The 72,089-nt window shown below is 37.4% G+C and overlaps 1 protein-coding gene across 1 annotated transcript; it reads right to left on the bottom strand.

Annotated features, from left to right (window-relative positions):
- Positions 1 to 11,693: 11,693 nt before the first annotated feature.
- Positions 11,694 to 46,322, bottom strand: LOC105060689 (mitochondrial outer membrane protein porin 5). Its single transcript, XM_010944492.3, has 6 exons — positions 46,117 to 46,322; positions 45,898 to 45,965; positions 12,866 to 12,976; positions 12,689 to 12,775; positions 12,371 to 12,579; positions 11,694 to 12,261 (listed from the first exon to the last, which is right to left on the bottom strand). Exons 1-6 carry the CDS (start codon positions 46,307 to 46,309, stop codon positions 11,955 to 11,957), a joined length of 975 nt encoding a protein of 324 aa, XP_010942794.2. The 5' UTR covers positions 46,310 to 46,322; the 3' UTR covers positions 11,694 to 11,954.
- Positions 46,323 to 72,089: the final 25,767 nt, after the last annotated feature.

The following is a 72,089-nucleotide window of genomic DNA, read 5'->3' on the forward strand; positions in this document are numbered from 1 at the left end:
ATCGAGATTGAAATGTGCTATTAAGCAAATTTGAAAGAAGAATCAAGATTATGGCATTTAAGGTATGGATATTTAAATTATGAAAGTTTAAAATTATTGTCTTCTAAAAAAATGGTGAATGGACTTCCAGTTATCAAATACCTAAAAGAAGTTTGTGAAGGCTGTGCAGTTGGAAAACAAACCAAAGTTTCTTTTTTTAGTAGCAAAGTGAAGCATGCATTAGCACATCTAAATTTAGTACACACAGATATATGTGATCCTTTCTCTAAGTCTCATTGGAGATAACAAGTATTTCATTATTTTTATTGATGACTATACTAGAAAAGTATGGATTTATTTTATTAAAAAAAATCTGTCACATTCTCTATATTTAAAAAATACAAAGCTATAGTAGAAAGGAAAAGTGAAAATCAAATAAAAATATTAAGATTTGATAGAGGAGGAGAATATACTTCAAATGATTTTAAAAATTAATGTAGCAAAGAAGGTATTCAATAATAATTCATAATGATATACAGCCCACAATACAATAGCATGACTGAGTGAAAGAATAGAACCATTCTAGATATGACAAGAAGTATAATCAAAAAAAGGTTTACCAAAGTCATTCTAGATGGAAGCAGTTGTATGTGCAGTATATCTACTTAATAGAAATTCTATAAAAAGTGTGAAGAACATAACACCACAAGAAATATAGAGCGGATATAAGTCAAATATTAAACATCTCAAGGTATTCGGATGCATTGCATATGCAAAAATTTCCAAGGAGAAAAGAAAGTTGGATGATCAAAGTGAAAAATATATTTTTATTGGGTATAGTGAGCATTCAAAAGTCTATAAATTCTACAACCCAATTGTTAATAAAGTGATAATAAGTAGAGATGTCATATTTGATGAAGATACTGTATGAAATTGAAGTACAGAAGAAGAAAATCAAAGAAAAAAAAATAATGGATCAAGAAATTGAAGAAATTAAAAAAGAGTCAAATATTTATGATCCTTTGCCACCAATGACTCCACAAAAATTATCAACTTCTAGCTCTTCATTGTCAAGTGCCTCTAGAAGAAGTTTAAGTGAAAAACCTATAAGAATGAGAAAATTTGAAGAGATATATAATGAGACAGAAATAATAGATAGTAATAATCTATTTTATCTACATCTTAATTAGGAATCATTAAGTGTGGAAGAAGTCAAAAAAAAAGGATGTTTGGCAAGCAGCTATGAAAATAAATAAGAGCAATAGAAAAGAATAAGACTTGAAAATTGACTTCATTACCTAAAGGACATAAAACTATTAATGTAAAATAGGTATATAAAATCAAACATATTGCTAATGGAAATATTGAAAGATATAAGGTGCGACTCATTATAAAAGGATACAAACAAGAAATAGAAATTGATTATGAAGAAGTATTTACACCTATAGCCCGACTTGATACTATTTTAATTCTATCTCTTGCAGCACAACGTTGCTGGAAAGTACACCAAATGGATATAAAGTCGGCATTTCTAAATAGCGATCTACAAGAAGAGATTTATATAAAGCAACCCAAAAGATATAAAATAAAAGGTGCGGATGCTTTAAAACAGGCTCCACGAGTATGGAATACTCACCTTGATAATTATCTTCAAAATATTGGTTTCAAGAAATGCCCTTATGAGTATGCAACGTACATCAATAAAAATAAAAAAGGAGAAATTTTAATTGTTTGTGAGTATGTGGATGACTTACTGTTCACTGAAAGTAGTAAAGGTATGATAGATGATTTCAAGATTATCATGACAGAAGAATTTGAAATGACATATGCTAGTCCTATGTTTTTTTTTCTTAGTATTGAAGTTAAGCAAGATGAAAAATAAAATTGTTATCACTCAAAAAAGGTATGCTGAAAACATACTAAAAAAATTTAAAATAAAAAATTATAAAGAAATTAGTATCCCTGTTGCTCACGGAACAAAACTTAGCAAAAATGGTAAAAGAAAGAAAATTGATTCAAGTCTCTTTAAAAGTCTTGTTGGGAATCTCTAATATTTGACAATGAGCAGATTGGATATAGTTTATAGAGTTGGATTCATTAGCTAATATATAGAAGATTCAAAAGAATCACATTGGCAAGTTGTGAAAAAAATTTTGAGATATATAAAGAATACCATTGATCATGGGTTATACCATACAAATTCAAAACTTTGAAATTGGTTAGATGTACGGACAGCGATTGGGCCGGAGATCAAGATTAAAGAAAAAGCACTATGGGATATGTTTTTCTTTTGGGATCTATAGCATTTATATGGGATTCAAAGAAATAGCAAATTATAGCTTTATCAACATGTGAAGTTGAATATATGGCAGTAGCATCCAGTATTTGCGAAGCAATTTGGTTAAGATATATATTAAAAGAATTTGATCATATCCAAAATTCTCCTACCTCAATATTCATCGATAACAAATCAACAATCGAATTAGCTAAAAATCCTATGTATCATGGGAGAAAGAAACACATGGATAGCGGGTATCATTTTCTTCGTGAATAAGTCAAGAAAAATCGGATTGAATTAATTCATTACAATATAAAGATACAAGTAGCAGATATTTTTTATCAAATCCTTATAATTTGAAGTCTTCATGAAATTTAGAAAAAGGCTTGCAGTGTGCTCTATATGATATTTTATTAAAAAAAAGGAGAGAGGAACATTTGAATCAGGTTGATCGATACAACTCTTGAAGAAGGGTTTGATGACCATTGTAAAGGCAACTTTTGAAAAGTAGATTGGTGCATTGTGTTTGTTCATTGTGGAGGTTGCTACATGTGCCTCTTCGGTAAAGGGTAATTAATCTATATGTCTCCTAGATAAAGGGTATTTACTAATAGGCATCTTTTCATGCTGATATAAAGTATTATAAAGATCTATTTCACTTAACAAAGAATGCCTACAAAGTGAAAAGTATAGCTAAAATCAAGGAAGTAAAAATCTCTTATAAGAAGTTATTACAAGAATTTTATCAATAACACCGCAAACCATTACCACAATATTTAACTTTCAAGAAAAGGCTGGATCATATGCTGGAATTCTACTCTGAAGTTCAAGTATGTGAAAATTATTATATAGGAAACACAAGGTGACGTAGAAGAATACCGAACAAGATGTCGCAGAATTTACTTTTAAGTGTATTATGGGTCTTTATTGGCCTGAGAATAATATAATGTTACATACTTTGGTCAAGAATTTGGAAGAAGTAAAATTTTCTTTAAAAAGAAAAACATGGGGCTAAATATAGAAAATAAATCTTTGAAGAGTGCAATCAGTGCAATCTACTTATGAAAAGATAGATTTACAAGAGAAGCTCCAAGATTATAAACATTCAATTGAAGAAAATGAGAGTAGTTGTGCATAAATAAGCTTAAGGAGAAATGATAGACTATAAGCTTGTTCGTTGTTATTTTTTTAATTTTTTTTGTTGAAAAATTGGGTACCTTCATAAGGTTGTATCTTTTAGATTAGAAATGTGTTTCTTCGTAAGGTTATATCTTTTAAAAGTAAAGTATTTCTCTGTAAGGATGTACCTCTTAATAAGTGATTTTTTGTGAAATATTGTATCCCTTCATTTCTATAAATAGGGGGCATGTGTTTTATTTTATGCCAAGTCATTTGTAATTAGGTTAATTTTGTACCTAAATAAATCTCATTTTTCTCAACTATGATATTTAATAGTTTATAAATTAGTAAACCCACCAACACCAAGAACCTTCTGATTTGAAAACACGTAGTGCCATCATCCAAGATTTGATAATCTAATTAAAATGTGGTGGTCAATGGCCCCGACTTCAGAAGATGTGACGACAAATCTTTGCTCAAAACTTCATTTTATTAGATCGAAGCTTGAGCATTGGAGCAAATCAACATTTGGAAATCTGCATCTAAAAAAGAAGTAGATGCTTAAGAAGATCAACGAGCTGGACTGCATAGAAGAAGGCAGATCTCTAACGCCGATTGAAAGAGAAGAGATATCAAATTTCAAATCTCATACAGAGCACATCCTAAGTCTAGGGGAGATATATTGGCATCAACAATCACGCAAGGAGTGGCTTCATAATGGTGACCGCCACACCAAGTACTTCCACACGTGAGCTAGCATTCGCGTTCGCAAAAACCACGTCTCTGAAATCTTTGTCAACGGCGAGTCAATCTATGATCCCAAGGAAATCCATCGGGCATTTCGTAACTATTACATTTCACTGTTGGGAACATCTAAACGGCCAATCATTTTCGCCAATTGGAACAGTCTTTATCCTCACCAAAACCCTAGACCTTGAAGAACTGGAATCTGACATCATCGAGGAAGAAATCAAAACACACATTATTTAGCATGGCCAAGAACAAGGCTCCAGGCCCCAATGGCTTTACTATCTCATTGTACCAAAAATATTGGGAGACGATAAAGAGGGATGTAATCAATGCGATACATGCAATGCAGAATGGTTCGACCGATGCTTCCTGTCTCAACTACACTTTCGTCACCATGATTCCAAAATCAAATGATCATCCCACTGTAAAAGATTTTCGGCCGATCAGTGTGGAGCATGCAGTTATTAAACTCGTCTTTAAAAATTCTATCCATTCGGCTGGGTAAAGTAATTGATCGCCTAGTTTCCCCTATGCAATCTGCTTTCATCAAATGGCGATCAATCTTTGAAAGCTTCCTTACTGCAAGTGAGGTCATCTCTCACCGCCGGCGATCCATGATCAAAGTTATTCAATGTAAAGTGGACTTTGAGAAAGCCTTTGACTCCGTCTCATGGAAGTTCTTGATTGAAATGCCGAAGAACCGTGGAGTGGGCCAAGATGGTTATCTGCATATTGGCTATTCTTCTTGACTCCAAATCTTCCATATTTTTCAATGGTCGAGCAGGGAATTGGTTTATGAATAAAACCAGTGTCAAAGAAGGGAATCCTATCTCACCGCTGTTATTCAATCTTGCCATTGACACGCTGGACAGAATACTAACTCAAGCTACCGCCAGCATCGGTTCACCAGAAATCATGGGTTTCTCTTTATTTTGCCGATAATGCACCACTTCTCTGTGATTATTCTGAGCCACACATTCAAAACCTCAAATTTATCCTTTACGCTATCCTTTACGCCTTTGAGGTTGTGACTAGCCTCATAATTAGCTTCAGTAAAGCCAGTGTAATCGGACTGCAATTTAACTCAAATGAGATGGAAGCTGTTGCTAGCCTCCTCGGATGTCAGAAAGGTAAACTTCCTATCCAATATCTTGCCTTCCTCTCCATCACTCCAAACTCTGAACATCACACTGGAATTTCCTCTTTGAAAAAATTGAAAAGAAGCTATCCAGAAGCGTGTCATCAATGGCAAGAAGATTGGTCCTCATCCAATCAGTTCTCAGAGTAATCCCGATCTACTGGATGTCAGTGTACAAGATCCCCTCCGGCCATTACTAAAAAAATAGATAACAATTGCAGAAGATTTCTTTGGGGAGAGCAAGGTTCTTCATCAAAAGTCAAATGCTTGGTTATTCGTAAATCACTATGCAAACCCAAAAATTTTGGAGGGTTCGGTAAAGCTAACCTTTCGATGCTCGATCAATGTTTTTTGATAAAGTGGTGGTTCAAGTATTATGGTGAACAAAACAAGCCTTCGAGATCATTGATTCACAAACTATACTACTCAAAGTTCCTACCAACTGAATCCAAAGTTTTTGGTCCATGTAATTCATCAGCAATATGGAGGAGTATAACTCATGTCTAGGAAATATTTCCAGAGATCTCCTCCATCATGGTTCACAATGGCGAAAACACTTCCTTCTGGTATGATGTTTGGATCACTGATCAATCCCTCTACAATGCATTTCCGGTTTTGTTCTTCTTTGACGCCAAGAAGATAGGCTTGATCACTGAAATTCTATCAAACGTGTCGCTCTCCATCAGATCTAATCATCTTGTCGGATGGATGTCTGGCTATGACACCACCTCCTAAAACCTTTTCAGTACCACGCGATGCAGCAGGAAGAAAGAAAAAATAAAACAAAACAATCAAAAATACGTGGATCAGCCACAAAAAGGCTCATCTTCACGGGGCATGCAAACTTCACTATGAAAAAGAAAATTTTACAAGAGAAGACCTCACCCTCAACCCTTGTACACTCAATTCTCTCTCTCTAAAAATTTTCTTCTCAAAAGCTCTCTCTCTTGGAAAACCCCCTGAACCCCTAAAGTGACCAACGTCCGCTGTCCAGAAGCCCTGCACTTTATCTCACAGCGGCCTCATGCCTCTCTCTCCTTTTCTTCGAGTTCCGTGCGGCGCTCTCTGCAAAAACCGAACCACTCCTCTTCTCTGTTGCCTCACAAACCCTTTTAAAGGGCTTAAACCCCATTAGATTAGGTTTAAGACTCCTTAATCAACCCATATAAGGACCTGGACCATTGGATCAAGAACCAGATCAACCCACGCCCTTCGATCGTGCTCCGGTCCACAAAATAGTGCCGTGGACTGTGAGAAATACGTGGGAAATGCCCACGCGGTCCACCGACCCAGCCGTGGACCGCCTGATCCATGGTGGACCGGGGTACAGGCCCAGACAGGGCGCCTGGACCTGGGCCGGCCCGCGCGCGTGGGCTGGGCTGCGCCCGTGCGCGGGCCCGCACATGGGCTGGGCCGCGCGCCGGGCTGGGCCGCCCACCCACCTGGGCCGCACTCCCGACTAGGCCGCCCGCCCGCCCGCCTGGGTCGTGCGTCCCCCGCGTTGGCGCCACCTGGACCGTGAGCCGCCGCCTGCGGCCATGCCGCCACTGCCGCTCCGCTGGCCCACCGCCGACCGCCGGCGGTCCTCCACCGCCTCGAGTCTCGTGCTGACTTCAAAAGCTCGTATCTTCTCCTTTCGAGCTCCGTTTGGGGCGATCTTGATCTCGTTGGACTCCATTTTTCACCGCGAACCTCGCTGTGGGCTCAATATAGACTGAATCTCGATGCATCAAATCCTAACAATCTCCATCTCGACTCAATATTCGGCCTTTTCCAAACTCCGAGAACTTCTGGATCTCCTCGCCCCCATGCCTTGGGGCAATCGCCTGCTGATCATGGATGGACAAACATGGGAGTCGAGCCAGGCTGTTCGATCTCATCTCCATCGTATGCTGTGCTCCTCTTGACCTGAGACCTGCTCGGGGCATTGTCCTGCGGTAATAGGAATCTTACCTTGCGACGTCGCCTCTCATCCTCTCGAGTCTCATGTCTCGTGCCCGATCTACCTCCAAGAGCTCCACCTCGCTCTGGGCTCCACCTGGCTCCCGAAGCTCCACCTGGCACTGGGCTCCCTATCAGGTAATAATGTCCTCTGCTCTCCTTCTTCCCCTTCAGCATAATCCTATCACCGTATAGCACCTTCAGGATTCCTCCACCAGCTACCGTCCTGTAGCCTTTCGAATCCAGTCTGCTAAGTAAGATAAGATTCCGTCTGAATTCGGGTATGTATCGGACCTCCTCCAATCTCCTCACTGCACCGTCATGTATCCTCTAGCTGACCATCCCAATGCCTCTGATCGCACAGCTCGATTCATCCGACAGATATACAGTGCCCTCACTGTTCTCCAAGAAGTCAAACTGCTCCTCTCTACAACATACATGATAGGGACATGTAGAATCTAATATCCACTACTGGAAAAAAGTAGATACCTCGTCAGATATCTTCAGGACATCTCCATCTAAATCGTTGCCGGCCGTCGCTACAACAGCCACCGTCCGATTTTTGAGTTGAAGGCAATCTCTGGCTAGATGCCCCAACTCCTCACACCGATAACATCTGGTTTTGCTCAAGTCCCTCCTAGACTTAGACCGCCCTCGTTGCGATCTCCTGTCGCTCCGTCTACCGCCTCCTGCTCCTCCAGAAGCCACCAAAGCTGAGCTACCGCCACCTGAGCTCGAAGCTGGGTTCTCCCTCCTGAGAACCTCGTTCTGGAGTATCGCCGCGGTGACCTCATCCATCTTGATAGTGCTCTTCCCCACTAGAAGAGCAGTCACCAAGGACTCGTATGAAGGGGGAAGCGATGCCAGCAAAACCAGCATCCTGATTTTCTCCTCAACATTCACGCCAATGCTGAGGAGGTCGGTGAGGATCTTCTAGAAGTGGCTCAGATGCTCCTGCATGCTCTGTCCCTCAGTCATCCGTAGTTGGTAGAACTGCCTCCAGAGGAAAAGAGTATTGGTGAGAGACTTCGCCATGTACAACTCCTCGAGCTTCGACCACAGCACCATCGGAGAAGTCTCGCTCAGTACATGGATCACCATCTCATCCGTCAGGTACATGCGGATGGTGCTCACCGCCTGCATCTGTAGCCGTTTCCAATTTCGCACCTCCATGGTGGTCGGCTTCTCATCGCACAAGAGAGCATCGATCAACCCCTGTTAGATGAGCACATCCTTCACCCTTGCCTGCCACAAGAAGAAATTACTCTTACCATCAAACTTGTTGATCTCCATCTTGATTGTTCCTGTCTTCTCCATCTTCAGTCTTGCTCACCACCACTGCAATCTGCGTCTTTGTACCGCCTTGCTCTGATACCACTTGTTGGATGGATGTCTGGCTAGGACACCACTTTCTAAGACCTTTTCAGTACCACGCGATGCAGCAGGAAGAAAAAAAACAAAACAAAACAATCAAAAATACGTGTATCAGCCACAAAAGGGCTCGCCTCTACGGGGCATGCAAACTTCACTACGAAAAAAAAAATTTTACAAGAGGAGACCTCACCCTCAACCCTTTATACCCAATTCTCTCTCTAGAAGTTCTCCTTTCAAAAGCTCTCTCTCTCCTGAAAGACCCCCTGAATCCCTGAAGTGACCGGCGTCCGCTGTCCAGAAGTCCCGCTCTTTCTCTCACAGCGGCCTCACGCCTCTCTCTCCTTCTCTTCGAGTTCCGCACAGCGCTCTCTGCAAAAACCGAACCACTCCTCTTCTCTGTTGCCTCACAGACCCTTTTAAAGGGCTTAAACCCAATTAGATTAGGTTTAAGACTCCTTAATCAACCCATATAAGGACCTGGACCGTTGGATCGAGAACCAAATCAACCCACGCCCTCCGATCATGCTCCGGTCCACGGAATAGTACCATAGACTATGAGAAATGCGTGAAAAACGTCCACACGATCCACAGGCCCAGCCGTGGATCGCCCAGTCCATGGTGGACCGAGGTACAGGCCCAGGCAGGGCGCCTGGGACTGGGCCGGCCCGCACACGGGCTGGGCCGCACGCCTGCCTGGGCCGTGCGCCCGGTTGGGCCGCCCGCCTGCCTGGGTCGCGTGTCCCACTCGTTGGCGCCGCCTAGGCCACGTGCCGCTGCCTGCGGCAGCGCCGCCGCCGCTCCGCTGGCCCGCCGCCGGCGGTCCTCCACCATCTCGAGTCTTGTGCCGACTTTAAAAGCTCGTATCTTCTCCATCTGAGCTCCATTTGGGACGATCTTGGTCTCGTTGGACTTCGTTTTTCGTCACGAACCTCACTGTGGGCTCAATATGGGCTGAATCTCGAGACGTCAAATTCTCACACATCCTTTACCTTCTACAGTAAGTTCTGATCTTCATTTGCTAAACTCAATAACAGGATAGCCAACTTTGGACATGGCACCCTTCTCACAAATCCAAGGTGAGTCGATGCAATAATTTTTTAATGAATGGACGACATGGCACCCTTCTCACAAATCCAAGGTGAGTCAATGCAATAATTTTTTAATGAATGGAGGTATCAGACCATTGTTCTATTCAATAATATGGAGGTTACCAATCCCAGAGAAGGTTAATCATAGAACAATAGAATCCTAACGGCCGAAAATCTGGTTAAGAAAGGTGTTAGAATGACTGCACCGTGCCCTCTCTGCTCTAATCAGTTTGAGAACATCGATCATTTACTCCTACAGTGCGAGTACTCAAAAAATATCTGGGAAGCAATCCTTGCTAATTTTAGAATCTCTACCCCTGAGACCATTATGAACTATTGGATACAATGGAGATTTACATCCAAGATGCCGACACTCAAACTGCTCTGGACTCGATATTTTGTATCGCCTGTTGGTGCATTTAGAAAGCGAGAAAGAATAGGTCAGTTAGGTTTGAAGCTCTGATGTGGTACACTATTGAAGAAGATAACAGTACTGCTCACTGAATGGATCTCTTACTCCCAGTGTATTGAAATAAGTAGAATAATTATGGACATTACTCGTGGACTTCGCGTCGCTATGATAGGATCATCTGACACTGATGATAGAGCTTTTAGGGACGATATAAATCACACCCGTCATCCGCTTAATCAAGCCAGTCATCAACTGGTGGTATTTCTGAGAAGTAGAGAATAGAGGAAGAGGTCAAGGAGGGCCTGGAAATAGGAACATTATTTGCTAGACTCTTTTCTTCTATGTTTTCTAACCGTGTGACTTTGTCTGCACCCGATCTCTTCCTTCTCGGAGGAGAGTCCGGGTTTTCTTGTTATTTTTTGGTTCTCTTTAATACATACCGTATTTTCTCCTTTTAATAAAAGACAAATGGCTGCACTTACAGCCTCCATGTTCCCTCAAGACGAAAAAAAAAAAACACAACCACAAGGTAAAGGTGTATTTCCGACCGAAACATTACCAAGCGCATGACGAAGACTTGCCCAGAAACGATCCACTTTCCTAGTGATTTGCTTCCAACTGGTGGACGTACTCCTCGGCTTGTTGCCTCAGTAAGAGAGAGGAAACATTTTCTTTTGTAATAATTTTCACTAATTAGCTGGCTCCAAGATTCATACAAGCATGCAAGAAGTCTCCAGCACCACTTAGCCAAAAGAACCTTTCCATAAGAACCTCCGAATTTTATCAGTCTCAGCACCGAGTGGGGAAGAGAGAATTGAATCAGTTATCAGCAGCCAGCAACCTGAGGCGTTATATACAGCAATGTTGAAATTTTAGCAGTGTATCTATTCCCGCCGGAACATTCTTTCATTTTTCTCCCGTCAGAGGGTCCCCCTTTCCATGAAGCATTCAACAATTGCCAACATAGCTTTGTTCCCTCTATTTATACCCATGACTTAAAAAGGGTGCTCTTTTCCAGCTTTAACCAATGGACTCCAGATGCCTGCTTCTGTAACAATAACCCTAACAGGGGTGCAATTTTTATAGTTGCATGAAACAAAACAGAATAAACAAAAAAATCACTCTCCCAGCCTTTTGGCCAATTGATAGGATAATAAACTCTAGCAGGGCAAAACTAATATTCATAAGTATTGATTCAAATTATAGAGAATTCAATCTCCACAAAGAATATATCTTTAACAATCTAAAGAATTCATTTGCTATGCTATAGTGCTTTCACAAGGTTACCAACCTTTGTCCAATAAATTTCTACAGAGCAGAACATCAACAGGAAAGTATAGCTTGAATATATTGATAAAAGTAAAATTTTACTTCAGCATGAAGGTAAACGTTGTTGATGGAACTACAGATGCCACAAATCCTGAAATGACTTCCTGTACTAGATGGAAGAGCAGGCACTGAAGTTCTGAGAAATCAAAACTGCATCATTTATCTGCCTGTTAGTCCATTCAGAAAATCATCCCATAGTGTCATCAGCAGAATTCTCTGGGCTGCTCCTATGCTTCAAAGCTAAGAGAAGCAAAGCCAAAAGTATCATTCTCAAATGCAAATTCAGCAAGACAAACTACTGTGATAATTTCTCACATTTAATGAGCGAAGCACCTTGAGAGGAAATAACATTACATATCTACCAGAGATCAAGTTATCTCCAAAAATAAAAGAAAAACAGTAAGAAGAGGAAAAACCCACCCACATCAACCAATTATCCACACTGATCCAAAACTTCAACAAGAAAATGTCAGCAGTATAATTTATTGCCTGTAACTTCTGGACCCAACTGAGAAATTCAATTTTCACCCTCTGTCCACGGACCGTTCATGGCTTGAGAGCGAGTGCGAGACCAAACTTGGGAGCCCTGTCCAAGGCCTTGGTGTCAAACTCACCAGAGACGGTCAAAATTGACTTGGGCTTCAGCTCATGCTGTAGAAGTGCTGCAAGCTTCCCAGAGTTCTCGAGCTTCGACTTCACAGTTGTTTGAGGATCAATGACATATTGCCCTCCAACAGTGAATGTGTTTTCATTGGTAGAGAACCTTCTTGTAACTTCTCCAACCACAGCATTCTTTTGCATCTCATCCAAATGGAAAATATATGAAGCTCTGAGTGTGTCTCCCATGTCCGCCCTAGTAAAAAAATGACACAGGAATTCATTAACAAAATTGATCAGCTTCAATATCTACCCTTGTATGGGATGTTAATGCTAGAAAATTTGAAAATACACTAAAAACTCACAAAATTATGGAAGCACTATAATCCGGTTTTCCCAAGCTTATTCCAGCAGTGTATTTGGTAAAAGTTCCTGAAGCTGTGTCAAAACCAGCCTCTGCACCAAACGCAATGCCATCGACACCTATTGTCCCAGAGAGGTCAACAACAGGTGATTGCTTCAAGGCCACAGCAGTGGCAACACTTGCATGGTCATGGAAATATTGAATCTCTAGCTGAAAAAAAAAAAAGAAAAAAGAAAAAAAACAACAACAACAACAACATGCTTTTAGAAACCAACTGTTGGCCCTGTCATAATCCTCCTAAGCTTGAAACAGTCAGTACCTTTCCAGAATTGTAATCTGGCAGCTTAAAAGAAGCAATAGTTTTCGTAGATGGCAAAATCTCTGACAAGGTGAGAGTTGTTGAGATCTGGTATACATGGAAAAAAGTACTTATTTAAGATTGTTGAACAGTCCACAGTTTAAATAACAGTAAGAAGAACAGGTGGCCGCAACAAACATTTGAATTTGTGTCGACTTTCACATCGATAAGGGTGTTTTTGTACTTGTATTGTGTACCAATGTCAAAAGAATAAAGTCCCCCTTTCTTCACAGCAGCAGAAGTAAGGCCCTGAAAATACGCCAGACAAGATGAGGTGTCACTTTCCTATTAAATCTATTTATAGGGAGATGATACAGGCGCACACAACAGATGATAACAAAACAAGAAAATGAATGTGAAATTGTCAGATTAATCAATGACTGCCAGCAAATGAATAACTAGTTATTGATTAACAAGGACATAAGAAATCTGATGACAACGACAAAAGCCAAAGCTACATCATTATCATCAGGAAAATCTAAGCAAATAAGAAAATCCGTTATGTTTATATATATAACCACACAAGAACAGTACCAAGTAGTGATGCATGGTACAGGGCTGCATCCCATACCGACACATTGTGTGCTAACATCAATTTCTGCCAGAATGGCACAGTACCACTCGTACCATCCTATTCTAGTGGTTTTTAAAACCTGGTGCGCATACATGCACACGTGCGGGCATGTGTATAGTAGAGCTACTATGTAGGCACCCATACATAGTCAAAATAAGGCCAGCCCAGATGACATAGAACCTAACATCGATAATCCAAACCGTTGGATGACCTACTACCTTTAAGTTGCTTACGGTCAGAAAGTCATGCTATTTAGAGATCCCTACCCTATACATCTAAGTCAAAAAATATGCATTGTTCATGTTATTTAAACTGTCCAATTTTTATACCAAGATGCATAAATGATGCATATGCCAGGAATATCCAAATCAAGATATGCTGAACCGGTACCGCCGGCCGTATCAGCCGACCGGCGGTACGGTTTGATATGATTTCGTACTGTACCGAACCGACGAAGGCAAGCGGACCCGAACTGGAAGAAGAAAAAGAGAGAGAAATAGAGAGAGGAAGAAAAAAAAGAGGAGCCGGCGAGTCTGCCGGAGGGCGCAATCCACGCGCGCGGCGCCGCGGGCGTGAAACAGGGACGTCGCCCCTGTTTCGCGAGTTTTTTTAAAAAAGATAGTTTTAAGTGAAGCCGGCAAATAGTTTGCCGGCTTCATGATTTTTATTTTTTTTTTTAAATTCCTTAAGTTGGCAACCCAGTTGCCGACTTCATGAGTTTAAAACCAAAAAAAAAAAAAAATCGAAACAGACAACTGTCTGTTTCGAAAAAGAAGGGGGCAGAGCTGCGAAAGGGCTCCACCCAGTCGACCGCCCTCAGGCCATTGGCGTCGGCTCGCCGGCCACAGGGAGCCTCGCGATGGAGGTGCCGTCCGTCCGGTAGGTCCCTTCCCCCCGAGCCCTCCGACGGCCGCAGCCAGCCACCATCGACCTCCGACGGCTCCCACCTCCCTCCCTCTCCTCTCTCTCTCTCTCTCTCACTTTTTCTCTTTTTTCCTTCCGTACCGCCGATATATCGAATTTACCGACTGAATCGTGTCAGTTTTCCGTCGGTCCAGTACGATACGGGGTATACCGACCGATTCAGCACGGTATGGCAAACGCTGATCCAAATCATAATTTTTTAACAGTAAGAAATCTCCAAATCATGATTTTTTAATAGTAAGCAATTCAAATATGGAGGATCACATCCAATGGTTCAAAATAGTGCCAGAGCCCACACACACAATGGCTCAAAATATTGTGCCACAGCCCGCCCACACGCACACACGCACGCACACGTACGTGCACATGCATGCACACCCACACACATCCGCACACGCATGCCCACGCACATGCACACAATGGCTCAAAAAATTGTGCAAGAACCTGCCCACATGCACATGCACACGCACATGCACATGCATGCGTGCACACGGACACAATGGCTCAAAATATTGTGCCAGAGCCCACCCATAGGCACACGCGCGCATGCACACACCCACCAAAGCCCACACACAATGGCTCAAAATACTGTACCAAAGCACAAACACGCGCGCGCGCGCAGATACACACACACACACACATATATATATATATATGCATATATGCATACATACATACAAGGTTTTACATCCCAGTGGGAAGGGAGGCGTCCCAATCATCCTGTCCCGTTCCTTTGAGAAAACGGGATCAAGATGGGCTCAGGACTCCAAAATCCATCCAAAGAGAAGAAAAAGGAAAAAAGAAAAGGAAGAAAAGATGAAGAAAAAAAAAATGAAAGGCAAGAAGAACAAAAATAAAAAAAAGAGAAAGGAAGAAGAAAACGAAAAAAGGAAAAAGAAAGAAAACGATAGAGGAAAAGAAAGAAAAGAAAGATAAAAAAATAAAAAGAAAGAAAAGAAAGGAAAAAAGATAGAGGATATCCAATGGTGGGATGCATGACTGAGACTGCTGTCAGGACGAACCAGCCCATTCCATGGATAAACTGGGACACCTTTGTCTCATGGGATTTAAAACCTTGTATACATATACACACATATATACATACATATATATATACATATACACACATATATACATACATATACACACACACAGAGACTAAACTCGGGTCAATTGGATTTGGGAGGTTCCCCACCATCCGATCTACATGGATCTCCACATAGCAAAACAAAAGTTAACCGCTACTTTTCCGTCCGTTTGAGTTTGACAAAATTGAAAAAAAAAAAAAGGGCCATTAATGCGGATGAGATCGAAGCTGAGTGTTTGATACAGTTGGTGACTATATATTCTTCCGCTTACAACAGTAACATTACTCTCGATCCTTATATTTTAGACTATCTCACTCTTAATCTGCAAACCTCAGAATTTGAGATGAAACTAGGTTACAGAAAAAATAGCTGTTACCTATAGAGTCTACTACAAACTTATGACCACCATTAGCCCGGGGGTAAAGTTTACCACCACTAAAGGGGTGACTACTATATTTATCGCTAATTCCAAGATTAATTATTTAATCCCCAAGGCACTGAAATGGGAAGATATAAATTTGCTAGAAAAATGGACTCTCGAGCAGGCAATCGAGCCCAAACAAGCTTTTAGCCTTGAAGCAGAAAGAATAATAGAAACTTCGAATGGAAATGTAGAGGTATTATTCTCATCCAGTAGAAGGATTATTCTTGATAAAAGATTCTCTACATCAGACATACCTACTTCCGAGAAGGAGAAAGATCAATAAGGATCTGAATCCTGAAACATAGTTTATGCTATGTATGAGCCTTCGAGTTCTAATCAAAATCTCCAGACAGTTGAGCTTATCAATTTTCGGATAAACAAGGAGCTACTAAATAAAGATTTTTACTCTGAAAAAACAGAGAAAGAAGTGGTTCTTTGAATGCTATAATGAAAAAAAAGGAAATTCATTCGGAGTGTCTAGTATGCCCAGATGACTGCCAAAGAAAGAATTTGAATGGTTCGATAAGCATTATCCCAAGGGTTTTGAGGACATTAGACCATACCAAGTACGAGTAGAAATGCTCAATCTAATTGCTAAAAAATGGAAAACTTGGAGAGGCCCAAAGATCGAGTCAGTTCATCCCTCCTTTGAAGCAATCCAGCTTGATGGAGGAATTCTTGCTAGTCCTTTGAAGGTGTTCGATACAGGACTTAAAGAAACCTAAAGTAGAACACCTAGAGCAGATTGCTAAACAACAAAATTACACAAATCTTGCTCTTCAAACCATAGGACAGCAAACCGAGGATTGAAAATATCTTCTTAGAAAAGGGGGAAACCGGAAAAATCATTCACAGGTTTCCTGAAAGCCAGAAAATAAAGCAAATTATAATGCCACAAAATGATGGCGATAAGGCTTCTTCTAAACCAGTTCTCCCAATGTTCAATACTCAAGAACTGGATCCAGAGGTCAAACTAGGACCATCCTTCTCTGAGGAGCTCATTAGCCAAATCAGTGCTAAAATGACTTCTCTTACTCTCAAGGATTCGAAAAACCATCGATTCTCTGAGCCTATCTCGTTTAGCCTTAAGGAGACGATAAACTATCTCTCCACTGGATCTGATAGAGATCTAGACATCTCTAATGATGAAGAAGGCTATTCCTCAAAAAAATCCGATAAAAAATATATTGAAGAATCTGAGGATGAGATAGACGAAATCCCGAAAAACACCATGGATTGAAATAGAAATAGTTTTGAGATTAACAAGATCTCAAGGCATAAACCAACTGTTCAAGCTCCTAGGATAAAAAATTATTATCCTCGACCCACTTATGCAGATTTGCAATCAGAAGAAACCCCTAAAACCGCATCCGTCGTTCAATTCGACGGGAAAAATCTTGTCGAATGGAACCTTGATGGATTTATAGAGTATCAATTATAACAATGTGTCATCAAATGATAATGTATTTTAATGCCTGTAAAGTCCATGGAAACACAAAAAGAACAATTGTTATAATGATAACAACCGGCTTTTCGGGGCAATTAAGAGGTTGGTGGGATAACTATCTCACTGATCAATAGAGACAAGGAATTATAAGTGCTGTCAAAAGGGATCCAGATGGAAACTACCATCCTGATCAACCCTCAGACGCAGTAGTAACCCTTATAATAAATATTATTTATCATTTTATAGGAGATTATACTGACATATATCAGAAAATTAGAGAACAACTAATAAATCTTACATGTAAATCTATGTCTCCCTTTAGATGATATAAGGATACTTCTCCAAATTATACCAACTTCCAGATCCAAACCAGAAATTCTAGAAGGAAAAATTTATTTTTTGACTACCACCTTTGTTTACCGAGAAAGTTAGAACTAAGTTAAAAAATGAAGGAAATGGTACCATTAACTATAGTCGGCTAGATATGGGCAAAATAGCCCAGAAAGTTCAATTAGTTGGATCTGAATTGTGTAATGATTTGAAAATTAAAGATCAATTGAAGAAGCGGAAAATGCTTGGAAGAAAAGAATTAGGGAATTTATGCTATCAATTCGAATTCCAATTAGAAAAACCCTATCATAAAAAATGGAAAAAATCAAAAGAATATAAAAAGAAATATCATGATAGGAAATCACAAAAAATTTCTATGAAGAGGAAAGGATTGACTACGTCGAGGTTATATTCAAGGTCTCACCCAAGAAAGGGTAAAGAAAAAATCGAATATAAAAGAAAACTACTGGTTTGCTACAGATGCAACCAGGAGGGACACTTGGCAAACCACTGCCAAAAGAATTTCAAAAGAAAAATTAGAGAGATATCCGAGGAAAAAATCTTGAAAGATATCAAAGAAAAATTGGAAGATTTAATAAGCAGTTTGAATCTAGACTCGAATTGTAAAACCAATAATTCTGAAGAATGTTCATGCTATGAAGAGTCTTCTGATTCTGATCATACTAGTGACAAAACAGCCTTAGTATTATCCAATGAAGAACAATTCATTATGGACCTGATCGACTCTCTAAAAAATCAAGAAGAGAAACATGATCAGATAGAAAGATTTTTTGCCCTAATAAAAGGTCAAAAGTCTAAGACTCCCCCAAACCCGGTAGAGAACCAGGAGTTTTACTCAATGAATGAAGTTTTCCAAAGGTTAAGAAGACCCAAGGTAAACCTAGCCTTGATGATCTGTCAAGGGAACAAACCCTAATGAAAACAAAAATAGCCTTACTTAAAGAAAAGTTAAGGTTATCAGAAGAAATTCTTACCAAACAAATGGTAGAACACATGGAGCAAGAACCAATCCTAGGAACCCCTAGGAAAGATAAGGCTCTAGTAATCGAAGAAAACACTTCGAAAGATTTTATAAGATCAATTGAGCATTATGTAAAACATAAATAGATCTGTGAAATCTTATTCAAACTTAAAGGAGGATATCGGTTTAAACACAAAACCCTGATAGACTATGGAGCTGATGTAAATTGCATCAGAGAAGATTTAATTCCTTCTGAGTATTTTGAGAAGACAACTCAAAAGATTCAGACAGCAAATGGAGGAAGTCTTAGGGCAGACCATATGATCTCTGACATTCATGTTTACGTAGGAAATATCTGCATACAAACATCCTTCTTACTGGTTAGAAACCTAAGGCAAGGAGTTATATTAGGAAACCCCTTTTTAACTCAAATCAATCCTTTTACCGTTATCAAAGAAGAGATAACCACTCAAATAAATGGTCAAGAGGTAAAGTTTGAATTCTACTCTGATTCAGTAGAATCACTCTTCAACCAGCTAATGAGAAGCCATTGAAAATTTTGTTTGCGACCTATCACTCCCTTATGAATATTTCATGATTATAGATGTAGATAACATTGTTAAAGCTTTAATAAATAATAAACATTGGAAATACTTTCCAATTGTCTATGGAATAATAGCATCTGAAAGAATTATTAAAGTGTTTTATGTAAAAATCCAACTTTTAGTATTTAAAATAGATTGTAATCAGATTTACCCCATAAAGTTTAGATCTTCTGATAAAATTAAACTACAAAAATACTCAAAATGCCTTATCATGAACCTTTCTGAAGATCGAACTTTCTTTGGTATGCCCTTAAAAACCCAAAAAATATTTTTGGCTTTTTTTATTAGTTTCATAGAAAATGTGTTAATATTTCTCATAGATAAACATTTCCATCAAGTCAGGGAACTGGGTCAAAATCTAGCAGTCTTGTAAAAAGGTAAGCTATCCAAATATCCGATCATATAAATATTTGAAAAAATTAAAACACTCACGATTATACTTCTTTGACAGGAATCCCAACAAACCTCAGGAGAACATGCTACCTGAAATAAGCTATGAGAAGGGCAAATTGCTAAACTCAAAACCTCTTCAAAATTTAGCCCCCTTTTCTTCTTCTATGGTCAAAAGAAAAAAGGTTCAAATGTTGGAAAAAGGCACAAGAGGTTCTGATTCCAGAACTTCAAGATATCATCTCTGACAAAGTAATCCAGTCCTATGAAGTCAAAGAAATACTCAGAGAAGTTCATCTCAACCTCATAATGGATTGGTGCTGGCCCAAACTCATGATCCCAGAAACTAATGTTTATCCCCTGGAAGTTATAATCAGAGCCATGCACAAAGGACTTTTCAAGCTGACTACTATTGACTGTGCCTATCCAGTTGAAATATTTCCAAAAGTAGTCTCCCATGTACTAAAACAACTTGGAAAAAGGAGGAGAGCTGGACATAATAATTTTCAATGGAATTGAAGAAAGAGGAATAACGGAAATCATTGATCCCTTTCAAGTCTGCTATATTACCTCATTCCAAGAAAGAGAATATGAATACACTCTTAAAGATGATCAGTTCAAGCTTATAGAAGAATTTGATATAGAAGAATACATAGTCACCAACTATATTGAGATCTTCTAGGTGGCTAAAAGATTTCAAGAAAAAAAATGCTGGATGGATGGAAGAATATGGGTAGCAACCGACCTACCTATAACTATTCCTGAGAAAGAAGGAAATTGGGACATTCTACTAAACCCAAGAAACTATCCTGAAAAAATTCAAAATAATCTTTGATATCCCAAAGGAAGCATTACAAGTCAAGAATAGATGACCTACTCTCCCGAGTATGACCAAGAACTTGAGCATCTAAATTCACAAAGAACCAAGAAGGAACTAGACAACTTCAAAGATGTACCTGACTTGGCACAACTCTTCCATGAGAAAGAAGAATGAACAAAAAAAGAGAAAAGAAAAGAAAAAATAGAAAAAAAATATTTTCTACTAATCCCTCTACCAAAACCTAATAGAAAAATTTTCTTACAGATACCACTTTAACTTTAAACCAAGAGCAAAGATAACGAATACCATGGCAAACCCCTACAATGACACCACGAGATTCACTGACAGCAGTCTACATCGCTGGCACCACTCCAACAACTGTCTAGACAAAACACTCCCTAAAGACAATCAACCAAAGCTGCCAAAACAGACACTCAAGATGTAACATGCAACAACCTACAGAAGGATCCCTGTTATGGCATACAACAGCCTACAAAAGTTTATTCTTGATGTGACAAAAAATCGTCTACAAAAAGATTCCTGACAGTACAATACATCTACAGAAAGATTCATCACTAAAGCATCTACAGGAAAAGAAGTCTGACACAAAAAGAACTCCAGACCCAACAACTTTCAAATCCACAAACTCCAAAACAAATGAAGTCCGTTCTGGATTCAAGCAACTAAAAAATCCGCAAACTCCAAACCCAGTGAAGTCCGCATAGCCCCTTCCTCATCTATAAATAGAGGGAAAGGGTTCACTTCGAGGAAGGAGGCAAAATACAAAGGCAGGCGACATTGGGCGAAGGCCTTCTCCCTTTCTCTTCTTCCCTTCCTCCATCTTCTCCCTCTCCATCTTCCCTTCTCCACCTCTCATTTCTCTCCCCATCACTCCACTTCCTTCCCATCTTCCACTGAAGCCATTAGCCACTCCTATCCTTCCATCTATCCACCAAGTCTTAATCCATGCTTATCCACGTTTTCTTCCTTCCATCAACAAACTCTTCCCTTCTCTTTCTTAATCCCATCATTACCCACTACATCCCTTTCCATCTCATCTTCTCTTTTGTTTTCGACCCATTCCATCTCCCATCCACAGATGCCTTGCCGTTTAGCCGGATATTAACCTCCATTATTATGTAAATATTTGTAAATAGTGTGATTAGTATATATTAGTAAGTTTGGTGTGAGATTACTGTATATAAAGTGTGTTTAATCTACTTCAAGCTTGTAGGATGTGTATTTCAACTTCTGCAATTACTATGTAAATGTGCTTTTCTTTTGTAATTACTGTTTTTAATTTTGTTTATGTATAGTATTATAGCTCGATACAGTAGCAGAAATCACTGTTCAGTACTATAGCATACTGTAGCTAGGTACTATAGCTAAAATCACTATTCAGTACTGTAGCCAATTACTGTTGTAGAAACCATTGTACAGTAACTATAGCTTACTGTAACATGTACTGTAACACGAGAATAAACAGCTCAAGTGCTAGAAACTGTAGCTTGTTACTGTAGCAACAAGGATGAACAGCCCAAAGGCCGCAGATTGCTCTAAAAAACAGTGCAATCAGGGTAAACAACCCTAAGGCCTGAAACTAGCCACAGATTGTTCTGAAAAAATAGTGCAATCGAAAAAACCATCCTAAGACTGGGAAATTGTATTATAAACAATCGTACAGTTTAAATTATACAGTAAACCAATAGTACAATTCTTTATTTAACTCCTTTCATTTTAGTTTTTATATTAGTTAGTTTACTAACTTGTTTAATTTTTGCTTATTTTTAAGTATGTTTTAGTTTGTCCACATGTTTGTTGCATGATTAGCTCATTTGGTTTATCTGCATGCTTGTTGTATGCTTGGTGGTGTGTTTTAACTTATTTGTATGCGTGCTTGCTTCTTGGTTTAGTTTGACGTGTTTGTTACTGTAGTTTAAGAAGTAATTGTTTATCTGTCCCTTTTATCTGTTATTGTTGTAAACTCCTCTTTTAAGTCCGATTTGCATTATAAGTCTTGGGTTTCGAGCTATTGATTATATGGTACAAGCGGATAGTATCATATACTTGAGAGCTTGTCTCTTTAGGGTTTAACTGGAGATGGCATCAGCAGACGGTGGACTCCATTTAGCTTGGTTGATCATAATCGAGATGGTATTGTGTATCGGTAGCAGTGAGGGATTGATTAATTTCTCCCCAGCTCGGCTACGACCGAGGCGCATACAGAAAAACTAAAACATACTTAAAAATAAGCAAAAATTAAACTAATAAACTAACTAATATAAAAACTAAAACGAAAGCAGTTAAATAAAGAACTGCACTATTGAATTACAGTACAATCTAAACTGTACGATTGTTTACAATACAGTTTTCCAACCTTAGGATGGTTTTTTCGATTGCACTATTTTTTTTAGAACAATCTGCAGCTACTTTTAGGCCTCAAGGTTGTTTACCCCGATTGCACTATTTTTTCAGAGCAATCCACGACCTTCGGGCTATTCACCGTTGTTGCTACAGTAACACACTGCAGTTTCTAGCACTTGGGCTGTTTACCCTCGTGCTACAGTAACATACTACAGTAAGCTATAGTTATTGTACAGTGATTTCTTCAATAGTAACTGACTACAGTACTGAATGGTGGTTTCTGCTACAGTACCTGGCTATAGTATGCTATAGTACTAAACAGTGCTTTCTACTATAGTACCGATATAATATTATATATAAATAAAATTAAAAACAGCAATTACAAAAGAAAAGCACACTTACATAGTAGTTGCAGAAGCTGAAATACACACTTTACAAACTTAAAGTAGACTAAACACACTTTATATACACTAATCTTACACCAAACTTGCTAATATATGCTAATCACACTTATATACAAACATTGACATGATAATGGAGGCTATTTTTAGGCTAAACGACAAGGCATCTGTGGATGAGAGATGGAATGGGTGGAAAACGAAAGAGCAGATGAGATGGAAAGGGGTGATGTAATAGAGTAATGATGGGATGAAGAGAAGAAAAGAGTTTGTTGATGGAAGGAAGAAAATGTGGATAAGCATGGATTAAGACTTGTTGGAGGATAGATGGAAGGATAGGAATGGCTGATAGCTTCGATAGAAGATGGGAAGTGGAGTGATGTGGAGAGAAATGAGTGGTGGAGAAGGAAAGATGGAGAGAGAGAAGATGGAGGAAAAAAAGAAGAAAAAGGGAGAAAGCATTTGCCTAATATCACCTGCCTCTGTATTTTGCCTCCCCCCCGAAGTGAACCCTTCCCCTCTATTTATAAATGAGGAAGGGACTATGCGGACTTCACTAGGTTTGGAGTCCGTGGATTTTTCAGTGGCTTAAATCCGGAATGGACTTCATTTGTTTTGGAGTTCGTGGATTTGAAGGTTGTTGGAGTCCGAAATCCTTTTTGAGTCAGACTTCCTATTGCTATCTTTTTTTGTAGATGCTTTTGTCAAGAATCTTCCTGTAGATGTACTGTAGTGTCAGGAATCTTCCTGTAAACGGTTTCTTGTCACATCAGGAATAAACTTTTGCAAACCATTGCATGTCATATCGAGAATCCTTCTGTAGGCAATTGCATGTCACATCTTGAGTGACTGTTTTGGCAGCTTTGGTTGACTGTCTTTAGAGAGTGTTTATCCAGATAGTTCTTGGAGTGGCGCCAATGCTGTAGACTGTTGTCGATTAAGCTCATGGTACCACAGTAGGGATTTGTCATGGTATTTGCCCTTGTTTTAGAGTCAAAGTAGTACCTGCAAGAAAATTTTTCTACCATGATTTTAGTAGAGGGCTAGTAGAAAATATTTTTTTCCTTTTTCATTTTTTCTTTTTCTTTTCTTTTTCTTTTTCTTTTTTCTTTCTGTTTTTTTACATCGAGGATCAACCTTCTGGTCCATAATATAAAAAGATATCAATTTGTTTACAGCCTTCCCCATATTTCTTTTCAATGTTCAGGCATGACTTCACTCCATTTTGAAATAATGCTTTGCTCTGTATTTTCTTCGAATAATTTTTCAAATTTAGAATAGCACTCCAGTGGGGAAATGTTCCTCTGCATAGAAGGTCGATTGGATCTGCTTGAGGTGTTCTTTTTGGAAGGTTGGTTATCACCCAGATTCATCCATCCGTCTAGCACTTTTGTTGTTGCAGCTTTCTGGTAGCCCAATAAACTTCTAAATATGCTATTATCTCGTAGACTTTGAGGTTAAAGTCTTTAGGAGATATTTCTGAACCTTTTATTGATCTAGCCAAAAATCCTACATGATTATCCTCATCAAGAGTACTGATATTGTAGATTTGAAAGGGATACTCAATACTCCCTATTTTCTTATCTTCAATTCCATTGTATATGTTAGCTTCAAGATAATCTCTATTTCTTCCTACGTCTCGGAGTATGGTAGCCACAATAGAAGGAAATATATCACATGTCAAAAAGTAATCTATTGAGACTATCTTTGCAAGTCCTTTATATAATGCTCTGATCTCTTCAGGTTTGGTGCATATGTTAATCAAGGATAAAAAAAGCTTGGGATATGTCCAATGATCTAAGATGAATATCTATATTTCTTCAAGGAGTTCCTTGGTTTCATTAGGCTGAGTTGCCCTCTTGTAGATTTCTTCTTGAAGTTCATGGGTTAAAACTTTCTATGCCTTTTTTCAATAGTCAAGTCTTTTGAACTTAACCATTGTTAGTGTCTTTGGTATTTCATAGAGATGATAAAGAGAGATAAGTTCGAGAGTAGGTTGGCTTACATGGCCTCCGATCTTTTGTGCATATTCTTTGATGGTTTTCAAAGAATTTTCCTTTTTTATCAAATGTTTAATCAGCTCTGTCATGTGTTGGTTGTACTCTTTTCTTGTTGGAAAAGATGAGCTTCTTAGGCTTGATAAATTATAGAGCATGTTTCTGGAAGAAGATCTAGTTCGGGAATTGGGGAACTTCTATATCATTATGCAAAGGGCTTTTCTCTTTTTCTTTCTTGTGAGCAATTCGATATATGTTCCTGTTCAAGAGATAAAGGAGTAAATATTATTTTGGAGTTTTGTTTTTAAATCCTCTCCTTTCTTTGTGTAGTCATCAAGTTCTTATGTCTCTAGAGGACCGCACCTGTTGCAAAATGTTTTTAAATTAGAAGGGATTTGAATTGTTTTTTCTCCAATTGTTTTAATTTTCTTTCTAATTTGTTGGAGAGTATTTTCTTTTATAATTTTATTTTTCAGTGGGGTGGTCCGGGCCTGTCCGAGTATCCACAGACTCCTTTCGAAAAGAAGATTGCTTTTTTAAAAAGAGTTGTTCAGGATAATTTTGTAAGCTTTGAGGGTTGATCTTTGAGGATGTTTCATTAAAGAAGCCTATTGAAGATAAGTTTTTATTATCATCCAAGAATGTCTTGTCAATTCTAGGGATAGTAATTTTTTGGAGATTTTGTGGGAGACAATTCTTGGCATGGGTTTTACAAAAGTATTCTAAAGATTTTTGGTTTTTGTTTAGAAATTTGTTAGTTAATTTTATGCTACCATCTATTGAAAGGGTTTGGTTGATTTTTATTTTTCTAAAGAAAATTTGTAAATGCTTCCTATATTGATCTAGATTTCCTAAGGAAATAAGTGCATTATTTATTATAAATATTAGTGTTGAAGGGAAAGTTGATATCCAGGGTTTTAGAATGTTCATCTTTAACCCAAATGACTTTCCCTTCAAGATGGTCCCACAAAGATACAAAGGCAGGGTTTTGCCTATCTTTCTCTTTGGATAGGATTTGCCAGGATCCAGATTTCTTATTGAATTTCAGATGGATCCGGGATCCTTGAATTCTTTTAATAAGGTTGTGCTCATTTAAAATTGGAATTCTTATGTCTTGCAAAACCTTATTGAGGGCTTTGTAGTTAGTTACAGATTTGAATACCCCTCTTGCCTTTTCTGTCATGTTTTCGACATAAAAGGACAATATGGCTCCATGGTAAAGAGCTATTCCTTATTAGATGGTTTTCTAATAAGATTTCGATTTCTTCCTTACAGATTCCTAAAAGCTTCATGCTTATTTGAATAGGTCTGGCTTTGGTAGGAATCTTTTCTTCCTATGATTCAGGAATGTAAGGAAGGCTATCTTGATACCTCTTGTAATACCAAAAGGAATAAGAAAGCATAGAGCAGACATTTTCCTTAAATTGGTTTTTTAAGGAAAATTTCTTTTCTTAAGACTTGGGATTAGACAGGGCTTTGTCTATCTTAGTATTCTTTATTTCATAGGAAAGTTCCCCTAAAAACTTCCTCTTACATTCAATACCTTCTTTAAGCTGATTGAGAAAGGATTCTTCAGATTTAGAACAGAAGTTAAATCTAACCTTTTTACCTTCTATAGAGGCAGTAATCCCTTTTTGGTGACCATAAAAGGCTGAATTAAGGTCAGCAAGGGGCTTCCTAATATCACTCCTTGTCGCAAATTTTTGACAAGGAATGATGTTTGTATACAGGTTTTTCTTGAACAAACATGTACCTCAGGAATCTTATAATCCACAATAAGATCACTCCCATTGGCTGTTTGGATTTTATGAGTTGATTGCTCAAAAAATCGTGAAGGGATCAATCCTTCTCTAATGTAGTTTACATCGGCTCCAGAGTCTATCAAGGCTTTGTGTTTAAACCAATATCTACTCTTGATTTTAAGCAAGATTTCACAGTACCATCTTTGTTTTGGATAATGTTCAATTGATCCTATGAAATCATTCGAAGTGTTTTCCGCAATCAACGGAGCTTTCTTTCCCAATGGTTTCTAGGATGGGTTGCTACACCATATGTTCTACTGTTTGTTCAGTAGGTGTTTCTTCTAATAACCTAAGCAAGGTTATTTCTCTTTTCGTTAAGGTTTGTTCCCTTAATAAGTCTTCTAGGTTAGTTTTCTACCTAATTGCTTAGTGTTTCTAAGCTTTTGAAAGACTTCATCTATCTCATAGGGATCTACGAGATCATGCTTCTCCATTGGGTTATGAAGAGCCTTAGACTTTTGACTTTTGATTAAGTCGAAAAATCTCTTTATCTGACTCTGTCTCTCTTCTGGATTTTTTAGAGAGTCAATCAGATCTGCAATGAACTGTTCTTCATTGGATAGCACTAAGATGGTATTATCACTAGTATCACCCATATTGGAAGACTCGTAACAATATGAACATTCCTCAGAAATGTTTGATTCATATTCTGATTTTGGATTCAAACTACTAATCAAATCTTCTGAGTGTTGTTTGATATCTTTCCAGGGTTCTTCCTCAGATATCTTTATTTTAAAATCTTTGTAGCATTGATTTGCTACATGAGTCACCTGGTTGTATTTGTAACAGACCAGAGGAGTCATTTCCTCATATTCGATCTTCTTTATACTTTGTTTGGGTGAATCCTCGAATATGACCTCAAGCAAGTCAATTCATTCCTCTTTTTAGGAATTTTCTTAGCTCTTTTGTCATAGATCTTCCTTTTGATTTCTTTCCATTTCTTCAGAAAAGGTTTGCCTAATTGGAGTCTAGACTGATAGCAGAATTTATCTAGTGATTTTCTAAGCACTTTCTGCTCCTTAGGATCAGGTCCAATTGGTTGACTATCATCTTGTCTATTTTCATATTTAGATCCAGTCTTCTTAGTGAACACAGGTGATAGTCTCAAAATGAACTTTTCTTTCCAGAACTCTTGGTTTTCGTCTGGAAGTAGGTAAGATCTATACTGTTGAACAGTGCATAGGTGATCAGGGATTTCTTCCCTCCTTAAATCCACAAAGATTGGTCTAGGATAATGGGTTATTATCCTAAAAATATACACAATTGATTTATAGCTTGAGATTTGGTTAATCTCTCTGCTATATCTCACCTCGTGGTTTTCCAAGGTTTCATCCATCTCTTCATCAGACTTTTTATCAATTTTTTCTAATAACTCTTTCTGATTTCTATGATGAATATCCTTCTTCATCTTGAGAGATGTGTGGATCTCCATAAGGCTCTGTTTCATCAGAGATCTCTTTGAACTGATAATCAAAATTTCCATTAGATCCTTCAGATAAATGCCCTATTGCATCCTCTAATGATCCTTTGGATAAACGAGTCATCCTATCCTCAAGTCTGAGAGAATATAACCTAGCAAAAAGTTGATCTCTACATTCTTGAAAAAGTGACGATCCTCTATCGTTCTTAGAGTCCACACTTGTCATTAGAGGAATAGTTTCAGATGTAATTTCATCAGAGACTTCTAATAAACAATCCTTATCTTCTGCTGAGAAAATGATTTTTTCCTTATGCTCAGTGAAGAGAAACTGTTCTTTTATAACACTGCGGGCATAATCTTGGTGTTCTCTAAGGATTTCTAGGTATTCTTTTTGATCAACTCTTCCTAGGACTCCTCTTAGGATATCTTTTAGTTTTTTTTCACTTTTTTCGGTAGATATCCTCAAAAGACTAGAGTCCCTCTTCCTTTCTTCCAGAGTTGGTTGAAAGGATAGAGGAACATTCTTTGTCAAAGAGATAAAATCTCTCTTCCTTTCTTCCGAAGTTGGTTGAAAGGATAGAGGTATATTCTCCATCTTTCTTTCTTCCTGAATAGGTTGAAAGGATGGATATTTATACTTGTCTTCTAGAAATTCAGGATCTTTCCATGATTTGGAAAGATTATGGATCATAATTTCTTGAACTTCTAGCTCATCATCTTCAAGGCCCTGTGGATAATACTTGTTAAACCACTCAAAGAAGAGAATATTTCTTTCTTCAGCCCTCATTTGGCAGTACCAAAGTTCTCTGATAAAGCTTTGTTGGCTCTTATCATAAGAATTAAGGAACTGATCTTTCAAATTTTTTCTCTAAATTAGAATATTTTCTCAAAAGATTTTTATTTATTTGAAACTCATTTATTTCTAATATTGGACTTAATCTAGGATTATAATCTAATAGTTTAGCTATTCTTCTAACTTTAGGTATAGGATTATTATACTGGTCATAATCTATATTTATTAATATTTCTACTTCATAATTATATGGACTGTTTGCTAGCTCCTCTAAAGTTACTGAAGATAAACTCCTAAACATAGTCCTGTTAAAGATAGGTTTCTCAAACTCACCAGTCCTAGCCGTGCTTTAGGAAGAGATCGAAGGATATCAGCCATAATAGTCACCCAATTCAGGACTTACAAGACCCTTCAACACGGCTTCCTCGGCTTAACACGGAATTTAGCTGCCTGATCGTGGCTTCACTCACATACTATAGCTATGGGTACAATAACCGATGAACATTGTTTGAAGAGCATCCACTATCCACTCGCACCTCCTCCTGCCAGCAAAACTTGACTCTGATACCATTCTATCCCAAGCCCAACCGTTCAATAGCACCTCGGCTGTAGTCAAGCTAGGAAGAAATTAATCAATCCCTTGCTGCTACCGATACATGATACCGTCTCAATTATGATCAACCGAGCTAGACGGAGTCCACCTTCCGCTGATACAGTCTCTAATTAAGTCCTAAAGAGACAAGCTCTCAATACGATATTGCCCACTTGTACCGTATAGTCAATAGCTTGAAACCCAGGAATTATAATGCAAATCGGACTTAAAAGAGGAGTTTACAATAGTAATAGATAAAAGAGATAGATAAACAATCACACATTAAACTACAGTAACAAACACATCAAACTAAAGTAAACTAACAAGCACACATACAAATAAGTTAAAACACACCACCAAGCATACAACAAGCATGCAGATAAATCAAATAAGCTAAGACACGCTATCAAGCATGCAACAAACATGCAAACAAACTAAAACATACTTAAAAATAAACAAAAATTAAAAGTTAGTAAACTAACTAATATAAGAACTAAAATGAAAGCAGTTAAATAAATAACTGCATTGCTGGTTTACAGTATAATCTAAACTGTACGGTTGTTTATAATACAGTTTTCCAGCCTTAGGGTAGTGTTGGGTATAAAATACCCCCCAGCCGAAGTTCGTGGCAGGAGTGACCCTCCGGGGATCCAACCGACTTCCGACCACCAACGACGTCTCTTCAAACCTCTTAGGCGGCCGAGCCTCCGCAACACTCCCAAATTTTGCTGACGGATAAGCCCCCACCTGCGTCGACCGGATTCTTCGCGACGGACGGACTCCGCCCACGACTTCACTTGCAGGCGGACTTCGTCCGGACTCCTACAGGAGCCGGATTCCGCCCACGACTTCACTTACAGGCAGACTTCGTCCGGACTCCTACGAGAGCCGGACTCCGCCCACGACTTCACTTGCAGGCTGACTTCGTCCGGACTCCTACGGAAGCCGGACTCCGCCCACGACTTCACTTGCAGGTAGACTTCGTCCGGACTCCTACAGGAGCCGGACTCCGCCCACGACTTCACTTGCAGGTAGACTTCGTCCGGACTCCTAAGGGAGCCGGACTTCGCCCCCAACTTCAATTACAGGTAGACTTCGTCCGGACTCCTACGGGAGCCGGACTTCGCCCCCGACTTCTACCACAGGCAGACTTCGTCCGGACTTCGCCCCCAACTTCAATTACAGGTAGACTTCGTCCGGACTCCAACGGGAGCCGGACTTCGCCCCCGACTTCTACCGCAGGCAGACTTCGTCCGGACTCCTACGGGAGCCGGACTTCGTCCCCAACTTCTACTGCAGGTGAACTTCGTCCGGACTCCTACGGGAGCCGGACTTCGTCCCCGACTTCTACCACAAGTGAACTTCGTCCGGACTCCTACGGAAGCCGGACTTCGCCCCCGACTTCTACCGCAGGCAGACTTCGTCCGGACTCATACAGGAGCCAGACTTCTACGGGAGCCGGACTTCGTCCCCGACTTCAACTGCAGGTGAACTTCGTCCGGACTCCTACGGGAGCCGGACTTCATCCCCGACTTCAACTGCAGGTGAACTTCGTCCGGACTCCTACGGGAGCTGGACTTCGTCCCCAACTTCTACTGCAGGTGAACTTCGTCCACACTCCTACGGGAGCCGGACTTCGTCCCCGACTTCTACTGCAGGTGAACTTCGTCCGGACTCCTACGGGAGCCGGACTTCGCCCCCGACTTCTACCGCAGGCAGACTTCGTCCGAACTCCTACGGGAGCCGGACTTCGTCTTCGACTTCAACTGCAGGTGAACTTCGTCCGGACTCCTACGGGAGCCGGACTTCGTCTCCGACTTCAACTGCAGGTGAACTTCGTCCGGACTCCTACGGGAGCCGGACTTCATCCCCGACTTCTACTGCAGGTGAACTTCGTCCGGACTCCTACAGGAGCCGGACTTCGCCCCCGACTTCTACCGCAGGCAAACTTCGTTCGGACTCCCACGAGAGCCGGACTTCGTCCCCGACTTCTGTTGTAGGTGAACTTCGTCCGGACTCCTACGGGAGCCGGACTTCATCCCCGACCTCAATTGCAGATGGCCCTCGCCTATAATACTAACGCTCAAGGCACCCAACGGTGGACGGCCCGCCAACAACATCCGAGCTCCTTCCGGATGAATAGCCACCTCTCTCCGCCAGGCGCTTCAACCGAGCTTCGGCCGACAGGCCTGGACTCCCTAGCAGGCCACAGTAACGGCCACGACTCTGCTCCACCTCCTGCGACGGATTCCGCGCGGCTCCATCACTCTCTGGCAGGCCGCAGCAACGGCCACGACTCTGCTCCACCTCCTGCGACGGATTCCGTGCGGCTCCATCACTCCCTGGCAGGCCGCAGCAACGGCCACGACTCTGCTCCACTTCCTGCGACGGATTCTGCACGGCTCCATCACTCCCTGGCAGACCACAATAATGGCCACGATCCTGCTCCACTTCCTGCGGCGGATACCGCGCGGTTCCTCCATCCTCTGGCAAGTCGCGACAACGGACGCCGCTCCACTCCCCGCAATAGACTCCACGTGGCATATCCCGGTGATAGCCACGATTCCACTCCACTACTCTTTGCAACAAACTCCTCCTGACCCTGGGCAGCCCGCTGCCAGACGGTTACAAACATCACTATCAGTCTGTTGCCCCCTCCACTTATAAAAGGGGGACCCCAGATACGTTATTCTCTAAGCTCTCATCTCTTACCTAAAAACTCTGCTAAAATTTTCGTTCGAGCGCTCCATTCTTGTTGAGACAGAGAACTGACTTGAGCGTCGGAGGGTCTTGTCAGAGCAACCCCACCTCCCGTCTAGACTTCTTTTGCAGGTCCCGGCGGCGACCGCGACTCCCTCGACTCCAGCTTCTCCGACGCAGACGAAATTTTGCACCAACAAGTAGTTTCCCCGATTGCACTATTTTTTTAGAACAATCTATGGCTAGTTTCAGGCCTCAGGGCTTTTTACCCCGATTGCACTGTTTTTTTCAGAGCAATCCGCGACCTTCGTGCAATTCACCCTTGTTGCTACAATAACAAACTATTCACCCTTGTTGCTATAGTAACATGCTACAGTTCTTAGCACTTTGATTGTTTACCCTTGTGCTACAGTAACATGCTACAGTAAGCTGCAGTTACTGTATAGTGGTTTCTGCATAGGGATGGCAATGGGTAGGGTTTGGGTCGGGTAGTATACTACCCATCCCCAAACCCGAACTTAATACCCTATACCCAAACCCTACCCGATACCCAATCAGGTAAGAAAAGAGATACCCATCCCCATACCCAACAGGTTCGGGGATACCCGTGGGTAACCCATTTTCCTGTACCTAATCCATACCCGCCCCATACCCAACCCATACCTGTCCATTCTATACCCAAAAAAAAAGTAAAATAATTTTATGCATATTATCAATCAAAAATAGAATTACCAATTATATATACATACATACATACGCACATACACACTTCTAACACACACACATACATGCATGCATACATATATGCATGCATACATATACATACATACATATATATAATTATATATATATATATAGAGAGAGAGAGAGATCATATATATGTGTGTGTGTGTGTATGTGTGTGTGTGTGTATATATGTATATGTATGTGTATATATATATATATATATATATATATATATATATATGTATATGTATATATATATTTGGATATGTATATATATATATATATATATATGTATATATATATATATATATTCAGATATGGGTTCGGGTATTACCCATACCCATAGGTTCGGATCGGGTTCGGATAAAAAATAGTACTATCCATACCCTACCCATATCCGTACTATAGTTTTCGGGTTTTACCCAAACCCGAACCCAAATCCAATCAAACCCTATTTTTCGGGTTTGACCGGGTTCGGGTAGGGTGTATACCCATCGGATCGGATTAATTTTGCCATCCCTATTTCTGCAACAGTAACTGGCTACAGTACTGAATAATGATTTCTGCTACAGTACCTGACTACAGTATGCTACAGTACTAAATAATGATTTCTGTTACAATACTGAACTATAATATTATATATAAACAAAATTAAAAATAGTAATTACAAAAGAAAAACACACTTTATATACACTAATCTTACACCAAACTTGCTAATATATGCTAATCACACTTATATACAAATATTTACAAGATAATGGAGGCTATTTTCAGGCTAAACGATAAGGCATCTGTGGATGGGAGATGGAATGGATGGAAAATGAAAGAGAAGATGAGATGGAAAGAGATGATGTAATGAAGTAATGATGGGATGAAGAAAAAGAAGGAAAGAGTTTGTTGATGGAAGGAAGAAAACATAGATAAGCATGGATTAAGACTTGTTGGAGGATAAATGGAAGGATAGGAGTGGCCAAGGTTTGCCATACCGTGCCGAACCGGCCAGTACACCCCGTCTCGTACCGGACCGGCGGGGAACCGGCACGATTCGGCCGATAAAATCGGTACACCGGCGGTACCGAAGAAAAAAGAACGAAAAGTGAGAAAGAGAGAGAGAGAAGGGGAGGGAGGGAGGTGGGGGCCGTCGGAGGGCTTCCGAGCCCCGTATCACCCGATAGGACTTTCAAGAGAGCAAGAAAGAGAGAGAGAGCGCTCGGAGGGGGGCGAGGAACCTACCGGACAGACGGTGCCTCCATTGCGAGGCTCCCGATAGCCGGCGAGCCAACGCCGACGGCCTGAGGGCGGGCGAAGCTTCTCCGCGGCTCTGCCCCCTTCTTCTTTTTCGAAAAAGACGACATATGTTTCAATTTTTTCTTTTTTTTTGTTTTAAACTTATGAAGTCGGCAACTGAGTTGCCAACTTAAGAATTTTTTTTTTAAAAAAAAAATCATGAATCCGTCAAATCGTTTGCCGACTTCACTTAAAACCATGTTTTTTTTAAAAATTTGTGAAACAAGGACGATGCCCCTGTTTCACGCCTGTGGCGCCGCAAGCGTGGACCATGCCCTCCAATGGCCCCGCCGGCTCCTTCCCCTCTCTTTTTTTTTCTTCCTCTTTCTCTCTCTCTATTTCTCTCTTTTTTTCTTCCGATTTGGGTCATCGGTTCGGTACGGTATGAAACCATACCGAACCGTATTGCTGGCCTGCCGAAACAGCCGACGGTATCAGTTCAGCATACCTTGGGAGTGGCTAATGGCTTCGGTGGAAGATGGGAAGGAAGTGGAGTGATGTGTTTATGTCTATTCTGAAGCATGTCTATTTCTTTTGGAAAGGTTTATTCTAGAAATGTTTGTATTTATTCTAGACTAGTTTGAATTTATTCTAAAAAGGTTTGTGTTTATTCTGAAGGAGTTGGTATTTATTCCATCTGAAATTTGTATTTATCTTTTATTCTTGTTGTTTATTACTGAGAAGGCCTAAAGTAACCTAACCCATCTGCATTAATGGTGGCTGGATGCTTATAGGCTTCCATCCCATCCACATTTATGGTCTATTTTCTTTTTTTTACTTTCTCAAACCCAAATGGATGGAAAAGTGGTCGTTAACTTTTGTTTCGTGAAGTAGAGATTCGTACAGATCAAATGGTGAGGACCTTGACCGGATTTGGAGACTATATATATATATATATATATAGACACATGCATATAAATAAATGCACACTGTTTTCATAGCATTTTCATTCTGTCAAGTGTCAACAATTTAAAACAATTAATGCAAAGATAAATCAAATGAAAAACTGAAGATCATTTTGCGCAAAAAATAAGAACATAAGCAGCACAATAATAAGCAAGTTTTGCAAATTTTTCAAGTTTCTTGTCTAGAAAAGCTGAACAAAAACAAAATAGTGGTAAAGCATTAAACTCAAGGAGAATGATATCGACGGTAATCAAGATCATGATCACCGCTAGAATACAAAAGCTGAATAAGAAGACCAACAATGGTGAACATGGTAAAGAAGATACACAAAATGAAGAATTCAGTGAGCAAATAAATGAGCGCAAGAGCACTTTAAACAAACAAGCTGCAAAAGAGAGTATGATAAACAACAACATACACAAAACTCATGGGAAAATAAACACAGATTCTAAAATCTTCAGAACATTTGTCAGTCTGTTAAATGAATGCAACCAAGCATATAAAACTGCCCTTGATTTAACAAATGTGATATTGTTCAAATAAATGTAAGTCATTCAAGCAAATATTATACCTCATTTCAGTTGAGTATCATAGTCTGATGATAATACACTCCAATTGTTTCATAATCCTGATTATTCTTTTTCTTTTTTTCTGAGGAATTATCATCCTAAACTTTACATTTTGAACAATTATCAATTTAGCCTGTCATTCTGAACGATAGGATGATAGAACATATCAACAAATTATCTAAAATCAAAGTTCATCATCAAGATTCTGTCAGATCCACAATCTAACAATATTTTGCAGAAGCTGATAGAATTGTGACTATCTAAATGGAAATTTCAAAAAGCCATTTGAGAGACCACCTGCTGTCAACAGGAATACCAAGATCACAATTACAGGGAACAGGGTGAAAGGGGCTCCAGAAAATGCAGAATAATAAAAGATGAGTGCTACATCAGCATCCTTTTTAGAAGAAATACAGTATTTAAGGGACAACAGTGGTCCAAAAGTAAATATAAAGTAACGAACATTTTTGAAGAGGATGTAAGACCAAGGGTATCAAGAAAGACTATATGGCAACTCAAAATATTGTGATCACTCATCCTGTACTCCAAGTAATATACTTCCACAGTGCCAATGTCAATCTTCAAGGATTATATGTTTTAATGATGAAGAGGCATGTCTAAAGTGATCTCTTCCAAGGCTGAAAATGAAGATGAGACAAGATGGAGCATAAAGACCAATATGGGTAATGCCCACAAAACTTGTGATTATGAGAGGTAACCAACCAAAAGACCAGATGTTAAAATGTGAGCCTTTTTCAAGAAAGTAACTTTCTAGACTGAGCAGAGTGGAGGTTCAATGATATGGAGCAGTATGTTCTCATCATTTCAATGAAAAATCAGCTAGCAGTGGGTCATGGAATGGGCCGAAGCAGGGTCTGCAGTACTGGAACCAGCACCTCCGCTGGTAAGAAGGAGCAGAGAGAGGGCTTCAAAAGCCCTCTCTCCTCCGCATGCCAAAACGGAAGTGGAGACCCTACTTTGAAACAAAATAGGGGCTTAAGCCCTCCCTCCTCCACATGCCAAAACGGAAGCAGAGACCCTAATTTGAAACAAAACAGGGGCTTCAGCCCCTTATATATATATATATATATATTGAATGCAAGTGAAGACTACCGACTTCACTTAAAAGATTTCAAAAAATAATAATAATAAGGGAAGTTGGTGGTCTCTACCGACTTCACTTAAAAAATTCCTATATATATATATATATATATATATATATATATATAAGGGGCGAGCCCCTATTTCTTTTTGATTTACGGACTCCACCCCCGCTCTAGCAAGCAAAGGAGAGCCCTCTATCCTCCCATCCCTCTGCCTCTTTTGCTCTTCACCACCCTATCGCCCCCTCCCCCCACCTCTTTTCATCTCTTTCTTTCCTCCTCCCTCGCCAGTTTCTCAATCCGGAAGCTAAAGCCATCCCAGTTGGCCAATAATATGGCTCGGTATGCCCCAAACAGAATGGTACCACCGACCTTGGGCTAAGGGGATGTATGACCTTTCTTAGATGGATGGAAAGAAAATTAGATAGGTTTTTCTCCTCTCGTTCTGGACTTAAGCTTGATAACAAAGAGGACACATGCACCCGAGATAGGTAATCAAGAGAAATGATGCATATCACATTTCCATATGAATTATTTGAATGTCATAGAACTCCTTGTCCATCGAAATGGGGTAAGGAATCTAGTAAAACTGTTTAAGATTCAAACTTTCATATGGACAAGCAAACTCTAATTTTTTTTTTTGGGTACAAACGGGTGCTCACACTAATCTATCATGAATACACCCCAAAAGGTCAAAAAACAAAATATCCTACGAGGCTCAGGGGCATGTCTGACCCTGACGCCAAGTCCAGTCACCGATGTGGTCAACCATATCGAACATGACCCAATCAACAATGTTGTTCACCTTCCGAAAAACGTGCTAAGCAAGAACCATAGTAAAGTCATGAAGACAGGTCCAAATGTCGTGGAATGGGTGGGTCTCCGACTGCTATCACTTCGAATTCAGCCTATCACGATGGCAGTCTCCCTCAATGATGATCCTCTCTACCCATAACTCCTACTGGGCACATACAATGACTGTCCAAGCAGCACGAAACTCAGCTCCTAGGATGGAAGGCTCAAAGAGATGTGATCCCCCCACTGCCAACAATCTAATGTAAGGTCTCCGGATGACAAAACCAGCACCACCCCTCCAATCTCTGACACTACCATCAAAGTTTACCTTAACACACCCCGATGGAGGGGCCCTCAGGAAATGAAAAGAACCATCCGGATCACTGCAAGAGCAACATAGAGACCTCAAGAATTGGCAGCATCAAGGAGTGGGCCGGCAGCATCGAAGCGGCTATATTCAATGGCCAAGAAAAAAGCTCTCAAACATACAGTAAGCGGGAACCACCTCAGCTTCAAAGACTAAGTTGTTCCTAAAAAGCCAGATCTGGTAGGCAAGATGCACCATCCTAACCTCAAGGCATAGGTAGATCTCTCAATAGTACTCCGACGGATCGCAGCAAGGAAGTTGTTGTCCAGCCAAGGACCACTACTCGCCTCCCACGGCTGACCATTGACCCTCTATATCATCCTTGCTCTCGGGCATCACAAGAGGGTATACTCTGTCGACTCATCATCGAGCCTGCACACTGGAGAGGACATCGCAAGCTCCATACCCTTGCCCCTGAGTAAGATACGCGTCAGAAGATGAACTCAGGCAACCTTTCAAAGAAAAGCCTCACCCTGAGATGAGCAGCCACTCTCCAGATCCAAGCTACCTCAATCTTGATGCTCGCTGCAAGCCTGCATATCTCAAACAGATCTCTCGTGGGGGCGTTTGGATAGCAAGAACAGTCCCACACCCTCAAGTTGTGGCTATGGTGAATAGAAATCGAGATAGTGAGGATCCGATCCATAAGCTAGCCACCCAACAGATGGATGATATCCTATGCTCTCCAACCCCTACCATCGGCCATGGTAAGGATCCGATCCACAAGCTCTAATCTTAACAATCAATAGGACATGCAAAAAAGGAACCGATGTCTCATCTATGCCATTGTGAATTTACTTTGAATATTCAAGGCATGATAGCTAGAAAAATATGAATTCCTTTCAAACTCTCACATTTTCCAGGTCTTGCAGAAACCATCTAAATAGAGATTTGCAGAAAGTTTAAATCACTATCCAAATACAATAATATTTGTAGGACAGGATAAGATAAAATGATGTCGGAAAAAAATTGAAATGCCACTCATTCTGCTACAATTTTAAGTTTACATGGGATCACAGGGTCCCATTATCCTAAAACATGCATAGCTCACATCTTTCTGCTCCCCAACTTTTACCGAGTTATCTTCTCTATTCCCTTCCTACTCTTCAGATTTACATCACCTTATCACCTTCATATGGCGACTCATACCCTCCCTTCATCTATCATACTTTTGATCATAGGAATTTCATATTAGTCCATAAAAAGGCATAATGAATTCTAGAGTTCCATTCATAAATAGATTTTGCAAGAGTTATCTTTATATAACTAGGTTCAAGGATTTAATTGCCACCAGTGGGGGGCATGCTGGCAATTGACCAATTTGGCAAATGTTAGCATTTTAAAAGATGGCTGCGGTGTGCACACAATCGAGGGAATGCAAAGGGCATATACAGTATGTAGGTTGCATATACAAGTGCATTTTATTTCAAAACAAAATAAAATACACTATAAAGAATAAAGATGATAATTATATATCTTTTGGATAAATAATAGCCATATTAATAATAATAACTAATTACTGCTTAATGCTTAATACCTAATATCTATAGTTATCATAATTAATTTAACATTATTAAGAGTACCCATATCCAGTCTGTCCGAAACACACATCCAACCTAACCATCAGCTAGAACCAACTCCATCTGGATGTGCCCACATAAGAATGGGCTGCATATCTGGTCCCACAAACAAAGTGGGCTACATATACAGCTGCACAATGCACAAAGAACTATTTTGTCCAAACAAATGATGCTTTCATAGGTTGGCATCATGAAGCAATAATACTGAAGCATGCCCAAGAATCTATAACAACTCTTCCAATCTTAAATATATTTAACACAATTTGACAAGAGTAAGAATTTGAGAAATCAATAACTACAACAGTTGAGCAAGAGAGATGTAGCTAGATGAATAGGCAATGGAAAATTAGCAAAGTTTAGGATGACATTCACAAAAGCTGAATTCTTCTAACGAGGCATAAATATAAATTCAATAAGTAGCCTATTTTGGCACACCAACTCATGAAAGAAATGGAGAATAGATTTCAAATGAGAAATAGAAGATATCATGCAGAATTTCTGCCAACCATGTCCACAAAATACACCATTTGATAACACCATGGATTTGTTTAGTAAGCATTTGGCATTTGTTTCATTTCAAGGCACCTTTCAAATGGTTCAGCAAACATAAGAAGAAAATTGCGGTCATAATCCCCAGCCAACCATCATAAGCAATGTATCAAAAAGAGAACTCTAGAAAACAATCAAAATGTAACATCTTAAATTCATCTGGATTGGATCAGTTACCACCTATATTGATCTACATAATAAATCGCAAAGGTACATCCAAGTTGATTAACAACCTTGCACCTCACAACCTAACACCATTTTGAATTTCTATTGGTTGATAATGTAGAGTCTCATTTCTACAAATTTAACCATGAAGAAAACATCAATCAATGCATTCTCCCACAAATTGCAGTGCATGTCCTTCCTTGCAAATTACATCTACCAAATACTTCAAGCTCGACCACACATAATCTAAAGTAACTCCAAAGGTTCAGAGTTCTAGCAAAGCCATCCCCAAATCTATCGAATCAAGTGATGAAAACTCTTGTAAAATCATAATCTTTTTTTTCTCAAAGTTACAAGGGGAAAAAATTAGTGGAATAATATTGCATTGCGGTACAATTACTCCGCATGCCCATACCATCCAAAAGTTTATAAATGGAGAGTAGTCACCATAAAAATATACAGCCTCACCATTCAACATGATATCTTATTCTTAATTACTTTTTTTTTTTTTTTGCAACCAACAAATAAGCTAATCTTTTCATTTTCCAACTTTTTTATGATTAGGACTTGAATAACCATGATAGGGCTTTGCTATGAAGCATTTTATTATTTTATTAGGCTGGCAAAATCAATCTCAATCATCAGCTAATAGAGGGCATTACAGGAAAGCGATAGGCATCTAGTTGACAATAGGTTGCTTTTCTCTCCCTCTCTCTTCTAGGAAAAGCTAAAGAAAATGGACCATCTAATCTAAATAGATTGGCATCCAATTCGATAAGAAACCCTCCAACTGATCTCTCTCGACCTCCACCCACTTTTATCTTCCACCCTGTCCTCCCTATGACATCTCATCACCAACGAGCACCAACAATGACAACACACCGATTTCTGTCCCATCATGACCCCACCACAGATGACACCACCTTGCTCCAATCCCCAACTAGTGTCATTGATATAAATCTATCTTCCTTGTTGCACCACCCAACGGGATGTTGTGCAAGAGAGAGCTTGTTATTGTCACTCTGTCATCGTGCAAAGAGACAGAGAAAGATGAAGTTTAGTCTCTCGTTGAATGACACCATAATGCCCATCCACTTCTAGTTATTTACCGTACTTGTCCATCATACCATAGGTGAAACTATCTATTAGTAGTTCTTGACCATTAAAATCATAATAAAGTGAGTAAAAACCATAAAAATATATAGTACAAATTTTGAAAAGCATTGTTGGCAAACCCACTTTTACAACTTTGCACACTTCCTCTGCCTATTTTCTATATCAACTATTCAAAGTTGTGAATTAGAAATCAGTTTCAACTTCCCACTGCATATAGACCTATTTCTCTCAGACAAGTCATCCCTTTTAGAAACCAGAACTTGTTCCCATGCTTCAATTTAAAAAGATATGATTCGAATAAATCAATGAACTAAAACCGGTTTCCTTTGCCCCCACAATTCATTAAAAAAAAAAAAAAACTGATTTTTGTCCAAAAGGGGCACGTTCATCAAAGTCAACTTGGATGGAATCCTTGACCCTTATAAGTGATGCATATTCGACCTCAAGTTTTATTCTTTCCTTCACAATCTTTCCAATAGCATCCATGAAAGGCACTCAGCTTCTAACCCAACTTTCAAACTTAGTCATGTGACTCTTCCTCCTCAACTAGGTAGACCAACCCTCCAGCTTTACAATTCTCATATATTCCTTCATGTGGTTGTTAGATGTATGTCTTAGAAGCCAATAGTTGGCGGACACATTTTTGTTCTATGACATAAATTTGTACTTAAACTATTGATTTAATCAATAAAGAGTAAGTTTTCTTTTTTCAGTCAAGTGTTATGTGTCCTTGAATCATCCTTGAAATTGATATTATGATACATATTCTCAAATATTGAGAATTAGAACATGTATGATCGATTCCTAAATTGCTTTCGATTATAGGACAGTCATGGGGACGGTGATTTATCCAGATAGACCAGTGCACGGTTCGCTTTCTTCGAGATAGATGAGTCTCTAATGTATGGTATAGAGACACTGAGTGAAAAATATGGGTAGTTGTTAGAGAACAACTAGTACTGAGCATGACCATACGAGAGATCACATGGATTTCTATTCGATCGTCAGTGATCATCTCAATGCTGTAGTTGTGTGACTGGTCCTTTGACCTACGGTGTCACAGTTACTCACAATAAGACTGCTAAAGTTTGACAATACAAACATTAACTCGATTATAAGTTTTTGTAGTGGATGTTGGCTTCAGTTAGTTGAGCTATGTGAGCGACATATGCATCTAGATGAGATCTATCGATCATGATAGACAGGAATAGTCCTATGAGATTTGAAAAGCTGAATCTACAAGTCTATGGCTATAGCAGTATGATTGATGGAAAAGAATTTTCATTTGAAATCATTATTGGACTTGAGCTGATCACATCTATCATATGACTGATGATGAGGTTTGACAATTTATCCATAACCTGCCATCTAGTCGGGACTCACGATAGAGGAACTGTATCATACATTAACTACACCTAGAGGTTCTATTTCGGTTCTGCTGCGTTGCCACTACATATTGCTAAATGTCACTGATGGATTGTGAGAGCTCAATAAGACCATTTTAGATCAATGATCCTTATCGAGTTAGAGTAAAAATGTTTCGACCCACTGAAAAAAATTTCAGTGATACCTATGATAGAGATCATGGTATTTCTCACTATCTGACAGAATTGAACCTATGAGGTCACACATAAAGGGAGAAGACCTAAATTGATTATAATTGGGCTTATTAAGCACCAATTTATATAGATTTAGAGAAATCCAATTGGATTCATATTAACCTTGCTAGCACCTGGATAAACCCAACTTCTCTTGTGGTTGGTTTACTTATACGATGAGTTTTAACCAATTCTTACACTTGATTTGAACCTAATTGAATTTGATTCAATGAGATCCAATTGTTGGATAATTAATTTATGGCTTGAATTAAATCAAAAAAGAATTTCTTGGTTAAGAACCCTTGAAGAAAATTTATGAAATCATGTGGGCTGATTTGTGCATCTAATTGGATCCTATATGATAGGATGCCTACAGTAGGGTATGGCTTTGAGTGTGTAATGGGTGGCGCCCTATTTATTTGATTCAACTATATTATGACTAAGAATTCTAATATGATTAGAATGAGAGATCCTAATTTGATTAGAACATCCTTAAATTATCTATATAAAGGACCCTAACCCCTTAGTTGTGACATAACCTCTCCTCCTCCCACCTTGCCGCCACCTTCATTGGACCCACGCCTCCCTCCTCTTCCTCTCTCTAGCCCATGCCTCTTCTCTCTCTTGGCATCCTCCCTTGGAGCCAAAAAGAGGGTGGGCGACACATAGGAAGTGTCAATTAGTTGGCGCCACTTATTTGGTTCTTGCTCCATTTGCTCTCAAATTTATTGAGAGTTAGTTACAACCACTTCTTGGTTGTTATTCTTCCTGATTAATTGAAGGATCAAGAAAGGTTCTTGATTTCTTCAAGAATCAAGAAAGAAAGATTAAAAGGATCATCAAAGGGATTCTGTTTCGATCCAAATTTTGTTCAAGCCTATTCAGGCCTTTGGTTCAGGCAAGCAGGATCCAAGAGAAACCAATTTAGGTCAGTCCTGTGGATATCCGTAGAGACAGGATGCTTGTGCTGCTGATTCAAAACTTGTCCAGACCCAGATCCAAGGATTGAATCAGATTCAACCCCAGTTATAGGTTTGAAACAAAAGGAAAGCGATTCAAGTATGTGAATTGATTTCAGGCTTTCGTTTATTCTTTCTAAAATCAGTTTATATTAATTTTAGCATATGAACTAAATCCATAGATGCTTTCATATGATGAATGCATGCTTAGATTAAAAGTGTTTTAATCTGATTTTTCTGTTGCATTTTAAATTTAGAAAAATTTTGAAATCCACATGCACTTACACTTATAGAAAATCCAACAATGGTTGCCTTCTCTCAAGCAATCATTCCTCCCAACATCACCCTTTGTTCATGGAGTAGAAATTTTGCATTAGCTCCTCAATAACTCCCATTTGGCCTTAACCATTACACAACAAGGTGTTGGTCCTTAGATTTTATAACCTTATAGGAACATTAAGGGCATCTTTGGAATTGCTTGAGAAAAGCACTTTGGGACCTCTAAAGCCAAAAAAAAAAAAGGTGCTTCCTTGAAAAATAGGTGTTCAGTAATAACATATGGAACTTCTATAAAGAAGAAAAGTCAATAAAGTGCTTTTAGAAGAAGCCAGAAAACTGAGCTCTTGGCTTCTCCTTTTGTGAGAAGAACTTCTTCAAAAAGGTAGAGTCAAATCCAAATATGCTCTAAGCTGTGTCCATGCAGCAAAAATGGGAGACTAAGTTCTTCAGCGTAGGATAGTCATACCAACCCAGACTAGAACTAGATCTGATGATGCCCTGTGAGATTTTACCCAAAGGTAAAATAATGACATTTAGGACAAATGACAGGCTATCACATAGCTATCAGTCATTCCCCCCTTTGTACGAAACGATGGGCAAATTGGATGGCCAACTTCCCAGTCAAAGTTTAATTCTTAACCATTAATGCTTACACATTTAGAAAAAATGAAAGAGAAAAGCTGAAGAATTAAATAGGTCTGTTTAGAAAATATATGGAGGCTGAATGAATGAATCAGAATACCATGGCATTGAGATTGTGAACAAAAATAAAGGCCCTTATGGCTCCTTATCAATCTTTCCGATGAAGACAGAAAGAGGGGCGAGACGAATACTCGTACATCCAATTGGGAAAAAAGAGAGGGAGGGATTCATAACATATGTATAGAAACAACCAATGCAATGACCCAAGATATCCGTCATACACATGCAGGGTGAGGGGGGAAAAGCTAATGAGCATATTCTGATAGAACTGGATACCCTTGTAAACCTCCAAATGATCAAAAACTCCAATAGTTGGTCAAAACAATTACAGTCAACTATGCATAAATATATTTCACGCAATGAATACTTGAGTAGTAGCAAAAACAGAACATCTTCTGAGATCTGACCACAAATGAGTGCACCAGTAGTTCTACTTTATTTTCAACTACAACCACACCCAAAAAATAAAAAAAGAAAACACAGAAAAATGGCATTATTAGAAAAAAAATCTTGTCAGCAGACTACAAAGATTGGCCAACTAGACACAGTTGAACAGGTATAAACGAGAGAAAATCTAACTCAAATATCAGATCAACAATAAAGGCTTCCACAAGCTAACCAGTAAATCGCATCACACGATCTAATCTATCAATAACCCTAAGATTTCACAGCAGAAAGACATCAATCCGAAACCTAGAAACACTAGAAAAATCCCCAGAGACCAAAAGAATCCTCTATAAAATTGAGAACAGAGAATTAAACAAGAAATACGAGATTCAAAAGAAGAAGAAGGAGAAGAAGAAAGATCTGGGGTGTTACCACTCCGGAGGCGCTGTAGGTCGAGATGGTTAACTTCTGGTCACAGCTGTAGTCCTTGTTCAGAAGATCTAAATACCACGAAAAACGATCAAAAAATTGCTAAAAAATATCAAAATATCGGAGAAAAATGACGAGGATCAAAAAATAGCCAGAAAATAGGGGAAAATGGACGAGGATTGGCGGGAGATTTTGGCGGAAGAGGGGAAGAGAGGTCAAGACCTTTGGCCTTCTTCCCAATGTCCGAGAAGAGCCCTGGTCCCTTCATGGCGGCGGCGGCGCCGGCGGAGACAGAATGAGAGAGAAGATGAAAGGATTTTAATCGGAAATGAGAAGGGAGGAGAGAGAGAGAGAGGAGCAGATGAGCAGGATTCGGTGGTGGCTTAGCAACGGGGCCTGTGACTGCCACGAACATGGAGGACCAAAAATCCTTTTTATTCTCTCTCCTAATTTTGTATTTTTTATAATAAATTGTATTTTTATGAAAATTTTGAGAGGGGAATAGACAATGGACCGTTGGATGGAAATATTAGATGTGCCCTCAGGGAAAACATTAATCTGACGGTTAGAAGAGATCAGATTGGAATTATGAGTGTGCCCTTTGATTTGGGAAAAATTATTTGAGTTGGAAATGATAGATTTGTCTTCTCTTTCCTTTATTTTTACGATGTTTTGAGTTTTGTTGCTTATTGGAGTGCAAGGTGGGGTTAATGTAATTAGGAAGAAGTTTTTGTGCGCATGCAGTACAATAAGATTCACATAAAATATATCATTTGATTATATTAAAGTCTATAATCATCATTTTTTAACATAAATTTAATAATATATTTAATAACTATAATTTTTTTTATTTAAAATTTTAAATAATAATAATATTTTTTAAAAAAAAATATGACACGGTACATTCGGTAATCAAATTATAATTTTTTATATATAAAATATCATAATTTTTTTAAAAAATTATAAAAAATGATATTTTTATTATTAAAAATTTATAAAATTTTTAAATAATAAAAATATCTCTACCTTCTTTTCTTCTGACGTTCTGTGTGCAGAAAATTATAATTTGACCGCAAGATATTATAATATGGTTATGAAATATTATAATTTTTTTAGAAAAAAAGAAATATTTTTATCATTCAAAATTTTAAATAAAAAAATATATCCGTAGATATTAAATATATATTAAAAAATAGTGGCTATGTAGTCTAATCAGATAAAACGGTATATTTTTCTATGTTGGATGTGGTGTACGAAGACTTACTCATATAATTGGCATTTGAATTGGGCTGAGCTGATGCATAATTTAAGTTGGGCCAGGCTTGCCTTTGACAACGTCAACCTAGGATCGGGTTCTGGCCCACAGCTTGGACGATTCAAGCCAATCCACACCCAATCAAAAGGTCTAATGTAGAGCATCTAATTCAAACCGACTGCTCCCAGAGGATGAGCAATGTCCCTTTTATTCTTTTTCTTTTTTTTTTCTTTTTTTTTTTTGCAATTTAAGCAATGTCCTCTTTGGCTTGGATGGTCCTGGTCATGAAGGGTGGGCATCCGGTTCATAAGGATCATTCCACTTCTAATATGAAATTTTATTTGGAGATGTCAGGGGCGAGGCATCAGGACCCCTAGGACTTGAGCAAATAATCACAACAGTCATATCCATGATATCTGGAACATCTTCCAAACTAGCTGGCAAATGAAATTAAAAGCTTCTAAGTTGACCACTAAAACAAAGTTCTCATCTAATTCATGTAGTAAAGCAGCAGAACTAGCAAATTTTTCAACCGGTCCTATCTAGGTGTGCAAATGAACGGTGCAGCTTATAAGCTACTCAAGCTCAACTCAAATTCAAGCTCAATTAGATTTGGCTGTTACTTAGCTTGAATAGTATAATTTGAGTTGAGCTTAAATCGCAAAATACTCGGATCGAAGGCATATGAGCCTAGTTTATTATATATTTTTAATAATATCATATATTTATTCATATTTTATTAATTTAATATTTTAAATATATTATACTATAATATTTTGTTTAATCATATTTTTTATTATAACGAAGGCTTGAATTTAAGCTCGTGTACAGTTTGATTGATATTCAAGTCGAGCTGAGTCAATCTTAAATATTATTTTTTTTATTTAGTTAAGTTCGAGCTTGGATATTAAGGCTCAATCAATTTTGAGTTGAGTTTCTAAGTCCGAATATTTTGAATCAAGTCCAGTTCAAGCTTCTAGCTATTTAATTTGGCTAAACTTGATTATATCATTTTTCTTTGTCCCAGCACACTCTAGGCAAATTATAAAAAGCACAGGTATAACAACTCCAAATCTCATCCAAAAAATCTAGCCAAAAAATATTATTTTGATTCTTTAGTCCTATATAAAAATTAAGATCTTTTTAGTAAATAACTGATGTGGGATTAAATATATATCCGTATAAATTCTCACATATTTCTTTCATTTAAGCTCTGACGTCCTTATCTGGCTAAAGATTCAAATTCATATAAATTCATTCATAAATATCATGATCAGTCTATGGTTAGCTCCAAGAAATTCGTGCTGTAATATCCTCTAGTCCGCATAAACTATGAGTTAAATCGGCATTGATACCATTCGTAATAATTCAGAATCTCATCCAAAAAGACTAATTAGAAAATATTATTTGACTTTCTTGGCTCTATATAAGTATCCAAGTTCTTCCTAATAAATGATCAATGTGAACTAAATATACACTCACACGAATTTTCACGTACTTCCCTGTTTAACTCCTGATATCCTCGTTAGACTAAAAATCCGAATTCATGCAAATCTATTTACAAACACCATAATAGATCTATAGTTAACCCCAATGAATCTGTGCTACATTATCCATTAGTTCACATGAGTTATGAGCTTGGTCGACTCTGAAGATATTTGTAATGATCCCAAATCTCACCCAAAAAGACAAGCCAAAAAAATATTAGTTGGGTTCTTTGGCTTGTATAAATATTCAAAATTTTTTAATGATTAATTGAACTAAATATATGTATACATAGATCCTCACAATATTGTTACTCATTTTCAACACATCTATTCAAGACATACCATAGTTCGAAGGTCTAATTGGACTTCCTTATTGAGAAAGTTGACAACAAGCTTACCTCTTGGAAAAGTGACACCTTATCACTAGCAGGTTGGTTAGTCCTTGTGAATACAGTGATTAGCACCATCTCTACATACTAAATGTCGTCCTTTGCCCTTCCATCGACTGTCATCAGCAAAATCAACAATATAAGGCGTGTATTTCTATGGAGAGGTAAGAAACCATACAAAGGTGGTCATTGCCCTGTGAACTGGGATTAGATGTGTCGACCAAAATAAGATGGTACCCTAGGAATAATTAATCTGAAAATATTTAACAAATGTCTATTAACGAAGTGACTATGAAATTTCTTCAAGGATGTTAATCATCCTTGGAGAAGGCTGATCTGCCATCTACATTACTCAGCTAATCTGCTGTCAATCACCCCTTCCAATCATCTCAAAAATGCATCTCAATCTTGGCGCAACATTATCAAAACATTGGATCATTTTCTGACAACTCCTTCATTCAAGTTGGGAAACGGCTAGCATGTTTGTTATGATCTAAGCCCAAAGCTCAATTGAAAAGACTCAAGCTCAAAGCCCAAGCCCAATTGAAAAAAAAAAACAAAAGATAAACGGGAGGAAGAAGACTCCCATTGAGAGTCTTCTTCCCATCCCAAAAAGAAGATAGAATCTGAGTAAAAACCCGAAATTCTCCTCTATAAAACTGATGCCCCTCGCCTCCTCATCCATCAATTATCGAAAAAATTCTCTTTCATCTCCTTTTTCTCCCGATTTTCGCTGTTTATTTACTCTCGGATTGAAGGCTTTTGCTGGCGATTTCGTAGCCTAAAAACTCTACAAAGAGCAAGGTAATCCTCTCTTCAATCTCCTTTTGATTATAAACTAGGATTTTTGTCGATTTATTACTATTTTTTTTTTTGAAAAAATCTCGAAACCGAAAACCCCTATTTCGGCATGCTTGTTCTTTGATTTTTTCGATGCTGTCCCTCGCTGGCAAGCACCCGAACATGGTGCCGTGACTACGCCACCCTGAGACTTGAACCCCCACTCGCCGTTCCGATGAGACTTCCATGGGGTTTGGACGGAGGAGAAGGGGGACCACTGTCCCCTGTTCTGTTCTAACGAAAGAAGAAGAAGAGAGGAGGAAAGAGAAAAGGAAAGAGAAAAGAAAAAAATAAATAAATAAAGAAGGGTTTTTTTTCTTTAATAACCTAGATGGATTAATCAAAATCCTAGACTCTATCACCTAGTCAATCCATGTAGGGACATTGAATTTTAAAAATTTTTATTTTTAATTATGATGAAATTTTAATCAAAAATATGATATTTGACATACCATGTTCAGAGAAGGATTTTCAGGATTCTTAGGATCTCTAGTTTGGATTTCTTTTGAGGTAAGTAGTATTTTATTTTTATTAAATTTATCTGATAAATTATAAATTTGAATTATATTAATTCATGATATGCTTGTGATTGAAAATATTTATTAAAATTAATTGTGATTGAAAATATTTGTTGAAATTAATTATGACTGAAGATATTTGTTGAAAATACTTATGATGATGTATAATCATAAAAAATGATATGATTGATTTATTCGAATATCATTTATTTATATTGTTATTGAAATAATATATAAATTTAAAGCTGATATGAATTGACAATCTGACTATGTAAAGGACCCTGCCAATAGAGGTATATATATTGGCAATTGATTTGTCTTAAGGGTTTACGTCGCTAGTGAGACCAACGACATGTCATCAGAGAGATCAGTGATAAACCACCAACGAGACCAACGGTTTTGAAGAAATTTGCTGCCAAATGATTCACAGCTTACCGCAAGAAGATACGTGGTATTATGACCTTATCACAGAAAAAATATGGTCATAATTCATGTTTGATAAGAAGAACTTAAGAAATTTGATGAACTTAAGATAATAAGCACAATTTGAAATTATGATGAATTGAAAATTTATATATGATTGATAGTGTGATGAATTAAATTATGAATTCATGAATTTACATATTAATTATGTTATTATCAGTAAACTGATATGTATAATATTATTGTCTGATTTATTCAGTTAAAAGTATACACTGCTTACTGAACTATTTAGCTCATGATGAGTTTTATTTTTTTTTTTAATTTAAAAAATTAGTGTGATGTGGGATTTCAATTGGGAGAGCGATTAGAGATGGAGTTAGCTTATTTGATTTAAGATTTTCTCAAAATTAATGCAAGATTTTTATTTTAAGTGTTAACTTTATCAGACAATTATTTTTCTTTTGACACTGAGTTTTGATTTATTATTTGAATTAAGATTTGATCATTAAAAAATTAAAATTTATTTAGCTTTATGTGTATGATATCATGATGAGATGCATTGCATGCTTATAAAAAAAATTTCTTATGAGTATGCGGCAGTTGCCATGACCTTCGACATACAATCATGGGTCAGGGGCATGATAATTTATATGGTAGCCTAAAGCCCAAGTCCAATTGAAAAGACCCAAGCCCAAAGCCCAAGCCCAATTGAAAAAAAAAAAAGAAAAAAAATAATAAAGGATAAACGGGAGGAAGAAGACTCCCATTGAGAGTCTTCTTCCCACCCCAAAAAGGAGATAGAATTCGAGTAAAAATCCAAAACCCTCTTCTATAAAATGGAAGCCCCTCGCCTCCTCATCCATCAATCATCGAAAAATCTCCCTTTCATCTCCTTTTTCTCTCGATTTTTGCTATTTATTTGCTCTCGGATTGAAGGCTTTTGTCAGTGATTTCGTGGCCTAAAAACTCCACAAAGGGCAAGGTAATTTTTTCTTCAATCTCCTTTTGATTATAAATTAGGATTTTTATCGATTTATTACTTTTTTTTTTGGGGAAGAACCTCGAAACCGAAAACCCTTGTTTCGGCATCTTTGTTCTTTAGTTTTTCCGACGCCGTCCGATACCGTCCCTCGCCTGCGAGCACCCGAACATGACGTCGTGACTATGCCGTCCTGAGACTTGAACCCCCACTCATCGTTCTGACGAGACTTTCGTGGAGTTTGGACGGAGAAGGGGGACCATGGTCCCTTGTTCTGTTTTAACGAAAGAAGAAGAAGAAGAGAGGAGAAAAGAGAAAAGGAAAGAGAAACGAAAAAAATAAATAAATAAAGAAGGATTTTTTTTAATAACCTAGATGGATTAATCAAAAATCTTGAACGCTATCACCTAGTCAATCCATGTAGGGACATTGGATTTTAAAAATTTTTATTTTTAATTATGATGAAATTTTAATCAAAAATATAATATTTGACATACCAGGTTCAGACAAGAATTTTCAGAATTTCTAGGATCCCTAGTTTGAATTTCTTTTGAGGTAAGTAGTATTTTATTTTTACTAAATTTATCTGATAAATTATAAATTTGAATTATATCAATTCATAGTATGTTTGTGATTGAAAATATTTGTTGAAATTAATTATGATTAAAAATATTTGTTGAATTAATTATGACTGAAGATATTTGTTGAAAATACTTATGATGATGTATAATCATAAAGAATGATATGATTGATTTATTTGAATATCATTTATTTATATTGTTATTGAAATAATATATGAATTGAAAGATGATATGAATTGACAATCTGACTATATAAAAGATCCCGCCAATAGAGACATATACATTGGTAATTGATTTGTCCCGAGGGTTTATGTCGTCAGTGAGACCAGCGACATGTCATCAGAGAGACCAGCGACAAACCACCAGCGAGACTAACAGTTTCAAAAGACTTTGCTGTCAGATATTTCGCAGCTTATCGTAAGAGATACGCGGTGTTATGATCCTGCCACAGAAAAAATATGGTCATAGTTCATGGTTGATAAGAAGAACTTAAGAAATTTGATGAACTTAAGATGATAAGCATAATTTAAAATTATAAAAAATTAAAAATTTATATATGATTGATAGTGTGATGAATTAAATTATGAATTCATGTATTTACATATTGATTATGTTATTATCAGTAAACTGATATGTACAATATTATTATCTAATTTATTCAGTTAAAGGTATACACTGCTTACTGAGCTATTTAGCTCATGATGAGTTTTATATTTTTTTTACAGATCTAGAAAATTAGCGTAATGTGGGATTTTGGTTGGGAGAGCGATTAGAGATGGAGTTAGCTTATTTGATTTAGAATTTTTTCAGAATTGATATAAGATTTTTATTTTAAGTGTTAACTTTGTCAGACAATTATTTTTCTTTTAACACTGAGTTTTGATTTATTATTTGAACTAAGATTTGATCATTAAAAATTAAAATTTATTTAGCTTTATATGTATGATATCATGATGAGATGCCTTGCATGCTTATGAGAAAAGTTTCTTATGAGTATACGACGGTTGCCATGATCTTCGACTCATAATCTCGGATCAGAGGCGTGACAATTTATATGGTATCAAAGCATAAGTAGTTAGATAAAGACATGTAGAATAGAATAAGTGAGTGATGGGTAGATATTAAGAAATTTGGGAGGTTAGTTTATGATGATTATGATCTGACCTACCTTAAGTAAGTTCATAACTTTATTAAGGATAAGTTATCATCTCAACTTGTCATAGATCAATATGCCTCCATGATGAATGAAGAATACTCAAGGAGCTGTAGGAGGGTCATCAAACCCACTTGGTGATAATACTCCCCAACTGAATAGCAGCACATCTCAGCAGGAGGAAATCTTTGATCCTGCTGGAAATACTCCGACAGTGCAGGAGAGCCAAACATGACTCAATTAATGCAAATCCTAATCGGAGTAGTACAAACACAACAATAGTTACTTCAACAACAACATGCGCAGCCTCATCAGCATCCTCCACCATCACATGGATATGGAGAACATCCAGTGCAGAAGAACAACATCGTCGAGTTTAAGAAGTTGGCTCCTCCAGCCTTCAAAGGGACCATCGAACCACTAGAAGCTAACAACTGGATTATGGAGATGGAGAAGGCATTCGCCATGCAAGAATGCCATGACGATGAGAAGATTCGCTATACAGCATATCTGTTACAAGGTGAGGCATACAACTAGTGGTAGATACTTGAACAAAAATAGAGCATGATGAGATACCACTCACTTGAGAAAAATTTCAAAATAAATTTTTTGACAAGTACTTTCTTCAAAGTGTCAGAATATAGAAAGAGCAAGAGTTCATTCATCTGAAATAGGAGAACAGATCCATTGCAGAGTATGAAGCTAAATTCATAGAGTTAGCTAAGTTTGTTTTAAGATTGATTGAGATTGAGCAAGATAGAGTACATAAATTTGAAATAGGGCTGAAGACAGAAATTAAAAAATAAATTGTACCCTATGAGTTAACTACTTATGCCTCAATTATGAATAAAGCTCTAATAATTGAGAGAAAAGTTAATGAAGCACATACTAAGAGAGAACAAAATCAGAAGAAGAGAAATAGGTTTGGTGGAACTCAAAGATGAAATCAAAATAACAAGGATCCAATAAAGAAGCCAGCAAATGATAAGAGTCATGAGAATGAGGCAGCTAGATGTTCGAGATGTGGCCGAATAGAGCATGAATCTTCTAATTGCCCATGGAATATTGGTTCTTATTTTAACTGTAGATAGAAGGGACACAAAATTGTAGATTGCCCCTAGAGGAACAAGAATAGATCCACACAAACAAAGGATGGGGGCCAAAAGCCGAAAACTCAAGAAAAAATTTATGCACTCACACAACAGGATGCTCAGGCCTCTAATACTGTAGTGACAGGTACCATTCCTGTACTTGATATTTATGCTTCTGTTTTATTTGATTCTGGTGCTACACATTTTTTTATATCCATCACTTTTATTAGACAACATGATATAGTATGTGAACCTATGAAAACTAAATTATATATTGAGACACTAGTAGGTGGTATTTTAAGTACCGAAACTATGTGCAAGTCATGTAGTATCAGAATAGGAGAAAGAGAATTATCGATAGATTTGGTAGTCCTGGATATGCATAATTTTGATGTCATTCTAGGAATGAATTTGCTTGCTACTTATCATGCCTCTGTGGATTGTCATGGAAAGAGAGTAAACTTTCAAATACCGAGAGAATTAGTATTCAATTTTGATGAAAGTGCAAGAATCACTCTTCTACATATTATTTCATTTGTACAAGCTAGACATATGCTAAGAAAGAGATGTAGAGGTTATCTAATATCAATAAAGAATATAAAACATGATGAATTGAGGTTACAGGATATTTTTATTGTAAATAAATTTTTAGATGTATTCATTGATGATTTATCCGGATTACTACTGGACAGAGAAATTGAATTTACCATTGAGTTGGCACCCAATACCGATCTGATTTTTAAAGCTCCTTATTGAATAGCTCCCATAGTGTTGAAGGAGTTAAAAGATCAATTACAAGATTTATTGGACAAAAGTTTTATAAGACCTAGTGTATCTCCTTGGGGAGCTCTAGTCTTGTTTGTAAAAAAGAAAGATGGTAGTATGAGGCTTTGTATCGACTATAAAGAGTTGAATACGATCACTATCAGAAATAAGTATCCTCTACCTCGAATCGATGATTTATTTGATCAATTGCAAGGTGCACAAATTTTTTCTAAAATTAATCTTCGTTCAGGATATCATCAATTAAAAATCAAAGCAGAGGACATAACAAAGACTGCATTTAGAACTTATTATGGATATTATAGTAATGTCATTTGGATTAACCAATGCTCCAACGGCCTTCATGGATTTAATGAATAAAATATTCAAATTCTATCTTGATAAATTTGTTGTCATGTTCATTAATGATATCTTGGTATATTCAAGAAGCAAATTGGAATATGAGGAATATTTGCGATGTGTACTACAAATATTAAGAAAAGAAAAGCTTTATTCTAAATTAAAAAAGTGTGAATTTTGGTTAGATAAAATAATCTTTTTGGGATACATCGTGTCTAAAGATTGAATTTCTATGGATCCAACAAAAGTGAAAGTTGTGGTGCAGTGGAATAGACCTACAAATATTTTTGAGATTCAGAGTTTTCTGAAAATGGCAGGTTATTACAGACGATTTATGGAAGGATTCTCTCTTATAACTGCACCTTTGACTCATCTTACTCAAAAAATGATTAAATTTGAGTGGACCGAGGATTGTGAATAAAGTTTTCAAGAGTTAAAATAATGATTAGTTTCAACCCCTATCCTTACTATACCAACAGAAGATGAAAGATTCACAATATATAGTGATGCATCTAAAAAGAGACTTGGCTATATATTGATGCAATATGATAAGGTAGTAGCTTACGCCTCAAGACAATTGAAACCATATGAACAGAATTATCTGACACATGATTTGGAGTTAGCAGCAGTGATTTTTACCCTAAAAATCTAGAGACATCATTTATAGGTGTGCAGTATGAAGTGTTTACCGATCATAAGAGTTTAAAGTATATTTTTACGTAGAAGAAATTAAATATGAGACAGAGAAGGTGGTTAGAACTGTTGAAGGATTATGATTTAACAATTCATTATCATCTCAGAAAAGTCAATATTGTTGCTGATGCCTTTAGTAGAAAATCTATAAAAAATTTGGCTATTTTAATCACACATCAACATCAATTATTGAAAGATATAAGAAAATTGAAATTAGATATTTGAGTATATGACTCAACAGTACGATTAGCCAACATGAGGATTCAGCCAACACTCATTGAAAGAATTAAAGTCGCCCAGAATGGTGATCCACAATTAATGAAAATAAAAGATTCAGTGGAAGCTGGTGTTCAATCTGAATTCAAGATACATGATGATGGTTCGTTGAGGTTCGAAATAGAATTTGGATACCCAATGATTCAGTACTCAAATAAGAAATACTTCAAGAAGCCCATTAGATCGGTTATACAGTCCATCCGAGAGGTATTAAGATGCATAGAGACTTCAAAGAAATATACTAGTGGAATAATATGAAGAGAGAGATCGCTTAATTTATGACTCAATGTTTGGTGTATCAACAGATTAAAGCTGAACATTAGAGATCCGCAGGACTACTTCAACCCCTCGATATTTCAGTATGAAAGTGGGAACATATCACTATGGATTTTGTAACTGGACTACCTAAGACTCCAAGTAAAAATGATGTAGCCTAGGTGATTGTGGATTGATTGACAAAGTCTGCACACTTTCTATCAATTAGAGTTGGGTTCACTTTAGAAAGACTAGCAAAATTATATTTGAAAGAAATTATAAGGCTACATAAAATTTCAGTGATCATTGTATCGGATCAAGATATCAGATTTGTATCACAGTTTTAAAAGAGCTTACACAAGGTATTAGAAACAAAATTGAACTTCAGTACAGCTTTTCATCCACAGACTGATGGTCAATTAGAGAGAACTATTCAGATCTTAGAAGATATGTTGAGAACCTATATTTTAGATATGCAAGGTTCATGGGATGAGCATCTACCTTTGATTGAGTTTGCTTATAATAACAGTCATCAGGCTAGCATTGACATGGCACCTTATGAAGCATTATATGGTAGAAGATGTCGATCATCGATTTATTGGGATGATGTAGGCGAGCAGAGAATATTGGATCTCGAACTTGTTCAACAAGCAGTCGAGAAGATTTAATTTATCAAAGAATGACTTCAGACAGCACAAAGCATATAGAAAAATAATGTAGATAATAGGAGACAGAAATTAAAATTTCAAATTGATGACCATGTATTTCTCAAAGTATCTCCTTCAAAAAAAATCTTAAGATTTGGCATTCGTGGCAAATTAAATCTTAAATATATGGGTCCATTCGAGATTTTGAAAAGAATTGGTGAGGTGGCTTATAGACTTGCCTTACCATCTTCAGTTACCGGAGTGCATGATATTTTTCATATTTTCATATTGAAAAAATATTTATCAGACCCAAGTCACATTGTGGAACTTGAACCATTGCAAGCTAGAAAGGATCTATCATATAAAGAATTTTCTGTACGGATCATGGACCGTAAAGAATAAGTGCTAAGACGTCGCAACATTTTCTGTGTCAAAGTATAGTAGAGTCGACATTCGAAAAGATAAGCTACTTGGGAACTAGAGAAAGAAATAAAGTAGAAAGATCCCTAGCTCTTCGAGACCATAGGTACAAAAAATTTCGAGAATAAAATTTTTTTTAGAGGTGAAGAATGTTATGACCCAAGCCTAATTGAAAAGATCCAAGTCCAAGCCCAATTGAAAAAAAAAAAAGAAAAATAAAGGATAAAAGGGAGGAAGAAGACTCCTATTGAGAGTCTTCTTCCCACCCCGAAAAAAAGATAGAATCCGAGTAAAAACCTAAAACCCTCCTTTATAAAATGGAAGCCCCTCACCTCCTCATCCATCAATAACCAAAAAATCTCCCTTTCATCTCCTTTTTCTCTCAATTTTTACTATTTATTTGCTCTCGGATTGAAGGCTTTTGCCGGTGATTTCGTAGCCTAAAAACTCCACAAAGAGCAAGGTAATCCCCTCTTCAATCTCCTTTTGATTATAAACTAGGATTTTTGCCGATTTATTTTTTTTTTTGGAAAAAACCTTGAAATCAAAAACTGCTGTTTCAATGTCCTTGTTCTTTGGTTTTTTCGATACCATCCAGTGCCGTCCCTCATCGGTGAGCACCCGAACATGGTGTCGCGACTACGCCGCCCTGAGACTTGAACCCTCACTTGCCATTTCGATGAGACTTCCGTGGAGTTTGGACGGAGGAGAAGGGAGACCACGGTCTCCTGTTCTGTTTTAACGAAAGAAGAAGAAGAAGAGATGAGGAAAAAGAAAAGAAAAGAGAAAAGAAAAAGAAAAGAAAAGAAAAAAATAAATAAATAAAGAAGGATTTTTTCTTTAATAACCTAGATGGATTAATCAAAAATTCTGGACGCTATCACCTAGTCAATCCATGTAGAGATATTGGATTTTAAGAATTTTTATTTTTAATTATAATAAAATTTTAATCAAAAATATGATATTTGACATATCAGGTTCAGAGAAGGATTTTCAGGATTCCTAGGATCTTTAGTTTGAAATTCTTTTGGGGTAAGTAGTGTTTTACTTTTACTGAATTTATCTGATAAATTATAAATTTAAATTATATTAATTCATGATATGCTTGTGATTGAAAATATTTGTTAAAATTAATTATGATTGAAAATATTTGTTAAAATTAATTATGACTGAAGATATTTGTTGAAAATACTTATGATGATGTATAATCATAAAGAATGATATGATTGATTTATTCGAATATTATTTATTTATATTATTATTAAAATAATATATGGATTGAAAGATGATATGAATTGACAATCTGACTATGTAAAGGATCCCGCCAATGGAGGTATATACGTTGGCAATTGATTTGTCCTGAGGGCTGATGTCGCCAGTGAGACCAGCGACATATCGTCAGAGAGACCAGCGATAAACCACCAGCGAGATCAGTAATTTCGAAGGACTTTACTGCCAGATGATTCGCAGCTTATCGCAAGAAGATACGCGGTATTATGACCATGCCATAAGAAAAATGTGGTCATAGTTCTTGGTTGATAAGAAGAACTTAAGAAATTTGATGAACTTAAGATGATAAGTATAATTTAAAATTATGATGAATTAAAAATTTATATATGATTGATAGTGTGATGAATTAAATTATGAATTCATAAATTTACATTTTGATTATGTTATTATCAGTAAACTGATATGTATAATATTATTGTCTGATTTATTCAGTTAAAAGTATCCACTGCTTACTGGGCTATTTATCTCATGATGAGTTTTATATTTTTTTACAGGTCTAGAAAATTAGCATGATGCAGAATTTCGATTGGGAGAGCGATTAGAGATGGAGTTAGCTTATTTGATTTAGAATTTTCTCAGAATTGATGTAAGATTTTTATTTTAAGTGTTAACTTTGTCAGATAATTATTTTTTTTTTGATATTAAATTTTGATTTGTTATTTGAACTAAAGTTTGATCATTAAAAATTGAAATTTATTTAGCTTTATGTGTATGATATCATGATGAGATGTCTTGAATGCTTATGAAAAAAAAATTTTATGAGTATGCGGCGGTTGCTATAACCTTTGACTTACAATCTTGGATCGGGGGCGTGATAACGTTGCATTCTGATTCGATAATTGGTATACCAACTTAGCTCTCAACAACATCTTCCCCTCCTTTTTTTTTTTTTCAAACTATGAGACTAGACATCTCGACTGCTGATTTCTTAAATTGTACCAATCAAAGATCTCTGTTCAAGAATAATATGGCATCGAGAAGCGACGAGCAAGTTGAAATGCTCCTATTTGTTACCTCCTAGGTAAGCTTATCTACAGACGATGATAAGATTGAATGGTCCTAGAGTCTCAAGGGCACTTATACAATTAGAGATGCATATCTCTTTTTCACCTACGACAGAGTTATTTTAGAATTCACTCGACTCAATTGGAAGCTTCCTCTAGCCAAAAAAATAAAGATCTTCAACCGGCTAATATTCAATAGTAGACTACTTTCTACTGACAGTCTAAAAAAAAAGAACTTTTCTTCTTCTCAACATTGCCTATTGTGTGGGGAAGATGAGGAGACTGCACAATACCTGCTCCTAACTTACTCTTTCTCTATTAAACTTTGGAGTTATTTCGTCGATAAATTGGAATTGCCATAGCTTCCTCTGTCTTTTGATCTTCTCTAGGGATCTTGGGAGCTCAAACTCCCAAAGCTATACTCCCCCTCCATATGGAGCAGCTTCATCTCCTCAACCTGTTGGTGTCTCTTGAAGGAATGAACTCAATGCATTTTTCATTTTGAGGCTAAAAGCATCCCTTTGCTAAAGCAATGATGCATTGACCAGTTGAAAAGCTGGATTCCAACGGATCTCACCAGTAGATTGTCCCAACTACAAAACCTGCTAGATAAGCTAGACAGTTAAGTGATTAGCAGTGGGAGGCAGTGATTAGACATAGCAACCTCTCATCCAAATAGTGCATCTGATGCAAATAATTTCTTCATGGTGGCCACAGCTCTGTAAGAAGAAAGATTCTACAGGCCTCGCATACACTAGGGCCATGTTTAAAATTAGTTTCTCTGATCTCCAAGAGGTTTAAAGTGAACAACATAAAGCAAGAAATTTATCCTCTCTTGTCTATTAAAGTCTAACTTTTGTGCGTCTTTTGTTGATCTAGTCAGTACTCTCCTGTTCCATCTTTTCTACTCCAACCTGCTATATTCTTAGTTTTGTTGAGCTTTTCTCAGTTAATTCCTCCTATAATTAGCTTCTGTAAATACTCTTTCATTATCGACAATGGTAGGTGGCAGTCCCCGCCTCCTCTTTCATCAATAAAAAAAAAATATCCAATTGAAAGACTCCATGTTAGCTATACGTTGGCTCCTGAGTGTGAACAAGTGCTTTCTCGAAAAGGTGGATTACTAGCTGGCACCAAATTTTTGAACTTCCCAACTGAAATTTCCGTGGCCCATCAACCAAGCCACAGTTTCAACAATTTGTAGCTAAATAATCTGCCTTCCTATAGCGATCCAGTCTATATTGGCCACTGCTTTCTTGTTCTGATCATCAACAGTTCTAACCATATCCTATGTCACCAATGGAAGGATGCTGACCTTTGAACATTATTTGGGATGAAGTAGGCATAGCTCTCCATTGGTGTGATGGAGAAGGATGGGGCTACGATTTTTGGGAGAGGTTGGGTATTATTAAAGGTTATGGCAATAGGGAGAAAGTGGGTGCAGTAGAACGAGGGGAGGATAGAACTAAAGTGATGGAGGAGGTGGGGGTGGCAAGGGAGATGGTAAGAGGGGTTGGAGAAGAGGGCGACAGGCTTGGAGAAGTGGTCGCAATGCAGAAGTAGAACACTACTCAAAAGAGGTTGCTGGTAGTAGACTAGATTTTTGCCAAATAATTAATTTTGCATCAATATTTGCAAGGTGCATAAATGGTAAATTCAAAACAAAATATATGCAAATGAAAAATCCAACCCTATCTATCAAAGAAAAAAATTCCAACCCTCAAGTAAAAAAAAATTCCCATGTACCAAAAGAAAAATAATTTATAAAATCCTCCCTAATTTCACTTATTTCTCAAATAGTAGATGACTAATCAGTGTTAATGATGAATCTTGGATTTGTTGGCTTGTAATCATTATCAATCAAACCGACTGACCAATAATGAAGGCTACGTGTTCTTGATTCAAAGTGCATTAAAATGGGTGAAGCCTATTAGTGATGTTGCTATGGCCATATATACTTATGAGATATATTGTGAGATAGTTACAACTCATCCCGCATATTTAGACGATTATTGCACATTTGAATATAATTATTGTACATCCAATGATTATAGCATGCCTGTTCTTTTCGAACCATAACTTGATGCTCTCATTTATAAATTATAAATATATAGGACCCAGAGGACCTCTAAGTATGCATATTCCTCTCCCCACTTTATTTACATCACTTATGGCATGTTTAGCCAAGCTTTTGGGAAAGAAGAAGCTGCTTATTTTTCAAAAAAATATTTATTTTAAAAAATAAGATGTTTGACAAAGCTTATTTTAAAAAATAATCTACTTCTGAGTGGTAGCAGATGCAGTTTTTCTGCTGCAGGAAGGAAGCAAAAAATTAAAATTTCTTCTTGAAAACAGAAGTAGAAGTATAAAATTAATTTTTTTAAGATAAAAATATCTTTACTTAAAATTATTATTTATCATAACTATCTCTATTTATTTTCACATAATCCTCCCATTATTTTGTTCAATATGTATTATCTTTGATTTAATTATATTTATATTGATTAAAATATTTAATATATTTTTTATTATTTTAATTTTTATATTTTAATTAAATAAAAATAAAAAAATTAATTAAAATTAATCATAATGAATATTTAAAATTATTTATCTATTTAAATAATATTAATTATAAAGTAAATCTATACATGTCTTTTTTCATAATTTGACAGTCAAAAGTATTTTTTTGAAAAATTTGCCAAATACAAACTGCTTCTCAAATACTGATAAAAGTGCTTATCAAATGATTTTGCCAAATATAAACTGCTTCTTTCTCACAGCACTTCTTCTGAAACTCCATTTGAAAAGAAGTCATTTCAAAAGGAAAAAATATGTTTTTATACAACGAGGTTTGGGTATACTACGAGTGAAAAAATTTTGAACTTGTCAGTTTGATCAATAAAATGGCCAAATTGATCAATTTCGAAAAAATGGATTGACGGAGCTCAATGCCGTTTGTTTGGTTTGTCATGTGACCCCACATGCATGCTAATAAGTTTTGATGTGGCGCAGAACTTGCTGATGTGGTTAGAAGCTGCTAATGTGGCTTCCAATGTTAATGGAAAGGGTTGTTTGTGATTCGGATTGCCTTGCTTCGTATGACCTCCATCCAAAATCCTAGATCCCTCATCTTCTCCATGTTCAATGTCTGCTTCTTCACTATAGTGCCAACCTCGTCTTCATCCGACAAGCTTGCCTCTTTGTCAATAAAAGGGAAGACCTATCTGTTCCCTTTTAGAATCCCATCATCGTTGATCGAAGGTTCTGCGGCAAGTTGGGAGGTACGGATTTAAAAACTTGATTTAAAAATGTATGTTTTCTTGTAAGATCCTATATTTTATTCAAGAATAGTTTTTTTTTCTGTATGATTTGAGAGTGGTCCCCTCGTATCTATCTTTGGTTGTCGGAATAGTGGACCCCTAATTTCACTTTCCATTTGCTAAAGGCCTTTGTCTCTCTATATGATTTAGGAGTGGTCCCCTAATTTTTTATGCTAAACAGTCTTCTGAATAGTGGACTATAATGTATGTCATTGGTTATTTATCCAAAGATCAATTTGGTCAATACTGTCTATTCTCATTTAGACAACTATTTGTATTTCATCTACTTCTTCTATTACATTTGTGATCCTATCTATGTCCTTTGTGACAACTAAAATGGACCTATTATTCTGGCAAAGGATTTACAGTAATTACTAATTGATTAGTGTAAGTCCTAGTTTTTATATAATTATGCCAATTGGTGAATGTTTACATGTATTTTTTTAATGGTTTGCAGCATGGATGTAGTTGTTGTAGTTGTTATTCATCATAGTGGATCATTTGTTAACTATCCTATATTTGATTATGTTGGTGGAGTAGTGGTAGAGATAGATGATATTGATATTGATAAAGTATCATATTTTGGTATCATTGATAAGTTAAATGAGTTGGGTTACAATAATGTAGACAAAGTACACTATGGGGTACCAGGAAGAGATTTGAAGCATAGCCTTATACTTTTATATTGTGACTAACAAGTTTTTGAGACATTTAATCAAGTCAACCATGGGGGTACAATGCATCTTTATGTTGAACATCAATTGGATATACTTGAAGTTATAGATATGGATGATGTTACTAAGAAGTATTTTAATACTGCTACTGACAATGTTGATAAAAATGCATGTAAGTTTGCAGATAACACTGAGAAGGATGCTCAGAATGCTCAAACTAGTGCTCACGATGATAGTGATAATGATTGTGATACTGATGGTGATATTGATGACTATGATAGTAATTTTGTGGATGTTCATGTAGAGGAAGCAGGTGATACAACTGATTCTAAAAGTGATTATGAGGTGAAAATGCACATGTACAAAGGTTTAGGTCCATCCAATCAATTCTTGAAGGATGTTGGTGAAGGAAAAATACCTCAGTCTGATTATTCTGATTATGATGGTGATGGTGATGATATTAACAAAAATGATAAATGCTTTGAGAAGTTTAATATTAAGATAGATATGAAGGATCCAAAATTTTCAAATGGAATGAAGTTTGATAAATCATAAGGAGTTTAAGGATGTTGTAAGGACATATGGGATATTGAATGGATATAATATTAAGTTCAAAAGGAATGCTAGTTATTACATTGCTGCTGTATGTGCTGATGGCTGCCCATGGAGAATATCTACCTAATGGATGAGTACAAAAAAGTTATTCCAAGTTAAGTACTATTGTCCTGAACATAAATGTAGTATAAGTTATAAAAACTGTCAAATAAAGTCATCATGGCTTGCTAGGCACTACCTAGATAAGTTCAAAAGCAATCCTGATTTTAAAGCCAAAAAGTTACAAGAAGATGTTCGCAAAAATTTGGTTGTTAATATTTCAATATATCAGTGTTACAGGGCAAAAAAGAGGGCACTTGAGAAAATTTAAGGATCTTATAAGATGCAGTATGCAAGACTGCATGACTATGCCTATGAATTGAAAAGGACAAACCCTAATAGCATTATTATTGTTCATGTATGGAGACCACAAGTTTAGGTAAGGTCTATTTTTCAAAGGTTCTATATATGCTTTGATGCATGCAAGAAGGGATTTCTTGCTGGTTGTAAGCCTATAATTTGTTTAGATGGTTGTTTCCTTAAGTCAGTTTGCCAAAGACATTTACTGGCAACAATTGGGAGAGATGCTAATGAGGAGAAGTTTCCTATAGCCTGGGCAGTAGCAGAGGCAGAAACAAGAGAGTTTTGAAAATGGTTTCTAAATCTGCTCTAGATGGATATTGTTTTGCACAGGAGAAAGGTTGGGTTTTTATGTCAGACCAGCAAAAGATAATATCAAGCATTAAAGTTTATATTTTCTTTCAGTTCTTTTCTACATCATTTCTTATTACAATTACACAATAATTTGCACCTTTTCATTTTAATATCTTACAATGCAGGATCTAGTCCCTTACTTCCAGCATCTTTTAGGAGGGGTTGAGCATAGGTTTTGTATGAGGCACATATATAGTAACTTTCAAAAAAAGCACAAAGGCAAGGTTCTTAAAAATACACTATGGGAGGTAGCACTGTTGGGAATAGTGTCCCAAAGTCAATCATCAGCCTGTTGACGGTTGTGTTCATTTTTGTATTTGTACATAAATTATGAATTAATAAAAATTATTTTGATATTTTTTCATCACAAAATGTTTCATCTTCTAATGAATTTCTATGTTGTAGTGAAGTCCTTAGGACTATTTAGACTCGACAAAGGAGGATTTGTCATTTAGTCCTTAAATCTGTTCGTGACCAAATGATACGTTGTTACCAAGGACGACAATATTTATCAAGCATAGGTCGTTGTATGCCATATAGGTTGGTTGTCCTCTTAACCAATGAGTGTGGAGACACTGGTATGGCATACAGGTGAGATGTAAGGGTACATCTTCACTGAACGTGACCGACTCCGAAGCTATTTCTGCTGTCAAAATTTGCTCCGATGGAATATGGGTATAAATATCCCTCCGACCTGAGACCGCCACGGTGACTTGCAAGCAACTCACTGCACTTAGTCATTGGACTACCTGAATTTTTAATTCAGTGACGGAAGGCTGCTGGGTGTAGTCAAGTACTTGACTTGTCGGTGCGTGTGTCAAGATGGGATTGACCACTCCAGTTTAGGATCTGTGTACAGTCGTATTACAATTTAGCAAAACCTTGGTCAGGGTAGTCCTTGTGAGGAGTCACAGGACTGTTTGAGTTGAGCACGATTCGGATGATCTGATCAGGATTGACAGTTTAACCCTGAGTCGTCCTAAACACAGGGGTCAAAAAGATGAATTATACAGTAACCATATTCATGTAGATTCTGAGTGTTGCAATTGTGACTCTTCGACCTATCCGGACGTCGGGTACCATTGCTAGATGGTCACTTCGATTAGTACAAAAATTGATTCCTGTACTACCGGCTTAGGTTCGAACCTGCGGGGTCACACACATTAGAGGTTCCCATCTGATCTGATGGCTGGTGTAGAATCCTTCATGTTTGAGACTCAGTGATCGAGAATCAGGATTCTCTGATCACGAGTTCCACACATTATGGGTACCAGAGTCAAGAGTCCCACTGGTTGGGACTTTTCGATCAGGGTTACATATCGATGAATTCTGATGTCCGATTGCCCATCGAATTTGAACTCAGTATTTATGAGAGATTTAATTAATGATTTGATCACTAATTAACTCAATTTGATTGAGTAATTATTTTTGGATCAAGTCTAATTGAATTGGATTCAGTTGGGTTTGACTCGATTAGGTTAAGAGTTAACCTAATCGTCAAGATGGTTTGGTCCCTGATTTGATCAGGGATTGGGCTTAGTCAATTTCTGATTTGATTAAGATTTTATTGAGCCTAATTAAGCTTAATTTAGTTAGATTTAAATTAGTCTAATTGGACCTAAATTATTTAGTTCAATTAGATTAATTTAAATAATTAAACCACCTTGACCCAATCTCCATGCGCCACCTCACTTCCATTGCACCCATTTGAATTCATGAGAAGAAATTTCTCATGAATTATTTTCTCACGTCAAACTCTCTCCAGGCCCCACTTTAATGTGCCAAATGAATGGATAAGGATGATTGGTTAGCCATTCAAATTCAAAATAAAGTTTGAATTTGAATGGGCAATCAATCTTTGCACCTTATCCCTTTTTTTCATCCTATTTATTACATGAGAAAAGATTTCTCATGAAATCACTTCATGCACAATTTAAGCCATGCCTCACACCTTTAGTGGATAAGGGATGAGTTGGTGTCCATTTGAATTCAAAATTTGATTTGAATTCAAATGTGCAATTACTTATCTTTATCCTTTCTTTTGGATAAGACATTTGATGTTATTATAAAAGGAGGAGAAGAGTGGGGCATGCAAGAAGAAGATTTTTGGAGAAAATTCTGGGACGTGAGAAGTCTTATGCATGAGAAGAAAGTCCATATCCTTCCAAGAGAAAAAGAAAGAAAAGAAAGAAAAGTGGGTGCAAGGTTTTCGGTGAGTTCCCTAGATTTTAGCCTGGGGTTCGGGAAGTGAAAAAGTGAGCTACGAGTGTCGTGAGCCCATAAAATTTTAGAAAGATCTTCAACATCCTCTCAAGCACGTCTGTTGATGATCCGGAGCATCCAAAAAATCGACAGACATCGATCGAAGGAGTTCGATCAGCATCGGCCGTCAAAAGGGCTCTACAACGAGCTAGCACTCGTGAGGAGTCGATCAGACCGAAAGCTTCGTGTGGATGATCCACAGAGACCAGACATACTGTGTGGCTATATCGCGATGATCAGACTCTCCTGACGGTGATCAGATTGCGCCGATCTACTACCCGCACAAAGATATTGTGTTCTGAACATATTACAGTAAAGTGTTTACTGTTCGAATTTGAATTTCAAATTTAAATGCATGCATGCTATATATCATATTTAGATCCTAGTGTAAGATAAATTTATGTTAATTAATTAGATTAATTAATATTTTTTTACTGTAAAATCATAATTTTAAAAATTTTAAAATTACTATTTTACCCTTGCACTGAATTTTTTCCACAAATGGTATCAGAGCGGGTTCTTAGATATGATATATATATTTGCATGCATAGATTAAGTTGTAATCTAAAAGTTTAAATTTAAAATTTAAAATTCAAAATTTGAAATTTGAAATTTGAAAATTGTTCGAAATTCAAAATTCAAAATTTTAAAATTCAAAATTTAAAATTTAAATTTTAAAATTTAAAATTCAAAATTTAAAATTCAAAAATTTGAAATTCAAAATTTAAAATTTGGTTAAAATTTTAAATTTGAATTTTAAAATTTAAAATTCAAAATTTGAAATTCAAAATTTTAAAAATTTGAAATTTAAAATTTGTTTGAAATTTGAAATTCAAAATTTAAAATTTAAAATTTAAAATTTAAAATTTAAATTTTGAAATTGGTATATTTAGATATACTTGATCCAAGTAGCAAGTAATCGAATTGGGTTGGTTGCCATAGCCGTCCGGTCATAGGAAAAAAGTAGGATTTAAAAGCCCTCTCCTCCCATTCGATGGGATCTCCTATGGCGGTAGGGGTGCCGCTGCAATTATATCCCATGCAGATGAAGCAATGAAAGGAATTAATTGTAAAAGTTTAATTATAAAATTTATCATGAATGTGTTAGATTAGATTTAAAGGAATATTCATGATTTATTTTGATTGAGTTATTTTCTGTTATGTAATTAGCAATAGGATTGCTATTTATGAAATGTGCTGATCTATTTGTGAAATGAGTCAACATATTTGGTGAACAGAAAATAAAACCTTTTAAATTTAAAAATTATTTTCGAAATGCCAAACCCTGACCCATCAGCCCAAATACTTAATTAAAAGAATTAAGTATTGTCTAGTAGGTCTAGAATTATGAATTAAGACCTAAGACAATTGCATAAACTTGTGGGTCAATGGGTTAGATGGATTAGGTCCATAATTGGGTTAGACCTAAGGTTAGCTTAAAGAAATAGACTAAATTAGAGTAATTGATCAAATCTAATCAAAAGTTGAATTAGATTAGGTCAATGATACTCTAGACTCAACTTCAATAGTTGTAGTTGAATGGGTCCATGTCTTTAACTAGACCAAGATGGACTTAATTCATGGCTATGCAGTGGAACCCTATTTACTAAGTTGATCAAATTAAAACTAATAAACCGGTTGGTGTCTAAGGTAAGTTTGGCAGTTTGACCAGTGATTTTTAAGCGGGAGCTACTCGCAGTGATTTGATCTCTGACGAGTTAATGGCTTATCCCTACCACTGATCTCACTTACCTGGCCAACCTGGTGAATTAGGTTTTAATTAGATCACTTGGTGATTAGGGCTCACCCATGTCATTAGGTAAATCAGTTGGACTGATTTAGGTGCTCCTAATGCCAGCTTTAAGTAAATCCTTTTTAATCTGACTTGGTGAAGTCAGTGGGAGGATTGAAATTGGCTGGATATTTTCTTCTCATCTATCCTTTAATAAAATCCTCAAAAATTATTAGGTCCCTAAAAATGATTAAGTTATATTGATAACTAAGTCATAGCCTCCCATTAAGTGAGTGATAATGAGTCCATTAGTTAAATAATCATTGGAGGCCCAAAGGCCTGGTGCTTATTGACTAATAGAATTATCATTCATAATATGATAATTTGGTTTGAGTCTTTCTGATGGTGATCAGGTTGGCCGACCAAAGTCGGGCCTGATCATTTATTGGTCCGATTCACCAAATCAAATCATGTTAATGGTTGGACCTAACCAGATCTTTTCAGTGGAGGCCAAAGCCTACTGATTAGGTTCTGGGGCAAAATCAATTACTAGAAGTTGTTTAGAGAAACAACTGGTTATGAACCTACCCATAGATGCACATGGGTTGACCAACCAAAGTTGGGCTCGTATGTAGTCTGTGTGGATTCTAGTACCCACTAAAGAATTAAAGTAATTCTTCGAATTGAAGGTTGAGGCTACCAGTTCGTAAAAATACTGGGAGAAACTTTAGACTAAAGTCTAAGTCTTTAGTATTTATAATTTATGTACTAATAGAGGTCTGATTTTTCTTTATGCAGCTATGGCCACTACCCTGTCCCTCCAGTCATTATTAGATAATGACAAGCTCATGGGACCTAATTTCGATAGCTGGTATAGAAAATTAAAAATCATCCTTGAGCATGAGCGGATCCTTTATGTAGTGACGGATCCTGCACCTGAGGAGCCAGCCCCGAACACTCGAGGAATGGTCCGAGACACTTACCAGAAGTGGCTCAATGACCGCACCACCGTTCGGTGCATTATGCTGGCGGCAATGAATGATGAGTTCAGTCGCAGGTTCGAGAATGCCCAACCACAGGAGATGCTTCAAATGTTGAACGACTCCTTTGGCATGCCTGACGACGTTGAAAGGCACAAAACTAGTTGTGCCATTTTCAATGCTCGGATGAGGGATGGAGCCTCAGTCACTGATCATGTACTGTACATGATCGAAATGATTGAGCGCCTAAGTAAACTGGGCTTTCTCTTGCACGAGCAGCTCGATAAGGATGCGATCTTTAATTCATTGTCCAAGTACTTCCTCCCCTTCCTTACTCATTTTCGAATGACAAAGCCTGCAGTGAACTACCACGGCTTATTGGGGTTGCTGCAGAACTTTAAGAAGGATCACCAGCTCCATAAGGAGTCGGTGAATATTGTGGGAGGGTCTTCTTCTGATCGTCGACCCTTTAAGAAAGGGAAGAAGAACAATAAGAAGGTGTAGTTGCATGCTGGGACGTCTGCCAGGGTCAGACCAAGAAGCGCAAGCCCGACCAAAGCCAGGCAGAGTGCTTCTTTTGTAAGAAACAGGAGCACTGGAAGAGGAACTGTCCTCTATACATTGCCTCCCTGGACCCGAACAGGCCAAAGAAGAAGAAAGGTACTTATATGATAACACCTTGCAACTTTTTCATTTGTGATACTACTGCCTGGGTATTGGATACCGGAAGCCCTTATCATATTTGCAATTCGATGCAGGGTTTGCAGGTCAGTAGGAGATTTGATGAAGGCGAGAGATTCCTGAACGTTGGAGATGGAAGCAAAGTTCCAGTTCTAGCATTAGGAATCATGAACCTTATAATCAATTCTCGAAACATAATTCTGAGTGAATGTCACTATTGTCCAAGCTTTTTATTAAATATTATTTCTGTAGGCCTTTTGACCATGAACGGTTATCAATTATTAATAAAAGAAAATGTTTGCAATATCATTTTGAATGGTGTTACAATGTTTGTTGGACAACTTAATAATGGAATTTACTTTCTATCACAACCTGTTAATGTGGTTCAAACCTCCGATAAACGCCCTAGAATAGATTATGTGTCAGAAGTCTACCTTTGGCACTGTAGGCTAGGTCATATCAATAAAAACAGGATAAACAGGTTGGCTCAAGAAGGAATTCTTGAAGTAGGTGATTGTGAATCACTTCCAATCTGTGAGTCCTGTCTTCTTGGTAAAATGACCAAGTCATCTTTTACTGAAAAAGGTGAGTGAGCCAGTGAACTCTTGGCTCTGGTACATTCTGATGTATGTAGACCCATGAGCTCAAGTACAAAAAGTGGATATTTCTACTTTATAACCTTCACAGACGACCTATCGAGGTATGGGTATGTCTATTTAATGAAGCATAAGTCGGAGTCGTTTGAAATGTTCAAACTATTCCGAAATGAGGTAGAAAAACAAACTGAAAAGTATATTAAAATTTTTTGATCTGAT

The sequence above is a fragment of the Elaeis guineensis genome, chromosome 13, assembly GCF_000442705.2.
Source record: "Elaeis guineensis isolate ETL-2024a chromosome 13, EG11, whole genome shotgun sequence".
NCBI classification, from domain to species: domain Eukaryota; kingdom Viridiplantae; phylum Streptophyta; class Magnoliopsida; order Arecales; family Arecaceae; genus Elaeis; species Elaeis guineensis.

Coding starts and splice junctions, on each gene's coding strand:
- LOC105060689 (XM_010944492.3), bottom strand. CDS start 46,309: ATGTTCGTGGCAGTCACAGGCCCCGTTGCTAAGCCACCACCGAATCCT. Junction 45,966..46,116: donor CATTGGGAAGAAGGCCAAAG/GTCTTGACCTCT, acceptor CGTGGTATTTAG/ATCTTCTGAACAAGGACTAC. Junction 12,580..12,688: donor CAGATTACAATTCTGGAAAG/GTACTGACTGTT, acceptor TTTTTTTTTCAG/CTAGAGATTCAATATTTCCA.